The sequence below is a fragment of the Phragmites australis genome, chromosome 18 (assembly GCF_958298935.1).
Source record: "Phragmites australis chromosome 18, lpPhrAust1.1, whole genome shotgun sequence".
NCBI classification, from domain to species: domain Eukaryota; kingdom Viridiplantae; phylum Streptophyta; class Magnoliopsida; order Poales; family Poaceae; genus Phragmites; species Phragmites australis.
The window spans coordinates 18167304-18239120 of record NC_084938.1 but is presented as its reverse complement, the minus strand read 5'-3'; the positions used below and the strand labels follow the sequence as shown (position 1 = coordinate 18239120).

Sequence of the window (71817 nt, the reverse complement as noted above, 5' to 3'; positions counted from 1 at the left end):
GGTGCCGTTGCGGCCGCCGGGGTCGGGGGTGAGGCTGAGGACGGCCTCGTTCTCCTCGAAGCACGCGCCGCGCCAGGTCGCCGCGGGCGCACCGGGCGTGACGGCGGCGACGAAGGACGGCAGGAGGTCGACGGCGCTGTGGGCGGTGGCGCCCATGAGCTGCCACGCCAGCCGCCGCGGCAGCAGCGGCAGGAGGTCCCTCGCCCGGAACGGCGCCGCCGCCGCCGCGACGGCCCCGAGGGACAGGGCGTGGAGAAGAGCGAGGAGGAGCCGCCGCTGTGGCAGAGCCGCCATCGGCCGAGCTGGCCGTCCGTGTGCCGCCCGGCGCCCGCGCGCTTAGCTCTTGCGGTTTCCGCGCCCGTGAGCTTGTTCGCTTACTTGGCTCGGCCGGTTGGTTTCCGTGGCTCGTGAGGTCGGACGGCCGCGTCGAGACGAAATACGAACCGCGCCGCGCGATCTCTTTTTTTTTTTTTTTTTTTTTTGTTGAAGAGATGCCCCCGCCGCCGCCAGCGACGCAACCCAGCGTGCGTGCTGCGTAGGACTGCGCGGGCGCGCGGCCGAGGAGCAGGTCCGGCCAAACTGACGCCGAGCACGGTGGCCTGGGCAGGGCTCTATTTGAAGGAGCGGCCGAGCTGGAAAGAGTCCGGAGACCCGTGTGCTCTGCTGCACTTGCACAGTCACGAGGTTGTGACGTCTTTGAGTTGGAACGTAGCGGTTGGCGTAGAAGCGTGTCTCACGGTTGGCTGGCGGTTGCGCCGGTTAGAGCACGAGAATCGACTTTTTTTAGAGGGAGAATCGTCTTTGATCCCACCGGGATCGAACTGTTTCGCATGGAAACCGAACGAAATCATGTAAAATTTGTGTGTTGGAACAAATCCTCGTTCAGTGGGACAGCCTCAGCACCTATTCGGTTCGTCTCATATGCCTTTTCTCTTTGATTTACTCTATCATAGTTGAAACTCTTAATCCGGGCTGGACAACATATCCTGTGCCTCCACCCCTTCGTGCCCGCATGCTTCCAAGCTTCGAAAAGTGGTCAAAATGGTTATGAAAAATTTAATGGAAATTATGCTAGATATTGGATGATATGATTAAGTGTCATCCGAAATTTCAGTTTCAAATACAATGCATTTTAGGAAGAAAAAAGACAAATATTAGCTAACAGTAACATTTCCCTTTTTTCCTTTTCTTTTTATTTCAAGGTTTCGTTTTTAGCAGAATTTGTTCTTTTTGTTTATATATACATCGAGTTTTGGGTTTTTTTTGGTATCGTAGATTGAATTTTGACTGATGTTGTCTAATTTTCTCAGATTTTTTCGCCACCATTTTCACCACATTTCAAGGGATGGGAGCACGTTCTCTTATATCACTACTAATGTCTTTACTCTCTTATCTGTTGATGTGGATGATAACGACCTTGCATACTGATTTCCAATAATCAATTAAAAAATTCCACGGTGTCACCAACGCTAAGGCCACGATGGGGGGAGAGCTCCCGGTCCGTACCGCCTCTCACCTCGCCAACACCTTCACACCTCAGCTACCGCCTCCCTCCCAACCCATCGACATGAGCCCCCACGGCTCCGCCGCTCTCACCCCCACTCCAACTCGGCTTACCCCGGCTGCGCCGTCCACACTCAACCCCCTTGCCGCGTCCTTTAGATTTAGAGAGGCAGGTTCATCACAGCCCAGTGGGGAGCTACCAGATTGGCTCTAGTATAGCTCCTCATCATCATCTTTCTCATATTCTAGCAAGCCACCGCTCCTTCATCGTCGTCCAGTGTCGTTCCTCGAAGCCACTAAAGGTAAGAGTTTGAAAAGGTATTAGCCGCAAGAAACCCTAGCATGCTTCTCATCTATTTATACAACAATGACATGCATATACATGGAAAGATTACAACCGTGATAACAGAATTAGGCAAAGGATCATTCAATCAAATCTACAGATAGACTTTCCTCTATCTATACCATTTCTATTTCAAAACGCCCCCTCAACCTGAACTAGTCGACACCAGGTTGAGATTGCATCGAAAATGGTTGAGCATCTAGCGAGTAGCTGGTTTGGTAAATGCATCAGTTATTTGATCCTCTAACAAGACAAACTGAACATCAAGAGCTCCTAAGGCTACCTTCTCCCGCACAAAGTGAAAATCCACCTTGATATGCTTCATGCGGGTATGGAACACTGGGTTTGCTGTTAGATAAGTTGTTCCAAGATTATCACACCACAGAGCCGGTTGTTGAGGCTGTGGAACTCCTTATTCCTTCAAAACTAACTGAACCCAAGTTACTTTTGCAGTCCCATTAGCTAAAGCCTTGTATTCTGCCTCAGTACTAGAACGGGATATAATAGGTTGCTTTCGTGAGCTCCATGATATGAGATTTGGCTCAAAGAAAATAGCGAAGCCTCCCATTGAGTGTCAATCATCACTACATCCTACCCAATTGGCATCTGTGAAGACACTAAGCAAAGTAGAGGATGATCTTTGTATTCATAAGCCAGTTGTCACAGTTCCTTCAACAAATCTCGAGATGCGCCTGACGCTTGACAGTGCACGTCCGTGGGATTTGACATATATTGGCACACCTTGTTGACTGTAAAGGATATATCAGGGCATGTCAAGGTGAGATACTGCAGGCCTCCCACGATACTGCGGTATTTGAAAGCAGCTTCAGGACTGAGCAGTTGTCCATTATCCCATGCTAGCTTGTCCATGACAAACATAGGTGTTGGAGCTGCCTTGCAATTCGCCATGTTTGCACGATGAAGAAGATCCAGTGCATACTTGCGATGACTTAACACCATGCCCACTAAATTGTAAGCAGCTTCAAGACCCAAGAAATATTCCAACCGGCCAAGATCCTTGATAGGAAAAGCAACCGAAAGAGATTGCACAAGAAAGTCAACCGTTTGAGGTGTAGAACCGACTATGACAATATCATCGATATAGAAGAGCATAAAGATGGTAACAACCCCTTGAGAGAACACAAACAGAGATGTGTCGGCCTTGGAAGACTAAAACCGAAGTTCATAAAGCTTGGTACTAAGATGTGCATACCAGGAATGTGGGGAATGCTTCAAACCATAGATAGCTCGCTGAAGCTTGAAGACATATGAGGGATGATGAGAATTTTCAAATCCAGGAGGCTACTGCATATATACCTATTCATCAATAAAACCATGAAGGAATGCATTGCTCATATCAACTTGGTGTAACGACCAGCCACGAGACACAACCAATGATTAGAAAAGGCAAACAATGGCGGGTTTTACGATAGGCCTAAACATGTCTTCGTAATCAATGCCATACTGTTGAGTGAAGCCACAAGCAATAAGACACGCTTTATGCTTCTCCACAGAACCATATGAACAATACTTAAGCTTGAATAGTTTTTTTGCAATAAGAAGTTTGACATTCAAATGCCACTTTTAGAACAAACAACTAACCTCGTTACGAAAGAAAGTGAACTCACTTGCTTCCGACAACATTGCAACCAAAGGGACGTGGAACCAACGTCTACATACGATTGTGACAAAGAGCCACATATTCCTCCTCCAAAGTGGCATGTCAGGCTTGTTCCATGAGAGCTGCACGGTGTGACGCCAGTTCAACGTGGAAGCGTGCCGTGAAGGGTCATAGTACATGGTACCATCCATGAATTGTCATGGTTGACGAAGATTATCCTTGAGCCGAGTCTGCATAGGATGAACATTAACCAACATCGGCGATGTGGAGGTAGCCCCATCGCTGGAGCCAAGCAATGGGGACTTCGACGCCAATGGATGATTGGGAGACCCCGGTGCCGGTGGACTTGCGGGAGCGTCCACGAGAACAAGCGCCAGCACAGGAGCTGGATGCAGCCCAGATGATGGAGTCAAAGTCAGAGGCCCACACGAAGTCAGGAGCCCACAGGAGTGGGGCTCAAGCGAGGCAGACCGTCCTGGACCAGCAATAAAACCATGCACAAGCGAAACAGAATATGCCAGATAGGGAACAGTACCATGCATGGTCCCATCCACCACGCCACCAGGAACCTGCACACAAGGATCAGGCACTGCACCAGCAGGACTAGGAGGTAACATGGACATATTGTAATTTTGCATAGGGCCACCTTGCACAACCGGCTCAACCTGGGGAAAGGAAATAGGAGAGGATAATGATGACAAGTCAATGGAGGCACCGAGTGTAGCAAACGGAAAAAGATGCTCGTAAAAAACAACATCGCAACACACACACACACACACATCATGTGGATCTATTAAGACATTTGTATGGGCTATAACCAAGAAAAACACACATCTTGGAACAAAACTCTAGTTTTTGGGAGTTGTATTTTCGAAGGCTTGGCTAACATGCACATCCAAATATGCGAAGGAAAAATAGTCGGGAGTGATGTTTAGAAGAAGACTGATGAGAGTAGCATTGTTGATGACTCGACTTGCCATGTGATTTATAAGGTAGCACGTGGTGAGAAAAAGCCTCATCCCAAAACCGCAAAGATAGAGAGGAGTGTGCTAGAAGCGCAAGGCCCGTCTCAACGAGATGGCGATGTTTTCATTCAGTGATGCCATTTTACTGTGATGTGTGGGCAAGAAACGCGATGTGAAATGCCAGCGTGTTGGAAATAGCGATGCAACCTATGGTACTCACCCCCCAATCAGATTGCATGGCTCTAATTTTAGTGTTCAAGAGTCGCTCAACATGATTATGAAAAGCATAAAAGATGTCCTCAACATCAACCTTGTGTTTTAGTAGATAGACCTAACAAAATGGCTATAGTCGTCAACAAAGCTCACATAGAATTGAAAACCTCGGGAAGAGGGAAGAGCAGGATCCCATACATCGGTATGAATAAGTTCAAGAGGCGTAGCAGTAACACGATGAGAATTATTATATGGAAGTTGATAACTTTTTGCACGCTGACAAGCATCACAAACTAAAAACTCATAATCTGATGAACATGAAAGTTTATTGGACTTGACAATAGATTGAACGACTTATTGGAGGGATGACCAAAACATTGATGCCATTGTTGAGCAGTGACCTTGTTGCCAGAACAAGCATGGTGAGGTGACAAAGACGAAACTTAGCCAAATGGAATGGGGTAGAGACCACCACAGCTCCTACCGTGCAGAATTACCTTCCTCATCACCTTGTCCTTAACAAAGAAGGAATCCGAATGGAACTCAATAAACACATTATTGTTAGAGACAAGCCGATCAATAGACAAAAGATGTTTCTTGATGCAGGTACATGAAGAATGTTATTAAGAGCGAGGGAACTAGAAGAGCAAGAAATCTTATAATGGCCAATATGCGAAATAGACAAACCTGCACCATTAGCCACTTGAACCTGATCCTTGCCATTGTAGTGCTTGTGCACGTGCAGGCGGTCGAGGTCGCTGGTGAGATGGTCGATGGTGCCCGAGTCGACGTACCAGTTGTTGTCGACATGTCCGACAATCATAGAATTGCTGAAGCGATAATCATCTGCTAGATAGGTGTGATTGAAATGCTAACGACACTTCAATGCCTCATGATCAAAGACGCCAAAAATCTGGCACTTAGGTCGAGGACAGACACCTCCATTGTGATCATAACCACGACCACGTCCTTGTCCTCCACGTCCACCCCCACAGTTGCCATTGCCATCATGGGAGAGAGGAGTCCTGCCATTGCCATCACTGTGGCGAGAGGCATCATTTGTCGAGGTAGCATAATCGAAGTCCTTGGGTAGGGAGTCATGCTCTTGCATAGCTTCATATGAGGGAAGATATGCAAAGAAATCATTTAGGCTTACTGCAGTGTTGACGATGGTGAGGGATGCCATGAGAGCATCATACTGCGGCCTGAGACTGGTGAGGATGTAGTCGATCAAATCGTCATCAGACAGAGGGTGTCCAATAGTCGCCATTGTGTTGTGAAGCCCTTCATCTTGTGAAAATATTCGGTAGCACTCATGCTCTTCTTCTTTAGCGTGGATAGTTGAAGCCGAATTTGACGGATGCTCGCCCTATTCTATGCCGAGAACATAGCATGGAGAGCACTCCACACTTGGGCAGAGGTGGTACGACCAATCATCTGGCCGAGGATGTCCTCCGTAATGGAGGAGAGCAGTGCGCCGAGCACACTTTGATCCTTGTGCCACCACCGGAGATACTTTGGGTTAGGCTTCTGCAGGACCGCATCATCGGTGCCCTCGATTATGGTTTGGGGTAGCGCAATCACAGAACCATCAAGGTAGCCATGGAGATTTTGACTAGAGAGCGCTGGCACCACTTGCACCCTCCAGAGAAGAAAATTGGTGCGCTCAAGATGAATGGTGATGAGGTTAGTGGATGAGATCGGCGAGGAAAGGCTGGAGACAAGCACACCAGAGTTGCTAGTGTGATGATTGCCCGTGGTGAGTGACATGGCCATGGCGGTGAGAGTAGATAGGATCTTTAGGCACTGGTACCAAGTTTGAAAAGGTATTTACCACAAGAAACCCTAGCGGGCTTGTCATCTATTTATACAACAATGACATGCATATACATGGAAATATTACAACCGTGATAACAGAATTAGGCAAAGGATTATTCGATTAAATCTACAGATAGACTTCCCTCTATCTATATTGTTTCTATTTCAACAGTAAAAGTACCCACGTTGTCTCTCTGGCTACCTCAGTGAGGTCCCATGGTTCGAGGCCAGTGGCGGCTAGACTCTTGGCCGTGGTGTATCGCATTGAGTCCCACTGCCATCGATCGTAGGGGTCATCTCGCATGCTGACATCAACCCATCGGGCACCAGAGCAGCACCACTTTCCATCCTTGGTGGTCCACCCGTGATTTGGCCACCCTTACGATGATGACTGACAGCGGTTCGAGTGCAAGAAGAAGCACTGGCAGCGATTTCCTCATTCTTCACCACCTCCCCTGCGACTAGTACATGTGGATATGGTCAGACTTTTCTTTAACTACTTGTCATCACACCACATCGTGGCGGAGTGTCGTAACTCCTCCCGCCGCCTACGTTGCTCGGTCGTTCTCACTACCTAGTATGAGATACCTTCTATGCATGGTCACTTAGTAGGGTTGGATGGTTGTGTGGGCGAGACGCGCAGTGGCATAGACCATCAACCCGCCTCCCATCCCATTGCACAGGTCACCTTCCCCAAGCCTGATGGCATCACCCACCACACCATCGGTGGTCTCTGCTTTCACAAACCAACCGTTATTGATGCTAGTGATTTGTGCTGCTTCACCGTCACTTCCATCCACCTCGCTCATCCCTGCACTGCCTGTTCAGCCCTCACCGCCACGGGGGACCCATCGTGTCAGGCCACCGTGGAGTTATGCATCATCCCCTATTCCAACAAGCTAATCCAGGCAGAATCCATGATGGTGCGTGCTTTGGTCGCAATCATGAGTGGCATTAGGCCTGCCATCTCAGCGGTGCAGGTCTGGTTGCTCCTACAGGACTCCTTTGACATCCTTGAGGAGGCGTCCACCATTCATCGGTACAACCCGAAGGATTTACTCATTCTCTTTGGGAGGTCAGTGACATGGAGCGGGTGCGCAACAGCCGATTCCTAGAGAAGACCCTCATCTTTAAGCTTTGGCATCGTCAATCTCAGGCAAGCGCTACCCCGATGCTCTACAGTGTCCTCGTTGAGCTCCAGGGGATCTCGGCTCATGCTTGGCACCTCTCTACGGTGGAGAGGATACTGAGCTCCTCCTGCTCTAACCTCCAGCCAATGTCAGACACCATCACTAGGGAGGACCTTCGTTGTTTCTGGGTGGTGGCTTGGTGCGTTGATCTAGAATTAATTCCCACAAAGAAGCTAATCATCGTGTCGAAGCTGGAGGAGGAGTATGTGGAGTTGGGCATGTTCTTGCGCCCGGAGGATATATCCACACTAAGGGCTGACCCTTTAGTACCATGTCATCGTCAAGCTAGTCGAGGTGCAGGATTGGCATCCACTGTCTGACTCCTTCGACGATGGCAACCCCCCGACTACTGGAATAGTGATTCCAATGATGAATACCTAGGGTTTGAGGCAGTGTTGTCACTCTATTTCATGGCTGAAGTGTACAAGATTTGTGACGGAAGATGACCCGGATTTAGGCTACAGCGAGGGGGGCCGACGGTCCGATAGTTGCTCAACCAGCAACTGCCCAACGGTTACTCGTGCACGTTGGGCAATAGACATCCGTTCGAGAGGGATGCCTCCCGAACAAGACCCTTTCATCATGTATAAAACACCACATCTATCAATGAGAATTAAGAATTTGAATCATTGTTGTCTCTCTACTTTACATTGCAATCCTAGATGTAATACGTTATTAGCCATGTTTGCTCTCCATTCGAGCAACAAGAGCCAAGACAGGGAAGCCAATCGACCACACAACAGCGAGACTCGATCTCACTCGCACTCCACTCCGCTCTACACAACAAGCCAGAATAGGAGATCAAAAGAATACGACGTACATCCTCTGCATCCTCGCCGCCTTCTTCTTGATCAACAAAGACTTCTCTACCTGCATCAGCCACACGTAAGGGACAAGACTGTAGACTTGAGTATGCTATCCTCAGCATCCTTCCACCTTCATGGTTTCACCACCACCATGACTCTAGCAGCCCTGACACTACCAATGGGTGCTCCTCCGAGCACCTTTGACTCCCTGATGACCTCCCTCCCTTCTTTGACGCCGGCACACCTCCTCTAGCCGGAACATCCTACGCGATGTGGCTGGCCTCGACCTCGATCACCCCGCCACTAACATGGGTTTTGGCCTCGATGTCAGCCCACGCCTCCCCACCAATGGTGCGGTGACCCCCTTCACTGTGACCGGAGGCAAATCCAGCCAGGTGGAGGCCATCCAGTGCACCCGACCTTCATCCTTGGTACAACGGCAGCCTGCTGTAGTGCGCTGCCCATCTTCACCAAGTCGACGATGGCAGCGCCCTCCTCTACTTCCAAGAATGTCTCCACCTCCACCTAGTTGGCTTCGGCACATGGCTACTAAGGCAGTCAACCAAGGCGACCGTCCAAATCGACGGCGACGCCTATTGTGTGAGGGGGGCAGGTGAAACCCTAACCACCTTCTCCTCCCTTTTATACGATGCGGGGGAGGGGGTGCACCCGCACCCTAGGCCTTGGGCTGGAAGGCCGCCTGGGCTGAGGCACAAGTTTCCTTGGCCCACACACCCCTACCTGTTGAGTTGGTTCGAAAAAGGCCACAAGGGCTTCGGCCCAGGTTATTTTTTTCAGTCTGATTCCATCACATGTGGCTAACTATTTTGCATTTAACCCTTTGGGTTTTTAATAAATTCGCAGAGTAGTCCAAAAAATAGTACTGCTTAGTATTATTTCTATAAAAGCCGATTCATGTTATTTATGATTGTACTATTTGTGTACTTTTGTAAATACTTAATTCCAAGTCTCTATGACTACTGGATCTGAGTCATGTTCTATGTGTATGCGTCCCCACATTCCCAATAACATGTACATGCATTTCAAGATTATTATTTCTTGCACCATTGGGCCCAAAGGTTGAATGGGCATGGGCCCAAATTGTCTCGGTCCAAAGGTCGAGATCCACTATTACTAGTTGTTTTTTAATAAACCCTTCATGTTTCATCAAAATAATAGTCTAATCCATTATATAAAGTTATAAGTATTGTACTTTTCTATTTTAGTCCCAGACTTTAACATTAATTATACTTTCTATTGTAAGTTATAAGTATTGTACTTTTCTATTTTAGTCCCAGTCTTTAACATTAATTATACTTTCTATTGTAACTTCACATTCCAGACCCTGTTTTCCTGGAAAATCTGCAATGTTCAATGTGTTTGCTTTATGTAATCCCTATAACATGTAGTTGTATTAACGACCATGTTAATTTTGTAATTGAAATTATTTTCTTGCAAAATTATATATTAATTCATCTTAATTAAGCCCAAAGTGCTTAACTCAAGCAGAATTAAAATGCAAAATCAAATTAACTGATTACCTCAATTTAATATTTGTGAAACACAAGGTAATGGAGCTATGGAATCTATTGTATATTATTCATCATCACTGTGAGGTCTATATTTTGTCAGCTTGACTTAATGACTACCTTCAATGTGTTCTTCCAAATATTCTACTTAGCATAACACAAGGTAATAGGAACATAAGTATCTACTAATAAATGACAGATTATGCTTCCTACTACTGCAAGATCTACACCATATTTGGTGAATATCTTGAATGTGTTATCTACATAATTTAAGGTCTACAGTATGTAATTCAAGTCTTCACTTGACTTTACAAATTTTGCATCATTATTACAACATTATAATGATGATTTTTTAATTTATCTATAGTAAATTAATCAAATCTATGGTCTAATTTCATGTAGGTCATGATGACCGAAAAAGAACTGATCAGCCTTGCATCCAGTAGAATTGTAGCGGCACTCCAACCTCCTCAAGAGAGAGACCCACCGCTAACAGGTCAAGTTAAATATGGAATTTTATACTTAATAAGGAATCATATTCATCTGGATCTCAAATCTGAGTATCCGATTGAAGAAAATTTGGCACTCTTTGGCTAGCTCTCAAAACAAGATATAAACAGCGGAAGGTAGTCATTCTATCTGATGCAAGTCTTGAATGGACACATCTTCGACTATAGGATTTCAAATCCATCAGAGATTACAATCATATTGTTCATAAAATATGTTCCAAGTTGTGTTTCTGTGAAAAAGAACCTACTGATGCAAAGAAGATAGAGAACTTTATCTACTATGCTTTTCGCTGATAGGATCTTACAACAACAATATCGTGTAAGAAATTACCATGTGTATTCTAACTTAATTCATATATTACTTCAGGCCAAAAACCATGATGAACTCCTTCTAAGGAATCATCATCAGTGTCAATCGACACTACTCCTTTACCTAAAGTACATTCTAATGCTAGCCAACCAATGAACTTCAAAGGAAAACACAGACACTACAAGAAGCAGAAGCCACATGCACTGGAGTAGGGGAAAGGCATTTCTAAAACCTCCGAGATATTTAGTTGATCTGTATTTAGAATCCATGGGACGTAACCAACCTGCTCAAAGGCAACGATATGAAACACACTTCATTCTTCAATTGGACAATAACAAGGAGTCTAGTTGTTCACAACAAGTTCCACAAGAATCAAGTAAAAACCAAACTCTCCAGTAGCCAGAAGACACCATGAGCATGGAGAACATGATCATCGAATAAGCTTCGAACGACATGTTTAGAGAGTTTAACTAGTCTCCCAACTCCCTCGATATTAGCTTATCTATGTCTATCAATTGTTGTAATAAGTATGTTGTCATCATTATATATTGTATATCACAATATTATATCAGCACTTATGATACTAAATAAATTTTGTATGTATTATATATATATGATAAATAATTTCATACTAAATTCTTTATTTCTATATATGGATTTCAATAGGAGTCAATCCGATGGAGGAAGAAATGTGCCTAGTGGACAGTTGCATCACAAATTCTATACTTAGGGAAATAAAGTATTTCCAAACTCTTACTTAGAGATAAGAAAATATTTTGACAATTGTTGGATGTGATACAATGATTGTTGGCTATGGTCGTGCCATAATTACTCTTCCTATAGATACACAAGTCATAATTGATGATGCTCTATTGTATCCCGATTCAACCCGTACCTTATTAAGTTATAGAGATATCCGTTAAAATAGTTTTCATATTAAAACTCATGATGACAAAAAAGAGGAATATCTCCTCTTAATAAAAAACAACGGATATGGCAAGCTTCCCTACATATCATCTGGATTGTACTATACATACATCAAACCCATACCACATATTGCGTACAAAATAATTTTTCTATCTTGATCAAATCAAGATTTGGCATGATTGTCTTGGTCATTCTACCTTAGAGATGATGAGAAAAATTATTAATAATTCTATTGTTCACAGCATCAATTCCCAAAATATTCATATTTGTGTGCACCGTATGTGTCACGGTGAATTTAATTTTAATGTCCTCTGACCTTAAAATTTATAATGGGCCACACAATTTCTTGAATGCATTCAAGAACATAAATGTTGATTGATACATCTCCAAAATAGTCACACATATGTTCGTTATATATAAGGCACCACATTTATTCCAAACTCATTGCCCTAATTATCAAAATTAGAGAAAATAATCCTAGACCCAGAATCCAATCTATTTACATGGAATAGTTTGGTTTTGGGCACTATAGCATTAAGTATCTTATGTCCATATTCATAATGGTATAGCTGAATCTCTCATCAAGAGAATCAAACTATTTGCATGATTAACCATAGAATTGTAATTTACCAAATCTTATTGATGACATGCGACTTTACATACCACATCATTAAGCCAAATTCATCCAACTGCAATCATATATCTCCCTCCGTTGCAGTTACTACGTGAAAAATTGGTCTCAGCCAAGTATTTTCCATCTGCGAATCGATTATATTTTGCACGTACCGATATCACCACCCTATAGCACACATCAAAGGGCATTGAGGATCTATATAAGGTATAATTATCCATCAATTATATAATACCTCGAGTCCCTCACAAGGGACTTAGGCCTTATTTGTTTCAACTTTTGGCTACCTTATGCTTCTCAAAAGCCAAAAGAGGAAACAAAGAGGGTTCTGAAAAGCTGGCTTTTGAAAAGCTCAAAAGCTGGCTTCTGATGAAATGAACTAAAAACTGATAAGCTGGTTGAGAGTGACTTTTCTAGCTTCTGGTATGTTGAGAATCTAAAAATTTATTGTAAAAGCCAAAAATCAGAAGCTAGCCTTCAGCAAAAGCCCAAAAGCCACAACACAAACAAATAGGCCCTTATTCATTGCCCGTATACTCATAATATTTTAAGGACAATTCCTGACATTAGGGGGAGATTAATACCATAAAGAATACCAGGAATCAGAAGAGAATATCACACATATTCATATTTAGTCCTCATATCCACATATTAGATATCTGAACTCTTATTCAGAACATCTTGTATTTGCAACATATTGCAAATGGTCAGATGAATTTACTCGTCATAAAGGTGTTATCTAATCTGACTCCTGCTATTAATGTGCTAGAAATAATATAGGTACCTAACAAAACCACTCAACTCTTAAACCAAAATAAGAGGGGGAGAAGTATGGTCACAAGTGGTACAACTTCTTGCAAGCATTCTCGAAAATAGGGGGAGAACATCCTCCAAGACAGTAAATGTAAATCAACATCAAGTTAAAACACACCTTATGGATATTCACTATCCAAATGCCTATGGCTGTTCAGCATACAAATGCCCAGCATAAATGTATACACAAATTCAGGCGTTGGGTAATTGGAACACCCTAACTCCATCATTTTGGAAAATACATGGAGTTAAATAGGATAATATTTTCACAAACTATATTGATTGCATATAATCAATTAATACAAAGACTACAAATTATTGACATATATTTCTCCTCAAAATTGTTGTACACCTTCAATTGGATCCAGACTAGAAGTCGTAGGTAGAGTGTTTCAGCACTCAAATTTGGTCAAACCAAATGTGGTAATTAAGGAGAATTGCTTTCTCCTAACAACACAATGCCTTCCCTACAGAAGCAAAATAGATTTTTATTCCATAAGATGGTGAAATAGAGAGGCTTGTAGCACAAGGGTTCATGCAGAGACCTAGCATCAATTACGATGCTACATACCTTATGATATGTGTGCAAATTACATTTCCATATTCAATATCATTGGCAGATCAAATGAATTAGATAGATTCAGATATATAAGTCCCTAGTGGACTTCGTATTCTGAATTTAAATACAAATTGTAATATATATTATGTACAATTTAAGTCACTCCATGACTTCAAACAATTAAGTTGGTTGTGGTACAACTGACTAAATGAGTTTCTTCCATAGAAGGGTTACTCCAACCACGATGATTGCATATGTGTGTTCATATTGAAACCCCAATTAAATTTTGTATCATCTCCAAACCACACATGACAAAGTATGTAATCATCTAAAGATGGAATTTGAGATGAATGATTTGGGTAAAACCAAATTTCTCTTAAGTTTACAACTTGAGCATATTCCTTTAGGAATATTTATCCATCAGTCTATCAATATCCAAATGATATTGGACAATCATATGTATCAAAACACTTATGGTCATTCAATCCCTAAATATGAATGAAGATACATTCATACTTTGGGTTGACAATGAAAAGATATTGAACCTAAAGTTTTATATCTTAGTGCTATCAAAGCGCTCATGTATATTGCAAATAACAACATGTCTGATATTGCATTTGAAGATAACTTGCTAGCTCAAATATCATAGCTCTAACAATGTCATTAGGTGGAAGTCAAAGAGGATATCCACTGATATATTTATGGTACCAAAGATCTAGGTTTATTCTATCAGAAAAATCATGATATGACCATAATAGGATATCCAGATACTGGCTATATAACTGATCCCCATAACACTAGATCACAAACTAATTTTATGGTGATTTAGCCTTCTGTGAGGAATGGTGACGTACTAAAAGGGGAGGTGAATTAGGACACTTAAAGCCTAATTGGCTCTGAAAACTTCACAAGATAAATATATCTCAATTTCTATCTAAATATACTTTAGGTTTATCTAGTATGTCTAGTCTACCGCTGAAGAGGATTGCAACCTACTCTAGCAAGGTAAATTACAATAAAGTAAATGTAGAAACATAAAAAGATAAAGAGATAAACTCGACACAAGGGATTTTTATCCCGTGGTATCGATAGCATGAATACCACCCCTAGTCTACATTGGAGTTCCACCAAGGATATGCTTCCGGTCGGCACCCGGTCATGACTCTTGAGCCACCAAGCCACCATGGCAATGCCTCAAGCTGGACGAGCCACCAAGCCACCAAAGCAAGATTTCATCACTAGCCTCTCTTCCGGTCACTTGCCTTGAGCCACCAAGGCAAGAGTCTCCATGTCCCCGTACACGTGTCTTTCCACCGCTCCACACCAAGTCAGAGGGTCAACAAGCTCGAGCCACCAAGGCCCAAGATGTTGACGAGTCACCAAGACTCCAAGATACCGGTGTACCACGTGGTACAAGCTGGGATCACTCTTTGATCTCTTCTTCAAGCTGCAGCACCTAGCTACAACTCACTCTAGGCATATAAGCACTAAACACTCTCTAATCTTGTGCTTAATCGGCTTGGATGATCATTTTAAGCACTTCGGTGGCTTGGATATCTTCTCAAGTGTATATGGGTTTCTCTGGACTCTAGTAGCATGCCACACATTCAAATCACTAAGTGGAGGGGTATTTATAGCCTCAAACCAGCCAACTAGCCATTTTCTCAACGGCTTAGAAAAGCTGTTAACACCGAATGATCCGGTGAGAACAGTAGTACTAACACCGGATCATCCAGCGAGTACAACCTTAGAAACAAGCCGCTGGAACTCCACTTAATACCTCTGTGAACACCAGACACTTTGGTGTACCTTCAAATCTATCATCTAACCTTCCGGTGAGTTATTTTGAGTCATCCGAGCCTTTACAAACTCTATATGTAAAATGCTCCAATGCATTCATCTGCTGTTCATTCCATTCACATCGGACCATCTGGTAAGTTAAACCTTCTCTTCTTTTCCCTGGAGATACTCCGGTGCAACAATCTCTGTGATCACTGGACTATCCGGTGAGTTGATCTTCATTCTTTAGCACTTGTTGTCGCCTTTGCAAGAAATATTCCGGTGCTATAATCCGATGTGAACAAACCAAGCACCCGATCATCCAGTGGGTTGATCTTCAGTCTTCTGCATTTGCATTCTTCGCTGCAGGAAATACTACAGTGTTACCCAGTGCAGAACACCAGACTATCTGGTGAGGTCATCAGCCTTCTCCCCTTTTGTTAGAAATACTCCGGTGAGTTCAACACACAGAGCACCGGACCATCCAGTGGGTTGATCTTTAGTCTTGTACACCTACATTCTTCTCTGCAGGAAATACTTTGGTGTTACCTAGTGCAGATCATCGGACTATCCGGTGAGGTCCTCGGTCTTCTACCCCTTTGTCAGAACACAACATTAGTCTCATATTGTCTAGCCATGATAAGGTAGTTCAACTTAAATAGAAGACCCATGTGAGGCTTATAGTTGTGGCACATGGGTGGAGAGAGATAGAGGAGGCTTATGGCTATGGTAATACGCACGCCATGATTAACGTGTGACTTGTGACGATGCGCAATCGCGTTGTGGTTAGTTTTGTGTCCAGTTCGACAACTCCTTTTTTTGCCACACGTGCGAGAACATCACATCATCCACACCTAGGCTACCACGTGGAACCATGAAGTGGATAAGCACGTTTGCGTGCGATGAGTCCGTCGGTTCTACATTTGAGAGATACCAGAGGCGCTTTCTAGATATCTGGCAGTTCAAAATCGTGGGAGTTATCACCTTCTCTATATAATAGGAAACATCACGTGGACGAGGTGAGATCGACAACAACCAAAACCACATTATCCTACATCCGTTGCGCACGCCGCTTTCGAGTTTTGCCACCCCCTTTCTCCATCGTGCAATAGATCGAGGGTGAGCGGTGTCTCCGAGCTAACATTCGTGATCTAAGGCATGCACGAGGGACCGGCGATCATGTTTCTGGAAAGCGCATCCACATAACCGCTCATGCGACTTCCTCTGCGACATCTACATCGACTTCTTCATTAGGTGGTTTGTCTATCTATCTGGCATTTGTTTGTACTACTAGTAGATCTGTTATAATATTTTTTGCATACTTTAGGAATCAAATTAATCTAGTGCCTTATTAAATTTACAACTGCATTAGAAATGCAAGTTTTTTTGTTATTGGGTTCATCCAAAAATCATTTAATTGAACTAAAGATTCACATCCACCTAATTAACTTAAAATAAATAAATAAACTAAATAGCGGCCTGAAACTAACTATTAATCACATCCCTAGCAGCCATGGATCGCAAGTAGGACTGCACATTTTTAGCACCGTACTGAAAAACCGAACCGGACCGATCAACTCGGTTTGACAGGTTTTCGGTGTTCAGTTAGGTTTTTAGAATTGTGTGGTTTTGTAGGTTCGGTTGTTCCAGTAAAAACCTACTATTAACTGAAATGAAGAAAAAATATATGACGCCAGAGAGAGATTCGAACTTTGGTGGGCAAACTAAGTTAGTGGACACACACCTTAACCACTTGGTCAAAAAGTCATTGTGTGCTACTGAAAGAAACTTTAATTATTTTATATAGTTATGTTGAGTTCCTCGGCTCCATGAAAAAGACAAAAAAAAAATAAAACTTCTCTAATTGATCAAGACTTCTTCTATTTAGTGCCAAACACGATCAGATGTCTCTCTCGTGTTTGGTTGAGCCCACCTTTTCTTACTACGGATAGTAAATAAAAGTTAGGCTAACTTGAATTTATGTTAAGTTTGTTAAATATGGTATTAACCGAAACCGCACCGAAATAATGGTATTAACCGAAACTGAACCGTACATTAAAGAAACACCGTATTAACCGAACAAACAACATTGTATTTATAGATATTCGAGGGATTCATGACGGTAGTCGAGAATGCTTGGCCATGCCCCCTGACCATGGCGGAACCCTTTCGACAACTCGACTGGTGGTTTCAGAACACGGCACGCGCCATGCAGCATTGGAGCCAACGATTCATTGGCAATATCAAGCTTCAGCTCCAAATTGCAAAGGAGGTCGTTTTTCTCCTTGACAAAGCCCAAGACAATCGACCACTCTCGGACATAGAACACAGGCTACAGAAAGAGCTGAAACCCAAATGCCTAGGTCTCGCTTTCTTTAGAGCGCACCATTGCCAGGCAACGGTCGCGCATCACTTGACTAGCAGAAGGTGATGCCAATACATAGTTTTTTCACTTCCATGCTTGCCATCACAGAAGGAAAAACCACATCGCAACTCTACAACATGACAACACCACTGTTGCATTCGAGGAACAAAAGGAAGCCCTCGTATTTGACTTCTTCGATGCAATGCTTGTGCAGGCCAAAGAGCGGACTCATGCCATGGACTTCACGGCCTTGGGGCTCCCGAATCTTGATCTCTCGGCCATTGATCAGGCCTTCACAGAAGAAGAAATTTGGAACATTATCAAGGACATGCCGTCTGATAAGGCGGCTGGTCAGGATGGATTCACCGGACTTTTCTACAAGCTGGTCTGGCCAATCATTAAGAACTCGATCATGAGGGCATTCAGGGCGCTAGCAGTGATGGACACATGCAATTTTCATTTGGTCAATGAGGTCCTCTTAGTTCTGCTTCCTAAGAAGAAAGAGGCCAGGTTAATCAAGGACTATCACTCAATTAGCCTAATCCATAGCTTCGGCAAAATTGTGGCAAAGGCGCTGGCGAACCGCCTCGCCCATTATCTCCCAATATTAGTGCGACCAAATCAGAGAGCTTTCATAAAAGGGCGGCAGATCCAGGACTACGTTCGATTGGTCCAACAATCGGCAAAGCTACTATGTGCCAGGAAATGGTCACGTTTACTGTTAAAGATCGACATCGCTGGAGCATTTGATTCCATCTCCTGGGTGCTCCTCCTAGAGCTGCTTCCGTTCATGGTGTTCCCGGTGACTTGAACAAATTGGATTGTCTTGGAATATATGTCGAATATGTGTACATGGTAGGTTACATATAGACTTGAGTTGTAATTGGGTGGGACTAGGATTAGAGTTGTAGTCAAACTCTTAATTCCGGGCCTTTAAATAGAAGGCACCACCATTGTAACCAATGGCAAGAAAGAAATAGTTGAGGAGGAGCACCCGTAGTCATACCCTGAGGATATAGGCAACTTGGCCAAACCTCGTTAAAAACATCATGTCTTGTGAGTTGATCTTGTGTTTGGCTTGATGATCCTGGTGATGCTTCCGCTAAAACCCTAACAAGTGGCACCAGAGCCATGAAGAAAGATCAAAGGAAGACATGAGGATATGTTCCACACCGCGCAAAGCTTGCATGGGTCTGGGGAAGGACAGCGCAAGGTGGAGCATGGCGGCGATCGACGATTCGGTCGGTGGATTTGGACACTTCGAGCGCGACGGCTCGAACTGTCCGATGGGCTGCATCAACGGGGATCCGTCCAGACATGGAGATCGGGTTGATGACGACTGGTTGCTGTTGTTCAATAGGGGTTAGTCAGACGTGACGGCCAGGTTCGACGGTGCGGCTGGAAGACATCGCGCACGAGGCGAAGGCTTTGACTCACGATCTGATTGACGGGCAGTTAATCAGATTGGAGCGATTGTTGTTGGCTCAAGGTGGAGCGGCGACAGCGGTGGCGAAAGCCATGGTGGACTTTCGAAGTTGTGAAGGTGTTTGGGAGTTACGAAGGGGCGATGGCACAAGTGACGGGCATGCCTGGAACGGCTGGTGTGTCGTGCGACGGGCGGCAGTGTGTCGCGTACGTGGATGCATGTGGACGGCGCAAGCGTGGGTAGCTTGGTCAGTGTGATCGACAACGCGTTATGTGCGTGGCAGGATCAGTAGTTGCAGTCATCAACCGGGGGTCGCGGGATCAGGAGACTAAGGGGCGTGGCCGAGAGGATGCTTCCTTGTGGCCTGAACACGCGTGTGGAGCGGCTGGTGGGGTCGGGATCTGCATGAAGTGGTCTCATGCATTGGTGAATAAAAAAAAGATACATGCAGTCATATGCAGTGGTCATACATGCATAGGACTACTTGGATTTAAAAAATCAAGTATGTATGTTGCATGGCCATTGACGTGACGTGCATGCATGTGATTATGGAATAAAAAAAATGCAACTGCATGTTTGACCGATTGGTAGGACACGCACGCGAACTGGCAATGCATCGGCTGATGGGTTGCATGCAGGTTCGGTCCTAGTCCTGCGCGGCAAGCGGACAGGTCTGCAGAGCTCGGTTTTGGCGCTTTCGGTTATGGAGTCCTAGGTTGGTCGGACGGCTGGTGGTCGAGCTGCATACGGGCGTCAGAGTCCAGATCGGCTGGTATGCCCAGGTCCAGTGCGAATATGTGAGTAGGAGTCTGGTCTGAGTCAGGCTCGAGAGCTGGTGTAGGACATTTAGACTCATGCTCGGCAGGCATGGGAAGACCAATTTCATCCTAGACTCGGGGAGCATGCCGTGATATAAAATGAAGGCACCAGCAATAGATTTGAAGCGCGCAACAGCAATAGAACGCAGAGAGGCAACTCAAGAGAAGTTCACGGAGGGATTGTGGAAAATTACAATCGGACTGTTCGTGAACCGTTGCTTGTGGCGATTGACGACGAACGGTGGGCGGCGATCGAGCGGGTCAGCTTCGTAGTGTGCAAGCGGCGTGGCAGTCGATGGGGCTTGAGAGTGGCAGATCATGCACTGTCGGTGTACAAGACAACGTACACGTGGTTCGGTGTGTGTGTGGCAGTGCGTCCAGGCGACGCACGGGGACGAGCGTGCGGAGGCACGTTCAGTACATGTTAGGTACACGTGAGCAGGATTCGACGGTCTGCAGCAACATGCAGATGGCGTCGAGGCGTCCAAATTCGAGGTGACGAGATTTGACAGGACTGACAACTTCGGGCTTTGGCAGATGAGAGTCAAGGACTTGCTGGCGTAGCAGGGGATCTTGAAAGCTCTCAGCGATAAGAAGCCTGTCGAGGTAGATGATGACAAGTGAGAGGAGATGCAAGCACAAGCGTGCTGCGACAATAAGGTTGTGTCTCTCCGATCAGATCATGTACCATGTCATGGATGAAACATCACCTAAGAAAATTTGGGATAAATTGGATGATCAATTCATGTCCAAGACAAGGTGATTATTCTTCTGTGTTCCTTGCCAAGGTCTTATGAGCACTTGGTCACAACACTGACGTATGGTAAAGAGGCAGTCAAAGTGGATGATATTCTTGCGGTGTTGATTGCTCTTGAACAAAGGAGGAAGAACAATGCTGGTGAGAGTTCATCTAGAGATGCTTTTTTTTTGGCAAGGGTGATCGAGGCAGGGAGACTGACAAGAAAAAGAAGAAGGGGTCACCGTGCTATAAATGCAAGGATTGAAAACATGTAAGGAAAGATTGTCCGGAACTGAAGAAGTGCGTGGAAAATATTGTTTTTTCCAAGAAAGATGACTCGGATAGCGGTGGTGATCTTCTCGTGCTATCAAGTGAAAAGTCTTGTAGTGAAGCATGGCTGTTAGATTCGTCAAGTTCATATCATGCAATATCAAACAAGGAGTGGTTCTCTTCATACTATGAAGGTGATTTTGATCTTGCTCGCTTGGGAGATGACACAGGTTACCATGTTATGGGAGTCGGCAATATTAAACTGAAGATGTATGATGGACAAGAAGTGCTACTTGAGGATATGCGACATGTGCCGGGACTTAGGAAGAATCTAATATCACTTGGATTTTTGCCTAGAGAAGGTTGGCTGTATCAAGCGATGTTAGATAAGAAGACCTTGAATGTGATGCAGGATGACAAGACTGTGATGATAGGTGAGAAGATGGGAGGTCATCAGTACAAGCTGAAAGGTGAAGTAATGGAGGTGGGAGTTGCAAATTTTGCGGAATACGTTCCTGGCGGCGAGGCATCCTTGTCGGGCTGTTCATGATGAGCAGCGGAGATAGATGGCTCAAGTATAGGTACATGGAGGTTCACACATGGCGGACTCAGGTTGGCGTGCATATTCGTTAAGGTGGAGTTTGTTGGATTATGTGTATATGGTAAGTTACAGATAGATTTGAGTTGTAATTAGGTGGAACTAGGATTAGAGTTGTAGTCGAACTCGTAATTCCGGTCCTTTAAATAGAAGGTACCACCGTTGTAACCAATGACAATAAAGAAATAGTTGGGAAGAAGCGACCGTAGTCATACTCTAAAAATATAGGCAACTTGATCGAGCCTCGTTAAAAATATTGTGTTTTATATGTTAATCTTGTACTTGACTTGATAATACTGTGATACTTCTGTTAAAACCATAACAGATTGCCGCTCTGCTTTCGACAGCCAGCACCAAGATCCTCCTCAATGCCAATCCTGGCACCCGCATCTGCCATGGTCGTGGGCTTCGACAGGGGATCCACTGTCCCCATGCTGTTTCTGTTAATGATGGAAGTGCTCAACGCAATGATCACAACGGCGGAACGGAACAATATTCTCCAACCTCTTGGTCATCAATCCGTCCCCTACCGTACTTCCCTTTACGCAGACGACCTGGTGGTATTTGTGTCCCCGCTTGTCTCTGATTTGATCACCATCAAACGTACTCTGTCATGTTTTGAGGGAGCCTCTGGTCTGGGCACGAATATGGAAAAATGCAACATGACGCCCATAAGATGTTCAGACGATGAGGAAGCGCTGGCTCAGCAATGGTTCCGCCGCAAATACCTAGGGGTTCCTCTCTCGGTCTACAAGCTGCGGAAGGCAGACCTGCAGCCACTAGTTGATCGGCCATCCCCATCAGGAAAACATTATCGGTGATAAATCGGTAATAAATCCAGTTTATCGGGTCTATTGATGGACCCGATAGAAAAAATGTATCATTTGTGACCATTTTGTTTGAATTTTATGTAAAATTGTTTGAATTTTGTTCATTATATCTAATATTTTAGATAAACCATGTTTACCAGTGAGGTCACCTCCTATAAATTTTATTTACCGGTAATATTTTTCTTGATCCCCATAAATATTTCAATCGTGATAGGGCTTTTCAAATCGGGTGGTTAGTGCAATTGATAAACGCCGCAAGGCCAAAAGATTTGGGTGGACTTGGTATTTTAGATCTGCAATTTTTCATGTGAACTCTTAGACTCCGATGGTTGTGGTTCCAATTGTAAGATGACAGGCCATGGAATGACTTCCCAGTACCTTGCGATCAAGTGGACATTGACATTTTCAATGCCTCGACAACGATCGCAATCGGCAATGGCGAGAAATCTTCTTTTTGGCATTTGAGTTGGCTAAATAGTCAGGCTCCCAAGAATATTGCACCTCTCATCTATGCAACTTCCTCGAGAAAAAATTTCACAGTTAAATAGGGGCTTTTGGAGCACAGATGGCTTCGCTACATTAGCCAAATCGAATCTGAGCAGTAACTATCACAGATCTCACATCTTTGGAGCTTACTAGTCGGCCAACACCTCCAACCAGGGATGCAAGTCCAGATAACATGGCGCTAGACCAATAATGGAATATACTCAGCAAAAAGTGTATACATAATGCAATTTGTTAGACAAATTGCCATACTCAATATGCGATCTGTCTGGAAGGCAAAGGTGGAACCGAAATGCAAATTATTCTCCTGGGTGCTCCTACAAAATAAGATTCTAACCACAGACAATCTTACTAAAAGAGGTTAGCCTAGATATCAAATTTGCCGCCTATGTGATCAAGAAGATGAAACACCCATACATTTATGCAAAGATTGTGTTTTTATACGACAAATTTGGACTCAGTTGTCTCAATGGTTTCACCTTCCTACTTTGCTGCAACTAACTTCCTTCCGAACTACAAAGGTTTGGTGGTCCGCGGTATCACACTGAATCGACAAAGAGCATCAAAGATCATTTGATGGACTAGTAATCGCTTTTTGGTGGAACATGTGGAAAAAAGGAACGCTAAAATTTTTGAAAACGTAGAATGTGATGTCATGAAGGTTGCTGAAAAGATCAAGCTGCAGCTTGAGCTTTTCCAAAGGTCCTCCTTGGTTGATTTCCTCTCTTTCTTTTGCTGTAACAGAGGGGTTTGTTCTCTTGCCGCTGATGCTGTAGCGTCGCTGATGTAGCGGAGGTTTTCTGTTGACTATCTACTTTTAACTTTTTTATTTTTATCCTTGACTTTATTTCTTCTCTAATAAAATCGGCAAATCTCATACTATCTATTAAAAAAGAAAAAAAAATATACGCCCAAGGCGTTCCTTTGGCGCGGCACGGGAGGCGGTGTCCGGCGGTCACTGCCCTGGTCGCGTGGTCCCCGTTCTCTGGATTATGGAGGGCTCGGGATCACCAACTTCAAAATGGTGGGGTATGCACTGCGCGTCCGTTGGCTTTTGCTAAAGCGGACGGATCCTACCAATCCCTGGGCCTGGGCTAAGCTTCCGGCGGCTAAACACGAGGCGACGGTACTGGCCCTGTTCCAGGCATCGATCAACATTGAGGTTGGGGATGTCTCGCTCACCCTCTTTTGGACAGATTTGTTGGCTCAACGGGCAGTCCATTCAGCAGCAAGCCCCAAACCACTTTCGTGCAGTTCGTCCGCATGCCAGAAATACTAGAACCGTCACAGGTGCTCTGACTGACAACCCCGGTTCGTCAGGAATACCTCGGTGTATGGGAACTGATCCAATCGGTGCACCTACAAGCAGACACCCAAGACAGATTCCTATGGCGATGGACGCCATCTCAGGAGTACTCGGCCGAAAGAGTGCACACAAGATACAATGCTCCGGTCAGACAACTATCCTGGGTAGAAAATTGCTCTGGAAAATACGGGCGCCAATGAAGTGCAGATTTTTCATTTGGCTCGCCCTTCATCCACGCTGCTGGACTTGGGAGCGACTACAACGACACAACCTGCCGCACGATGGCAATTGTGCCTTGTGCGCCCAGGAGGAAGAAACTCTAGAGCACCTACTGGTGGGTTGCGTCTTCAGTCGTGAAGTCTGGTTCCTTCTACTCCGCAGGTTCGGGCTGCAGAACCTCATGCCCAGCGGGGAGGCACCGCTCCCAGAAGGAGGGTGGCCAAGGAAGGGCGCAAAGCTTTCGAATCCTTGGTAGTTCTGGTCGCGTGGTCGCTCCGGCGGGAACGGAGTAGCAGAGGCTTTGAGAGGGTGGCGCTGATGCCAAATACTCTGGCTCATCAGATTTTGGAGGATGCCTATCAGCCGGTAGAATTAGGTCGTGCTTGGTTACCGCGAGAATTTAGCACTGGCCACGTTTCCTTCTTTTTCCTTTTTTTATTTTCTTCCTCTTTTACTTGACATGTGAACTCTGTTTATTGTTCCTGCTTAATGAAATACGCGCTGCTGTGCGCGTTCTCAAAAAAAATCCACGTGGACGCATTAGACAAGGTTGTTGTTGTCGATGTCAGCGTGTAAGTAGAAATTTTGTTAAAAAAAAAAATTTGTGGGTGTAGCATTACTTTTTTCGGTGTTTATGGACCGTCGGGCTACAGGCCAGAAGCCCATAACAGGCCTCAGCCCTCAGGCCTGTTTTTTCCCTTCAGGCTCTGCTGGGTTCAGACATGCAAACAACGTTTGTTGTTGGGCCTCAAGCTAGGGCTGGGCCTGGCAGTTTGATGTCAGCTTTCCAAGACTCGTCCCAGTGTTTGAAAAGTTCTTGCGGAAAGACCTAACCGTGAGGTCTTCTTTTTTTAAGGTAAAACGCCCCGATGGGGCTTGAATTTTATTCAAAGATCTTACAGAGTTAGCCCACCGAGCCATGTTACAAAGTTTAGAGATGATGGGGCAAGACCCTTGATGAGAAATGTTTGTACAAGATGTAATTACATTGTTAGGAGAGAAATTATGACAGCTCTTTGCTAAGATATCTGCTATGCAATTTTGCTCTCTCGGAATGTAATCAAAACATCCTTGAATTTCTTGGTTCAGAGCGTCAATCTCTTGAATCAAAGGTTTGATGCTCCAGACTGGCATGGCTTCTTGGCGATTCTTCAGATAAGCGATGATGTCGAGGTTGTCTAGGTTGTCTGACCGGAAGACACGTTTTTGTTCCTGCAAAGGGAATCTTATAGACTGAATCCTGAACCCAAAACTCAAACCTCGTTGCACCACGTCATCCTTTTGGCTAGAACCGTCCAATGGGAGAAAGCATTGATAGATGGTTGTTCGATTGCTTTGGAGTTGGCAACGGTCAAGAGAAAAATCTGGAGAGCTTGCTCTCTCACGATCCCCACCCCCAAATGCCTCATCCGTCTCCCATCACCGCACACTCGACGACTTCTCCTCCCCCTCACGCGAAGACCGCTAGCCCCACCGACTTCTCCCTTTCCGAAAGCCCGCCAGAGGATTTGGAGAGCAGGAGCGCGCCCGGCCGTCGTGGCCAACCCCCTCCTCCTCCGCTTCCGCGCTTCGCGACGGTGAGATCCTCCGCGCGCCCACCCTGGATTTTGTTGAGAAGATCGTCGAGGACTTAACCATGGACCTCGCCATCAACCCCTTCTCCTCCGGCACCCGCCTCCGGTGAGTCGGCATCTCTCACATCGCGCCCCCCTCACCCTCACCCTTCCTCGGATCTGCACTCGGGTGTAACATGGGGTGCATGCCTGATGCTTCGCAGGGACATAATGGCGTCGAATCCCCAACAGATTTTGGAGCTACCTCTTCATTTCAATCTCGGTAGCGGCCTATATAAGGAGAGGCTCGATCAATCTGCAAGAGGGCGCACAGAGGGGAGATGGGGGCGGAGCCCAGACCTCCGCCTCCGATGATGCCACCAATCCTGGACGGGGAGATGGGCGAACGTCGGTGCCGCTGTTGTTAGTGATCGTCACACTGCCCTGCAATTGGCCTTTGTTCTGCCGTCAGCGAGCACTGTCGCCCTGGCGCGGCCTCTGATGTTGCCACCCATGGAGGCACAAATGAGAAGAGGGCCCATGGAGCTGCAGATGAGAAGAGGGTCGAAGCCCCACTGTCGCTCACGGCGGTGGGCTTGCACGCCGTCTGAGGTGCTGCCAACGTCCATGGAGAGGCTGGATCCCATGCTCACCACCGTCGAGGTATGTTTGTGGTGCCGGCGTTAAGTTTGTGGTTCCTCTGCCATGGATGCATGGCTTCCAGCCGCGCTAGCGTCGAGCTTGTATTCTTTTCCCGATCGTGCGTGCCCCTACTCACGTGCGTGCGCATCAAGTCGCGTGCGTATTTCCAGTCGTGCCACTAAGTTGACCGCCAACGTGTGCCTCTCGTGGATGCATGGTTTTGTTTGCTTCCGGTCGTGCGTGCCCCTGCTGTTGTGCGTGTGTATAAGTTGCATGCGTATCTCTGGCGTGCGGCTAAGTTGGCCACCATCGTGCTGCCGTGTGGGTGCTATAACCAGCTATTGCCTATGTCGTTGTGTTCCTCCGGCCATCGAGCCGTGTAGATATGCTCCGAACTGCCAGCCTGCGGTGACCGTCTAGGTGAACTCCAGCCAACCTCGTTGCTGTGGCTGTCGAGATGTGCTCCGGCTGATTTGATCGTTGTTGAGATGTTATAATCTATGTTAGTTTCTTATGCCGTGATCGTTGAGGTACTCCACCGCGGCGCCCTGACGCCGTGCCGTTGAGATGTCTATGCCACTATGCATGTGTTCCTATCTGAGATGTGCGTATTGCTGGTATGTGTTGAGCTCCCTCAAGATTGGTCTATTTCCTGACTTGGTGATGTGCTACTTGCTATTGTTACAAGATGTATGCAATGCTAGTTCTTTTGTAAATGATGCTTCTTTCAAAGGCTAACATGGTTATAATTAATGAAGTACATATGTGCAGATTTGCAGGATGCACACTTTGAATGAAAAAATTAGTATGAATGACCATGAGGATAGTGGTATCAGACAAAATCTGATTGTGAAGTATGTTTACCTTTTCTCATGCAGAGTGAATAATGCATATGTCAAGTGTGCGAGTGTATTTTGGTTCAAGTATGGTCTTTTTGGGCTGATTGGTCTTTGAATATTAGCTTATAAATCATTCATATTTTTTTAAGATATTTGCTGTATTAAAATGCCAAAACGTCATACATGAGAATTTCATCCATGCTATAAAGCAATAGTAACTCTATCTAGTACTTTGTCTGCTGCTTGAATAGTTCAATGGTAAAATTTTAGTGCATGGTAATATCAGTGGTACGATCTCTAGCTTTGTACAATAGTGGCCTCTTCAGCTACCTTTCTAAAATCCTTAGTGGAGTCTTTTCCACTAACACATACTAATCTTCGCTTTGGATACAGTTTAATTACAAACTACTGGAGAGATATCCACTGCAGCTTGAAGGTTTCTAATTTTAATCATACAAGTGTCAAATCCTCCTTTGTTTAAAAAATAAGGCGCACAGCTAATAAGACAACTATTCAAGAAAGGGACCAACAATTATTCAGAAACTATTAAAAAAAACCTCAAGCACTTTCAGTGCAGATAGGACATGTGTTTTCAACGTGGGGTGGTATGCATAACAACATCATTTCATTCCCAGGAATTTCCCTTGCTTATATAGCTATGAAATTGAAATTAGGCTTCTAGAACCAGATGACTTAAGGTAAAAGCATTTCAGTGAGCAAACATACCTTTTTTCTCTACTATTACGTTAAATACTTTTTTAAAAACGTGAATTCTAATGGTTGGTTGAGGTGAAATGGTTACCTGTTTACGTCCTGATCTGTAGCCTATATCTCTTCACTTTCAGTTTACGTTATTGATCATGCCAGGCACAGAGTGGAATTTTAGCATTTGTTGTTGAATGAAAATTTCATGTTTATAAATTGAGTGCCAAAATGTTCATTTTTAGTGATCTTTTTTCTACCAGTTGTCAAATAATAGGCATTGGCATATATATTTTGTTTATGGGATGCTTCTTATCTGACAAAATTCCATTATTTATTGCAGTTTCATTAAAAAGAAAACTAATATGCTAACACATTATTTTTGTGACATCTCTATTAAACGGTATATTGGTTCTTATCTGTGAACTATTTCCTCAATAATGATTATCAATCAGCAGTATTTTAGTTTTATTTCCTCTCTTCTTATATTGTTCCATTGTTGAGCAAACTCATAAGTATTGCTAGAGTAGGCACTGCAGCTCAAGGTAGCTGTAATTTCATTTGGTCAGAATCAATTCTATTATCCTCCCTAGGTATTCATTTAGAACATATTGTGTCATCTACCCTCACAAAACTAACCTCTGTACTTGAGTGCTCAACTAAAAAAAACGCAAGTTCATGTTTACTGCTGATTACTGATCTCGATTTTCAAAGATATGTATTCATTTTCTGATTTTTTTTAAATAATGCTTACACATCCAAAATTTTGATACAATTGTATGAAAAGTTAAAAAACATCAATGTATGATTGGATTAATATCTGCATTGCCATCATTGAAGAACTAACGCACATCCATGCATGGCTATCTCACTGAATTTAAATACAAATTGTGTGTGAGCATGTACTACATTAGTAATCATGCTCTGCGCAGGAAGCTATCAAGCAGTTTTTTTAAAACAATAGATAGAGATTTGTTATTGATTCATTGGAGATAGAGAAAGGTAATTTTGTACAGGTTCGTGTAGAAACATTGCCAGTATAGCTTTACCTTTCAATAGCTTTACTACATAAAACTTCAATGTCTACTAACAACATTGATCTCTGCCTTATCTTCTAATGGGAAGTCAACCCAATGTACTAATCAGTGCGTGGCAAATTAATACGATTATACCCCTTCATTGAGTTCAGCTTAATTTCCTAATATATTTTGAGTGTTTAACTTTTAGGGATACGAGTTCAAGTTAGGAGTATCTACATTGAAAGCCGGAGCCAGCATTTGAAGGGGCAATTCTTTTTTGCTTATGGAATCAGAATCACAAATAATTCTCAGCGCCCTGTTCAACTTCTTAGATTTTAACTGATGGAAATGGAAGGACGGGGAATATTTGGTTAGAGTGTATTGTAATACCAAATAAGGCTTACTAACAGATGATCATAGCACCCATCCGTTTCTTATCCTTTCCACTAACACAGAATAAAAAGCACAGCTTTCACCAATACATGTACGGACAGGCATATGGCTCTGGAAACAAATTAGGCCCACTTGACAAGGAAAAAAGTATCACACAATGGACTAAATACACTGGCCATATGACGTTGCATCAGAGGTTCTAAGCGCGGCAAGGCTACCTTATTGTTCTAGTCTATTACATATATTAAAGGGTCCATAATTAAAGCAATTTTAGTCTATTATATATTTAGGGTTAAATTAGGGGTTAAGTTACGGTAGCTACTATTCGTGTGGATCCTACATATATGTGCTTACATATACGGATATATATGATATATACGTATATGTATATGTATATGTATGTGTGTGTATATATATGCATACATATATGTATCCATATATGTATACAGACACAGTTTGTTTTTGAAATTTCAGTAAAATAATGAAAGGAATAATAGTTATATTGATAAATCAGCTGAAATAATGTAAAATGCATAGAAAAAATATCTAAAACTCAAAAATTATATGAAACAAATTTAGTTAGGTTCGTATTACTGTCGTCTATATTTTTATGTACATGCACGAAAGTACCACTCTTTTCCCTATAATTAAATGAATATGTTAGATATTGATAAATTCATAAATAAATATTGAGATGTCCAAAAATGGTGAATCTAATTTTTTTAGTCTCCTTTTATCATGCTATGTGCAACTAAAAACGGGTGTAGCGTAGGCGCGCCAATCCGCCTAGTCTATTACATATATTAAAAGGCTAAGAATCAGAGGCTAACCAGGGATCAAGTACTGTAGCTACTGTTTTATGTGGGCCCACGTATGTGCATATATATATATATATATGATATGTATACATATAATATAATTTTTATTTTCAGGAAATTCTAGAAAAATCTCGAAATGAATATTAGTTATATTGATAAATCAACTGAAATAATCTATAATGCAAAGTAAAATATCTAAAACTCAAAATAATATGAAACAAATTTTGTTAGGTTCGTATTACTGTCGTCTACATATTAAAATTATGTGCATGCATGGAAATACTACTGTTTTCCTTATAATTAAATGAACGTATTAAATATAAATATTGAGATGTCTAAAATTAGTGAACCTAATTTTCAGTCTTCTTTTGTCATGCTTTGTGAAAAAAAAGGGTGAGGTGTAGGCATGCTAATCCGCCTATGAACTCCCAACAAGTGGCCTAGAGCCTCTTTTTGAGTTGGAGTGTCAACACTTGAGCATTTGGTCTGTATGTGAACAAGACAAGTAGAAGAGGCTAGGTTGTTAAGAATATATAAGTCAATGCATACTTTACTCCCAACCAGAGGAGGTCATCGACGATGGATTACATAAGGTTTTAGGGCCGGCTGTACGTGAGCCTTGGCCTAGGGCTTTTCTTCACTGCTAACCTTGGTCCCCCCCCCCCTCCTCTATCCCGACAACCTCGCTGGTGGTACGGAAGAACCGGTGGTACAAAAGAGTGGGATCCCATATTCTTCATAGATTATTAGTAGGATTTGTTTTCTCTTTAATAAATTACGGTTTGCTAGAGTACCTCATAGTAGCTACAATGGTATGGCGACCATGTAGGATTGTGTTCCTTCACCTCTTCTTGACGATGGCAGAGTCAATGATGATGGTAACTCTGGCGAAGCACGTGGGAGGTTAGCTTTTGTCTGTCTCTTTCCAGTAAGGTTAGAAGACTTCATCATCCCCTTATGTGGGTTATTGGTCTGAGTTGAAGGCTTCATCTCCGTCAATGGCAGATTTTGTTTCTGGGTTGCTAGATCCGGTAAATCCATGAAAAGTGGCACCAAATTTGATAATTTACCTCTTTCGACGAGGAGACCATTGATGTTTGTTCAAAGTCTCAAACACGTCTTGATAGTGGATTCAATGTGTTGGCTACTGCAACTTTCCAAAAGTTGAGTTCCTCGTCAGAGTTGGTACAAGGTTTTGACTCTGGTTTCAACAATTTGCTTCATTTAGCTACTATGCTTGCGGGACAAGGTGAAGAATGACAGAGGCTGTAGGAGGTGAAGAAAAAGACCTAGTTGTGTTGTCTTTGTAATCTTCTATTTTTAGGGACATCAATGTATTTTGGCCTTCCTTCCCAAGCTGTCCTCTATGCCCAGAAACATTGTGAAATCTCCAAATCGCCAGATCCCTAACCCTAAGCCGGTAGAGCCTCAGCGGAGAAGCCTCCTCTCCAAACTTTAACCTCTCAGAGCCTCACCTAAGTCGGGAAGAACCACCCGAGCTCAAATCATTAGTGAGTCAGGCGGCAAAAAAAAAAATCACGTGTTGGAGGCTGGAGAAACACGCGAGTTCAAAAGAGCAATTCCAAATGAGTAAAATGTAAGGCAGTGACTAATTTTCAGTCGGGTGGAATCTGAAGTTTATTCAGTCGGCCATGTTGACCTTTAGATTTAGATCCTATAGGCAGGGTTGTATGATGTTGTTTCTTTATATTTGTTGACTTAATGAGCTTGCCATTGAACCCGGTTAAGGATTTATGTCGCTAACAGGCGCACAAGAGAGACTCGTTTGTCTACCAGTGGACATTAAGAAGGCTATGTTTATAGCCCAATAACAGGCGAGCCCATATATACTACTATACTGAGCCGATAAGCGAATTTTCAGCCGTATACTTATACAAAACTCAAAATTTGGCCCGTTAATGTATTCAAACGCATTTCCAGTGAGGAAATGTTGTGAGATATCTAACATGCCCCCAACCCAACATTCAAGAAAGAAAAGAACAGCAACGACTGCTTCAAGAGATCCATAACACAAACGCAACACACAAAAGCTCAGCCGAGAATAAAAGGTGAGGTGGAACAGAGAGAGAACATGATGAAGAAGAATCAACAGAAATATTCAGCACATAAGAACAGCTGGTTGGGAATGATACACTAGATGCCTAAAGGCTAAAGCAACCTAGTGCAAGGTGTTCATGTATGTTGTTTCTTGACTGGGCCAGAGCCCAACTGTGATATCATTTCACATAATCTTCGATTGTTGATTTTAGGTTAGGTGCAACCGACCTGCAACCTGAAAGTTGTTATACAGATAAACAAAAAAATTAATTTCTATAGAACGACAGCTAAGAAATCTACATGAGACAAATTAATTTCTATAGAAAAGCAATAAACAAAGAACAAGAGAAAATTAATTTCTATAGAAGCTTGCTGATGTCAGTATTATTGATATACATAGATCTTGTTGTTACATACACTGATCTGTGAATCTTCTTAGGCAAATTGATGAACAAGATAAGTAACTGATGTACAAGAGAATAATTTTTTCTATAATAGGACATACACAACTTCTTGGAGCATGCCGAATAAAAATCCCTTACAAAATACATTACAGAGAACTGAAACAATTCATAACACAAGTGTACTTACCAAATTATCTGCTGGGAGAGCATGACATAAACATTCAAAAAGGAGGTGCACGTACAACAGAACGTATGAAGGTAATTGCTTTAGCATAACCAGTAGTGCTTTTTGCTTAAATTTAGGTACTAATGATCAACTAACATTTATTTCTGATGTATAATAACCATTCTTTGAATACAGGGTGTGAGTCAAAACAAGATTTCAAGTGACAATCAGGATAATTTCTATAACACCTACTATGGATATGTACAAATTTCACTATTTGCACTTACTGTTCTATACTAATTGCAACAACCAAGATATGCAATTTGCGCATTGAACAAATGAAATTCTAAAAAATTATACCAAATAACCCCTTAAATGATAAATGCATGTACCTCAGACATTTGAAAAAAGAATAGAAGTGCAAAGTACTCAGAGTTTCTACTATAGACAAAATATTGCAACTACTTCTGCAGAGATAAGATACAGATGTACTAATTGCAAGTTCTATAGTTACTAATTGTAGTTTCTTCCAAGTTCAATTTTTATAAATGTAATAAGTGAATTTTATCATTTAGTAATGACAATTTTACAAAACATTGAGTGATTAGTGATGGAGGTTTGTAACAATATATACCAACTAAAGCAAGTTCATAAACTTCTAAAACCAAATGAGTGTACTGATACTGATATAGAAAACATCAATCAAAAGCCTCATACACCTTGGCCGTTACGAAAACTTCATCCCAAAGTACATAGGATTGCTTATGACACAAGAGCGCAAAACAAGATTCATCGGGCGACAACGTAAAGCAGCACAGAGGAACATCTACTCGAGCAGGTCATCATCGTCATCTGGCAGTGGTTGGGCTGCGGCTGCTTCCAGCTCGGCCTCATGCCTGCAAAAACCAAGCAGTAAGAAATTGAGCAGCGACGAAGGTGGCGACAGAGGGTAGTTTCCATGGTAAAATACTTACTGCTTCTGCGCAACCATATCAATTGTGATTTCACGAGGAAGGAGAGCAAGGCTTTCAACAAAGTGGAGATTGACATCACTGACACAACAAAAAGTAAGTTGGTTTAGCCCAAGCCTAATAGATGGATTGCTGAAGAACGAGAAGGTTACTAGTTGAGACCCTCACCCAGCAAGCTTTCTGGCAAGGTACAAGAAAGGCTTCTCAATGTTGTAGTTGCTCTTAGCTGAGACCTCATAGTACTGCAGGTTCTTCTTCCTATGGAGTGTCACCTTCTTTGCTTTGACCTACATGTTCTTTACATTAACCTTGTTCCCACAAAGCACAATTGGATCAACAAAATTGCAGTGAAATTAGGTCAATTTACAGAAAAATTGGATCGAATGAATAAGAAAAACACTTGCAAAATGGCACATGAATAATTTACAACAGAGAATCAAAGCCACAAACAACAAATTGCACGAGACAAGAAGCATTAGGGGGGTCACAAGCAAACAAAACACAAACCAAAATTGAAGAGAAGATGATCTAGCGCATGGGAGAGGGAGCAGTAGACCTAGCGCAAGACAAACTCAAGCATGTCACTAGCGAAGAACACTACTGACGGGCTCCGCCGCTTGGAAACCGCAGACTCCATGACTGAAAAAGGGGAAATCGCAACCAAACAGAGTGCAAACAGACAAGCTAAAGCATGTCACCGGCAAGCATGCTATCGCACAGGAGATGAAGCAGCTCACCGGCGAAGAAGTCCGCTGTGGGGGCTCAGCCGCCTGGAAATCGCCATCTCGAGGCCTCCGCCGACCAAATTGCTCAGATCCAAAGAGACGAAATGAGAGAGACGAAACGATAGACAACCTAGATATTTCAGTTAGAATAATGAGTTGGATCCAGATCCAATAACAAAGAGCGGACCCGATAACTAACTAAACGAGTCGAACTTGGTATCTCAGCCGCACGAATCGCGACACGATCGCAGAGACATGCCGTCACGTGAGACAGGGTGATTTCACTCAACTGTCACATAGTAAATATGAAAATGTAAACCTACAACTTTGTGCTTGCAGCGTTATATTTTGCCCATGAAGGGAAAAGAAAATGGCGTTGCCTGTCCTGGACTAATGATTATCATATGACAGGTGCACGTTGAATAAGGAAACGAAAACGAGGCTACCAATGGCAACGACGCCACAAGGAATTTGTACCTCATGTACTCGCGCGCGCTTAGTATAAGTTACACGGCAGTCCAGTCCAAGCAAGCAAGCTAGCAAGAAATGGCCGGCCCTCACAGCGGCCGCCGGTCACCGGCCCTGCCGTGAACGGTGCGCGCCAAGTTGGCTGCTCTCGCGGTCACGCAACGCCAGGACGGCAGCCTCCGGCGCCTCCTCTTTTCGCTCGTCGACCTGCACGCCGCCGCCGATCCCAGGCCGGACGCCTCGGGCGTCCGCTCCGCCGACGTCACCATCGACGCCTCCCAAGGCCTCCGGGTTCGCGTGTTCTCCCCGTCGGTGGCAGGAGGCGCCCCGCTTCCCGTCGTCGTCTAATTCCGCGGCGGTTTCGTGGCTCTCTCCGCGGCGTCCCGCCCCTACGAAGCTCTCTGCCGCAGGTTCTGCCGCGAGCTCGGCGCCGTCGTCGTGTCCGTGGACTACCGCCTCGCTCAACAGCACCGCTTCCCCGCCCCCTACGACGATGGCGTAGCCGCGCTCCGCTACCTCGACGCCAACGCCCTGCCGAGCGACCTTGTCCCTGCCCCCGTCGACCTCTCCATTTCCTTCCTCGCCGGCGACAGCGCGGGGGGCAACATCGCGCATCACGTGGCCCAGCGCTGGACATCCATGTCGACGACTTCGTCGCCTCCTGTAAGCCTCCGCCTCTCCGGCGTCCTCCTGATACAGCCGTTCTTCGGTGGGGAGGAGCGGACGAGGGCCGAGGTGGCGCTTGACAAGGCGTGCCGCTCTCTGTCCATGGCAGTGACGGATTACTACTGGAGGGAGTTCTTGCCGGAGGGCGCCACCCCGGACCACGCGGCGGCGCGTGTGCGCGGCGAGCATGTCGAGCTGGCGGAGGCGTTCCCGCCGTCGATGGTTGTGGTCGGCGGGTTCGACCTGCTCAAGGACTGCCAGGCGAGGTACGTGGAGGCGACGCGCGGGAAGGGGAAGCTGGTGAAGGTGGTCGAGTACCCGTACGCCATCCACGCCTTCCACTTGTTCGCGTATATCGCGGACTCCCGCAAGCTCGTGGAGATGAGGCTGTTCGTCGAAGAACATAGCTCTAAGCGTGTGGTTTAGCTGGCCCCCGTTTGTTAGTGTTTCCGTGCACAAAGATCATATTCGTATCAAATAGCCCGGATTATCATGTATTCCGCCAGTAAGAATCTCAAACTCTACTAATACCCCAGCTGCTAATTAGTGTGCTTAACACCAGACCATATCCTTTATTATTCTTCGAATAACTAATAATAATACTGAATCTGTCACACCTATTCTCCCTCTTCCCTCTTTGATCTCTCCCTCTCTTTGTCTCTTTCTGTTGGGTGGAACCTATCCGTCAGCTCCATCCTCTTCCCTGCCGCTTTTCCCTCCTCTGCCGTCCACCCGTTGGAAATCCATCAATGCCACGCGTGAGTAATGGAAGGAAGCCACGATTAGTTGGAAATCGGTGCCGCAATGAAGAGGGCATTCACACCGGTTCAATTTCGCGATGGAAAGTGGACGAGAACGAGGAAACCGAGCCCAATTTTCCACCGCCGCCTTTAATCCCCGTCAGTCGATTCAATTCGTCCTCCCCCTCTATAAAACCTCAATTGACCCCTTGGCCGAGCTTCTTTGCACTCCACCGCGCCCAATTCCACAAAACTTATCGAGTTTCCTTAAACCGTGAGCTCTAGCGCCGTCGCCGGACCTATTCTACACCCCGCTGCCATCGCCGAGTTGCTTAGCGTCTCCCCGACACCATCCGAGCCTCCGCTGGTGTTCTCCGTTCGCACGTCGTCGTCCTCGACCGATCGCCGTCGAGTTCCGTCATCGTGGCCGAGCTCCCAAGGCTGTCGATCATCCGCCGTTGAAGCTCGCCGTCGCTAAGCCACTCCGGCCTTCCCCGACATCTCGCGACCCCTCAAACGAGTTAGCCACCCTCATCTGGTCGTGGTCCGCCGTTCGCCGTCGACTACCGACCACTACAGCATCATCTCCGCCCATCTTTGACCGTCCTCCGTCGTCCCGAGCTCGTTGTCATCGCCATCCCGCCAGAGCTGAGGTAACCCCGCTCTCCCACCGTCCGATCTTTTATGTGCGGCATAGATGATCTCGGCCGTCCGATTAAAATCGTGCGCGTAGGATTTAATGAGTTTCGCGCCGAGTCAGCATAGCCTAGTTAGCAGCCACATGTGCACTTGTGTCTGACGTGGCTAGTCCAGTCAGCGCTTCTAAGCCAAGTCAGCAGCCCGATCAATGATGACGTCAGTGATTACACAATAAACTCGATTTTCTTTAGAAAAATAATTCATGATAATTCGAATATTTCGAAAATAGGTTTTCTTTATTACTAAAATTTCAGAAAATAGAAAATGCTTTATATAATTATTTTAATATGTTTTTAATAGGTTTGCAATTCTGTTTTAATTATGAAAAAAATAGTTTTAGGGATAGAATAATGTTTTTGTTTGGAAAAATAGTTTAGAAAATATATATTAATTATGATAATGTTTAAAAATGAATTCTTTGATAAAATAAAATCTTTTAATTTGTTTTTATACATATAAAAGTTAGTTTTATTTACAGAAAAATGCAAATAAAATTCATAAAATTGTTTTAATCATTTTGTGCTATAAAATAATTCTATAAAATTTGAAACAATAAATGTTTTAGGCCTTTTAAAAAGTAAGTTTAATTTTAGAAAATAGTTTTTGTCATTTTTAGTCGCTTAGAATTTTGTTTGACCATAGTTTTCGCTTTGTTGCGCCCAAAATCTTCCTGAAAGTGTGCCCTAACTTGCTCTAGTGTTTGTTTTATATGTTTGCTTTGCTTAGTGTCTGTTCTTAGTGGTGCTTGTTTGCTCGTTTGTAGAGGAGTTCGTTTCGGAAGCGTTCGAGAACATCCAGGATCAAGACTTCGAAGATTTCGAGTAACTCATCGGAGAAGGCAAGTGTCCTTGAACATATTGCACCTACTTTTGAAAAATATTTGTTCTATAAATTGCATGCTTGCCAAATATGTTATCCTATTGTTAGGGTTTACTAGTTTTCCTCAATCTTCCTTGTAGCCGTAGATTTGTTTTCGTGTTATGGGTAGAATGTGCTTAATTATGCTGGCTCATGGGTAGCATAGACGAATTATGTTAATAATGATGAAATTTGGTAAAAGTGATTAACCTAAGATAGTAGGGTCTGGGCAAGTTAGCATGTTGGTTATCCTGTGGATGTGTTCCAGGCAGAATTATTGGCTTTCGGATAATTGATTATTACCCTGTTGTTGGGTTGATGGCAGTCTTGCCCAAACATGTTAAGGACCGGTTCGTAGAGTGACCACCCATGAAAACAGTACAACCACAAGCCTGGTATGGGACGGATCTAGTTTAGTAATTCGCTTTTCTCTCAACATTGTGAAGATCATTTAGTGGTACGGGTCTGGAACCGTAAGGCTCAAGAGGGGGCTTCTGGGGTGGAGGGTGTACTCCACTTATGTACGGTGGTGAAACTTCAGCGGGTCAACACATGCTGAGAGAGGCGTTGGAAAGGCTCTGCGGTGGATTCCTAGCGCGCACCTTGAAAGTGTGTAAGAGTTATCCGTCGCCCAACGGGTACTTAGCAAAATAGGAAGACACGTCTTGTGTGTAAAGTGCACAACCTTTGCAGAGTGAAAACTGATATATCAGCCATGCTCATGATCATGAGCGACATGGATTCCTCACATGATTAGTCGGGTGGTTTTTCGAGTTGGTCTTGGGTTGGAATTAGTGGATCATAGTGGTAGGAACTGTAATTTCAGTTAGCTTTGTTTAGAGGTGGTTGGAATTTCAGTTGTGGAGCAAGGTGATAGGAATCTTGGCTCTTGCCTTAGAAAAATCATTCACATAGAAATAGTTTGTCTTTATAACTGTTTTACAAATAAAATAGCGTTTATGCCAATAAACCTTTGAGTTAAGCCAATCTTGACTTTTAGCCCCATGTCATAATTTTCCCACACTTGCTGAGTATTCTATATACTCACGCTTGCTCTCTCCTCCATAATCTTGTTGCTGCTCAGAAGCTGAATACTATGAGGACTTCCTAGAAGATGGAGCTGAGTTCTAGGCAGACGGCTTTTCGGTCGACTGCCTATGGAGTTGGGCGATGTGCTAAGTTTATTTTTCACTGCTTTGTAATCTTCTTTTAGACCCTTGGGTTATTGATGTAATAAAATACGTTATAATATTAGATTAGATATTGTATTTGCTAGTGTATGTAACTTGATACTGACATATATGTAGTTTGCATTTTGTTTGGTCTTAAAACTGGGTGACAGAATCCTATTGTTTTCACATATTTTCTTACAATGTGGATCCTTAAGAAAAAGCCAAGTCCTAGCTAATAAAACTTCTAAGGAAAAAACTTGAGTATACTTTATAAATTTAATAAAACCAACGGTGCAAAAACCGATGCAAATGTTATGTAAAGATTGCATATATCATAACCTGAGGTTGGCTTGACCGAATATCAGGTTACGCTGAAATCATCATTATGTAGCGTTCCTTCACTAGTTATCTTTACTTAGTCGTAGCACGAACAGAGTAAACACCATCTCACAAAGCCTATGCATACGAACCAAGTACAAGCGTACAGTACAACTCTCAACTCTGACCTTTATTCCGCAACTTCATAGTTCACAATGTCATTTTGGTTTCGTTCCATGCGGGATCGATGTATTCTAAATTTCTAATGGAATAGACGAAATTCTCGTGCCAGCTCACAGCTTGGTGGGGGATTGGTACCATCCCCACGGCTCATCAGAGGCGTACTCCGTGACTTGCTTGACGCTTAGGTAATTGTCAATGCCCCTGCAGTGAAACAAAGGCGCAGTGTCAGTCAGATCCTATAACATTAACCGCATGTGTATCGAGAATGTTATTGCTCCATGTTACCCACCCTTCTCCGAGCTCACGTCCAAAACCACTGCGCTTGTTCCCGCCCCAAGGAGCTTGGCAGAAGCAGGGTTGCGAGCAGTTGACCCAAATAATTCCTGCGTTGATCTCCTGTAGTATAAATTTTCGTTACACCTTGTTGAGAGGAACACTGCGGAACAATTCTGAGAGTATTTTTGCAGGGATTCTATGTTGCAAATAAAAAAAGGTAATAAACTGGACCATCATATATCGATCAGGAAATATCAACCTTGAAGAAGACGCATATAAAGCAAGTTAAAAAGTGACAATTTGGACATAAGTTTTATCAACCAAATGTCGTTAGAACTGAATAACTATGATCGAGTATACTATAACTCCATTCATACCTCAGTTAATCTCTGGCAACGCTCACGATCACCAGAAAGCACAGCACCAGCCAGACCATAACTATCAAAAGAAAAAATGACAGCAGGATAAGTTCACGCGCCATAGCCCATAGATTATGTTCATCCTGCAAGCCAGCGAAAGATATTGAAACTGTAATAAAAACAAGTATCTCACTGAGTATCGTTGGCCAGTTCAATGGCTTCGTCTTCGGTGCTAAATTCTTTAACACACAGAACTGGACCAAAGACTTCCTCCCTCCAAATTTGCATTGATGTGCTGACATCGGTTATGATTGTGGGTTCAATATAGAACCCTTTCTCAAGATGCTGTAAAACACACAAAACATTAGTTTTATCTCACAATAGCATGTGGATCTCTGTACATCCAAATGCACTGGGGCTTACCTTCGGTCTAACACCCCCAGTCAGAATAGTAGCACCTTGGCTTTTAGCAGTCAATATGAACTTCTTAATCTTCTCATACTGAGACAATGCAAAAACATGAGTATGATCCCTAAGAACAATTTTAAGCAACGAGTAAGTTGCAACTATGTAGAAGATTGCAAAGAGGGTGGTGATTAGGGTGTCCATCTCTCCTGGTCCAGTGCTAAAGGACCATAAACATTAACCCATACTTTTAATTCTTACTGTAAAAAGATATAACAAAGTAAACCCAAAGAAGGTGGTATCAGTCAGTGCACTTGAACACAGATCCTCTCAAAATTGGAGGAAGCTACATCCTGTATCAACTACCAAGAACAAGAGCATGCAACCATTTATTCAGAAGGACCAAATTTACCACAGAAGATCACAACAATCCAGCAAGAAGCCACAAAGTCTAGCATTGTCAATGACAGCTTCTTTGAAGTTAGACAAAGTTAACATGTAGTACCTGTCCTTCGCTAACAACTGGCCCAAGCCTGCAACCCTCTTCAAGTGGGTCTGAGACCTTGATATTTTTGGCCCAAGCAACCATCCTCTCAAGAAACTCTTTAGCAATTTTTGTCTGCAAAAGTTTCATGGGAGACGGAACTTGATTACTATGTTGCTGACAACAATAATGTAACTTCTTTCATAATTGAGATGTAAATTGAAAGAGTAATAGAGTGGTAAGATGTTGCTGACCAAAAATACAATCAGACCATTGAGAATAGACTTCATTAATATGCACCAAACCAAAACACACAGCAAACCGAAGAGCTCAAGCCTAGATGTTAAACAATGGACATGTAGATATTATTCAATGTAGAAAGGAGAAAATATGGGAGAACACCACACACGGCAGGCAAGCTGTAGGGTGGTTTATATATATATATTGATTACAAGGGATTACTTCCCAAATATACAGGATACAAGATCTGATAGGATTTGTACAGCTAGCAGATTATATCCAAACTAACCATAAATAGTTAGGAAGTTAAGGAAACTAATCTTAGAGTACAAAGCAATGAGCTACCCCACCCCCCCCCCCCGGCAGTCGCAGCAGGAGGTTCTCGGACAGCAAGACTGGACCAAAACTCAAGAAAGAGCTTGGTCGGCAACCCCTTCTCCATGGTGTAAACGAACTGAAGAATGGATGGTACATGAACACGAACATGCCCAAGAAAAACCTTCTCTCGCATAAAGTGAATATCAATCTCGATGTGATTTCTGCACTTGTGATGGACAGGATTGGCAAACATGTAGACCGTGCTAACATTGTCGTAGTAAACAACAGTTGCTGACTGAAGGGGAAGGTGTAATTCTTGGAGAAGTTGGTGAATCCAACAGCACTCAGCAACAACGTTGGCAACAGCACTCAAAAAACCGTCGGCTGGCACTTGGAAGACCAAGAAATGAGGTTGTCTCCAAGATAAACACAGAAGCCCGAGGTGGAGCAACGAGAATCAAGACAACCAACCCAATCGGCATCAGAGTATGCAGTGAGGGCCAGAGGCGAAGAAGCATGGAGATGTAGACCATGACCAAGAGTCCCCTTGACATACCTCAGAATCCGCTTGACAGAGCAAGATGAGGCTCTTGAGGATCGTGCATATCCAAGCAGGCTTGCTGAACTGCATAGCTGATGACAGGTCTCGTTTGAGTGAGATATTGGAGAGCGCCCGTGATGCTCCTGTATTCGGCAGGATCGGCGACTGGCTCCTCGGCCGTAGCGGATAGCTTGGATTGGGTGTCCACTGGAGTGCATGTGGAATGACAATCACTCATACCAACCCGCTGAAAGTCAATAGCATATTGGCGCTGAGATAGGAACAGTCCTAAGTTGGTCCAGGTTACAAAAATGCCAAGAAAATAATGAAGATCGCCAAGGTCCGTCACAGCAAATTCACTGTGGAGACAGCGACTCAACTGTTGTAGAAGAGCATCTGAGGAGGCGGTGATGATGATGTCGTCCACATATAACAGGAGGTATGCAATTTGAGTTCCAGAACAATAAACGAAGAGGGACATGCTGGAGACGGCAGTAACGAAACCCAGCGAGGCAATGTGAGTGGTAAAACGCTGGTACCAGGCCCGGGGGGCCTGCTTGAGGCCATACAGAGACTTCAGCAATTGACAAACATGTTGGGGGCGGCTAACATCAACGAAGCTGGACGGCTGCTCGCAGTGGACAGTCTCGTCAAGGGTGCCATTGAGGAAGACATTCTTGACATCCAGTTGACGGATAGACCAACCTCGAGAGACAACAACACTGAGAATAATCCGAATGGTAGCAGACTTGACAACAAGACTAAAAGTTTCTTCGTAGTCGACGCCTGGCTATTGAGAAAAACTACGAACGACCCAGCAGCTTTGTAGCGTGCCAAGGAGCCATCAGAATTGAACTTATGTCTAAACACCCATTTGGCAGAGACGATATTAGTCCCCGGTGGCCACGGAACAAGAGTCCATGTACCATTGTCAAGAAGTGCCTGGAACTCAGTGGACATGACCTATCTCCAATTGGCATCTTGCAACGCAGAGCGATAAGACTTGGACACGGGAGAAATGCCAGCATGGTGCGTGGTGAAGCCATAGCGCTAGAAAGGGGCAATGATGCCATCTTTGGCACGCGTCCTCATGGCATGAGGGCCGGGCCCAGGCCGAGCAGCAGGAGCAGCTTGGGCGACGATGGGCGGTGCAGCATGACCGTTAAGTGCCAGAGCTATTGTGGAGGCAGTCAGCCCTAATGGAGAGGAAGCAGAGACTGGTGCAGCAGGGGAAGCCTATGCTGCTGGTGCCGAGACAGCAGCAGGTGACTCTGGCGTTGCTAGGGAGGACGCCGGGGGGGGGGGGGGCACATGGCCGCCTGGAGTAGACCAGGCGTACGGGTGGCTTGCTAGGGGCTGCCAGGGCCACGACCTTAGGATCAGGCACGACAGATAGTACGGGCAACAGAGGTGCTAGCGGACAGTGAAAGGGAAGTGCATCAAGTTCATGCAAAAAATTAAGATCTCGCACCGAGGGAGGTGGAGACGAGGTTAACGCGGTAAAAGGGAACACAGATTCATCAAAGATCATGTGACGAGCCAAGATGATGCGGCCACTTTGAGGATCATAGCAGCGATAGACGCAGTGATTAAGCGGATATCCAAGAAAAACACAAGGAACAACGAGGGTGGAGTTTGTTTGTGGCAGTGGCGGCGATGTTGGGATAGCACAGGCAGTCAAACACGCGAAGGTGATCATAGGAAGGATTGACTCGATGAAGAATGTAGTAGGGTGTAGCAGAAGCTATAGCCGTACTGGGACGCCTATTGAGGAGGTAGGTGGCCGCAGACAGGGCCTCAGCCTAGAACTGAGAGGGGAGCTGAGCCTGAAAAAGAAGAGTGTGCATGACATCATTAATAGTGTGAATTGCCCGTTCAGCGGTGCCATTTTGTTGAGAGGTATAGGGACAGGACCGGCGAAATACCATGCCATGGTGAGCAAGGAACGTAGTGCCGTTATCAGTTTGGATAGAGCCAATGAGAATCCCGTATTGTGTCTGGACGAACACGAAAAAAGATTCCAGTTTGGCGAAAACATCGGATTTGGCACGCAGAGGAAAAGTCCTATAAAAGTGCGAGAAATCATCAACAATAATAAGGTAATATTGATAGCCCGACATGCTGACAATAGGAGAGGTCCACAAATCACAATGTATTAAATCGGAAGAGGCCTTAGACACTGAAGTAGACGAAGAAAATAGCAAGCGAGCATGTTTACCAAGCTGACAAGCATGGCACAAACTGCTACAAGATTTTATTTGTGGAATGGCAGAGGACTGCTAGACCGAGGTGGTGGCGTCACGACCAGGGTGACCGAGGCGACAGTGCCAAACTTCAGAAGCCATGACAGAAGACACATAAGCGGAGGCCCCTGATGGTGCAACGGAGGAGGGAAAAGTGTAAAGATCACCTCCACTATTGCAGCGATAAATTGTGGCCTTTGTTCGGAGGTCCTTCACAGAAGAACCAAGAGAGTAAAACTCAATAGAACATGAGTTATCACGGGTAAATTGCCGAACAGACAAGAGATTACGAACAAGAGAGGGAACGTGAAGAACGGGTAAATTGTTCGAGGCAAAGGAATGTATGGATGAGAGAATGTCCTGAGCGGGAGACAAGGATGGAGTTCTCATTCCCGACTGTGACAGATGAAGGACAGAGAAAGGGAGAGGTGTGGCGAAGAATACCGTCGTCGGGTATCATGTGGGTGGCAGCGCCAGAGTCCACAACCCAACTCCCATTGCTGAATTGGAGGTTGTTCATGGCGGAGATGTGGCCAGCACTGTCCCAGGAAGGAGAGGCACCCGTGGGAGTTTAGGGCTGCGTCTGGTACAGCGGAGCGGCGGCAGTGACATCCTGAGGAGGACGCGCACCGAGGATGCCAACCCCACCATGCTGGTGACCGATATGCTGGAAGGGAGCACTGGGGGGCATCGGCCACTGCCCCTGGTCGGGACTGAAGCAGAACTAGGGGCAAGGGGGAAGGTGGCACAACTTGGAGCAGGGGCACTCTGCTTGCCTCTGAAGCCGCCGCCCTTCTTTTTCCACTTGCTCTTCGACTTGGAGAGGGATGAGGCGTCACTTCAACAAGCACCACCACTGCACAAGGAAGGCTTGGTGGCGCTGGACAGGAGGGCACAGGTTGCTTCGGTTTTGGTAGCAAGGCCAAGGCGCATCTCCTCCTTGAGAAGGGCAGAATGGGTTGCGGTGAAGTCCAACAGCGGGGAAGTCATCGCGATCATGGTGGCAGCGCTTGCCATGGTCTTGTTCAGACCACGCAGAACATTGAGAACCAAAGTGCAATCGATGACAGGAGTCGGCATCATGGAGAGCATCGGCAAGACATTTTTGCTCCTTGTAGTACGCCGTGATGGAGAGATCACCCTGTTGGAGGCTATGGAACTCGTTTAGAAGGACAATGGTGCGACTCTCCTTGTTGCCAGATAAGAGAGTTTCGGTAGCAACCCACAGAGCGTTGGCATCATGCTCTTTGTCGAGGATGATGTCGAGAGCTTCGCCTGTCATGGAGCCATACATGACCGTGCGGACTGCACAATCATCGGAGACCCAGGTGGCATCGGTAGGCTGAGCAGGAGCAGTGTCGTCGACATGGTGGAGAAGGACATGGCAGCCGAGGAGAGCTTTGAAGAATATGTTCCACTTTGTGAAATTAGCAACTTCAAGATCCAGGAGGACCAGAACTTGAGCGCGATTGGAGGCAAGGCCGACGGCACTAGGGAGAGAGGAGCCGACGGGCAGGGGCTGTGGCATGAGGCCGGAGGTGGAGGAGGGAGATGTCACCGAGCTGGAAGAGTGCTCGGTTGACATGATGCAGCAGAGGTGAAAACCGATGGCAGGGAACCGGAGGCAATCGGTGGTTAGGGCTAGAGGCCTGGAGAGGAACCTAATCTTGTGATACCATGTAGAAAGGAGAAAATATGGAAGAACACCACACACGGCAGGTAAGCCATAGGGTGGTTTATATATATTGATTACAAGGGATTACTTCCCAAATATAAAGGATATAAGATCTGTTAGGATTTGTACAGCTAGCAGATTATATCCAAACTAACCATAAATAGTTAGGCAGTTAAGGAAACTAATCCTAGGGTAGCAAGCAATGCGCTAACATTCAAAACAGGCATACCGCACATAGCAGACGCTATTCATTCAGTGGAGTGATATTGGCATCATAGAATATTCTTGCATAAGAAGTTGATGCAAGGGTGAGCAAAAACTAAAGCAATACCACCAAGAAAATATATTATGGTTGACAACCAATAAGTGTGTGAGAAACCAAGTTAAGATGTGCCTTAGTTTGATTGTGATGAGTTATTGACAACGTTGGTCTTGAATTGAACTTGGTTGGCAAGAGTGTTTATGCATGATTTTGCTTATGGTTAACCATTGTTGGAAAGTACAAAGAAGTTGATGTGAGTCCAAGGAAAATTATCTCACCCGATCATCCGGTGCTTGAGATTTTGCACTCACCGGATTGTCCGATGTAAGGTGAAAGGAGCACCGGAGCATTTCAGCGCAGAAAGAAAAGTGGGAGTAGTGCACCGGATGGTTCGGTGAGGGCAAGCGACGACACTGGACTATTTTGTCTAGAGAAGTTGCAAAATGGGGTCTGGTGGCATTACCTTCACTGGATAGTCCGGTGTTCCAAGTTGTGAACATCAGAGTTTGCACCGGACTAATTCTTGCAGAGAGGGTGCAAAAGCGAGTCAGGGGAGATGAAGGCACTGGATGGTCCGGTGTTTATACTTTGTGCACACAGGACTATTCACCGGATAAATTCTTGCAGAGAGGTTCAAATGAGAGTCTAGTGCATGTGAACTGATCGGATGATCCGATGATGGACATAAGATCACCAGAGTATCTCATCAGAGCTTTTCATGCAAAGAGCGAAGTCCCTGTGCGCAAATGAAGTTGAACTCACCAGATCATCCGGTGTTCACGATTTTTGCATGATATTTTTTCATTTGAAGATTTTTGTTTTAAGCTAAACTACAAATAGTTTTGGAGTGAAAGAAATATGTTTGCTTGTTTCTTAGTGTGCAGGTGATGGATACAACTTGACGGTCGACGGCAAGATAATCAGGGCTAAGTGGGAGGCTTGGTGTTAGACGATCAAGGATGCCGGGCGGAGTCCAGGATGATCCTAGCGATACACGTAAAGGTCAAGCAAAACATGGATGGAGAAGGATGAAGACAGCGTGTTGACGAAGTCAAGTGAAAGGGGTGCCGGTGCAAGTGACAAGGCAGTCCGAGGGATCGGGAGCGAGAGAGACTTGCCGGCGGTCAAGATCACAAGACGGAGTATACGCGTCGACATCAGAGCACTTGCTTGAAGCAAAGCAAGTGGCGGCTAGTCACTCTTTGAAAAGCATGCTAGGGTTTCGCAGTGTGGCCACAAAACCACGGGAGGACAGTAGGGTCACGTGGCATCATCGCGAAACTTGCGTTTGCCTCTATGCTCGGTTCCAGATTTCACCGAGAACGTCTCACCGCCAGGTGGTTAAACACATTTTGAGGTACCTCAAACACACTCTCGAGTATGGACTCTGATTTTTTACTTCCTCTTCGCTTTCTCTTCGAGGTTTTTCCTATGCGGATTTTGCTGGATGTAGAATTGACAGGAAGAGTACTTCTGATACTTATCATTTCTTAGTACTTCTCTTGTGTGTTAGTCCTCTCATAAGCAGTGTAGCGGTGCGCAGTCTACTGTTGAAATTGAATATGTAGCTATCACTAACTGTTGCTCACAGATTTTGTAGATGGTTGTTACCTTGAGGGATTTTGAGTTAGATTTCAAGAGTGTGTCACTTTTGTGTAACAACACTAGTGCCATAAGTCTAGCTAATAACCTAGTTCAGTATTTCAGAACCAAACACATAGATGTGAGATTCCACTTCTTGAGAGATCACAATAAGAAATGGGACATAGATTTGAAATACATTAATACCCAACATCAGCTAGCCAACATCTTCACCAAGCCTCTAAATGCTACTAGATTTGCCTATTTGAAGGGTAAGCTTGGTGCGTCATCCATATGGCATTGTGTGAGGGGGAGTCTTTTATGTACATACTTCATCTTATTTTTGTTGTATTTGTATTGCATAGTATTTTATAAGATAAACATACTAGATTAGCTTCACTTATATGTTTATTGCACTTTCTTGTACTATATGTGAATTTGTACTAAGTGTAGTGGATGTATAACAATTTGTGCAAGCTTAAACTCTTTTTGAGACATAGCATGAAATTTGTTGAACTAGCTTGTATTTTCTAAGAATGAACTTGAAATATGCATAGTAAACATAATCACTTGTCACTCTTGAATGTTTGTTTTAGTTTGATCAGTGCATTAAATTAATGTTAGTTCTGTGAAATCTTTATGCTAGGCCGTTTTGTTCGGTACAGTAGATTGAGGGTCCTTGAACTTTGTCTATGTAAATATTTAGCCAACGATTAACCATTGGAAGAGCATCTGCTCTTTTGTGTCGTAAATGCACAATTTATCTTAGCTTTGAGAAAAATTACATCTCTTGAATCCTATGTTGAGTTCATCAAATGAATGATCAAATTTTGAACGAAAATTGCATCTAATACGGTGGCTTAATGCTTAATGTGGTTTGCCAAAGAAGTGAACCCATAGTTGTTAAAGTTCACTTGAGGATAAGAAAATGATCAAATGATAAATTTAACTTGTGATTATGTAATGTGCTAAGTGTGTTCTTTTTTATCTTGTCCAACTAAAACTTGGATTGATATATGGGTGTTTGCATAACCCGTCGGGTTGAACTTGGTTACCTAGTTTGAATTTAATCTAACACTAGTTTCCCTAATCTTTGCACATGAAACTGTGTATACTTTTATGGTGATATCTTTTTAATAATTGAACAATATGATCAAAACTTGCTATACTCCCGGTGCTTATGAGATGGAATCATTTTGAGACTTTGTACACCTTTGAGTTATATTGTTTACTCCTCGTTGTGCTTTGACATCTCTAGTCTTTGCAAGTGCTTTGTGATATATATGTGAAGCTTTGTAGGTTCGCATTGCATTCGCACATTTTTTGCATTGCCAAAGGGGAGTAAAATAAGTGAAACTGCATAAGATAGGGGAAAGAAAAATGATACAAGAGGGAGCAAATCCAATGTCGTGAGCTTTAATTGCTTCTTTTGTCTTCCGGTTTTAGGCTTTTGCAATTCCATCTTATGTTGGCCTTTGGATCACTTATATGTGCTTATTGGTTCTTGTGTGTCAGCTCTTTCTTTGATCTTCATGTGTATTGTCAATGAACTCATTAAGGAAGAGATTGAGAAACCAAGTTGAGATGTACCTTGGTTTGATTGTGATGAGTCATTGACAACGTTGGTCTTGAGTTGAACTTGGTTGGCGTGAGTGTGTTTATGCATGATTTTGCTTATAGCTAACCATTGTTGGAAAGTACAATAGAGTTGGTGTGAATCCAGGGAAAATTACCTCACCGGATCATCCGGTGCTTGAGATTTTGAACTCACTGGATTGTCCGGTGTAAGATGAAGGGAGCACCGGAGCATTTCAGCGTAGAAAGGAAATTGGGAGTAGTGCAACGGATGGTCCGGTAAAGGCAAGCGACAACACCGGACTATTTTATCCAGAGAAGTTGCAAAACGAGGTCTAGTGGCATTGCCTTCATTAGATGGTCCGGTGTTTCCAAGTTGTGAACACCGGAGTTTGCACCGGATTAATTTTTGCAGAGAGGGTGCAAAAGCAAGTTAGGGGAGATGAAGGCACCGGATGGTCCGGTGCTTATACCTTGTGCACACCGAACTATTCACCGGACAAATTCTTGGAGAGAGGTTGCAAATGAGAGTTTGGTGCATCTGAACTGATCGGATGATCCGATGATGGACATGAGATCACCGGAGTATCTCACCGGAGCTTTTCTTACAGAGAGCAAAATCTGTGTGTAAATGAAGTTGAACTCACCGAATGGTCCAGTATCCAGGAGCAAAACACACCGGAACATCCAGTCTTCACGATTTTTGCATGATATTTTTTCATTTGAGGATTTTTGTTTCAAGCTAACCTGAAAATAGTTTTGGAGTGGAAGAAACATGTTTGCTTGTTTCATAGTGTGCAGGTGATGAATGCAACTTGACGATCGACGGCAGGATGATTGGGGCCAAGCGGGAGGCTTGGTGCTGGACGATCAAGGAGGTCGGACGGAGTCAAGGGTGATCCTAGTGGTACACGTAAAGGTCAAACAAAACATAGATGGAGAAGGATAAAGACGGTGTATTGACGAAGTCAGGCAAAGGAGGTGCCAGTGCAAGTGACAAGGTGGCCTGATGGATCGGGAGCGGGAGAGACTTGCCGGCGGTCAAGATCGCACGATAGAGTATACGCGTCGACATCAGAGCACTTGCTTGAGGCAATGCAAGTGGCAGCTAGTCACGCTTTGAAATGCGTGCTACGGTTTCGCGATGTGGCCACAAAACCGTGGGAGGGCTGAAGGGTCATGTGGCATTATCGCAAAACTTGCGTCGAGGCAAAGCTAAGTCATGAAGAAGTCGTGGCCGTTCGATGGACGGAGCAAAAAATGAACCAAAATACCTCGGTGGTAGGTATAAGTGCATTATCGGTGAGAGGTATTTTGGGAACAAGAAAACTTAAGAGCAAAGGTACCTCCCTAGGCCTATAAATAGAGAGGTAGGGCTGTAGAGAGAGGTGGAGTCAACCATTTGAGAGCCTAGTGATAGACTTTGGAAGAGATGAGAGTATAGGCTTAGTCTTTGTAATAGGCTAGGGCTTTTGTAGGAGAAACAACTTTGTAATCTGTCAAAAATAGGACTAACCTCTGTGCTTAATAAAGATTATTTTCTTGCATATGCTCGTGCTTATCTCCTTCTAGTCTCATTCTTTTGATTCCCTTGCCTTCCTTGCAAGTTTTCCTATTTTCGTGTTGTTTTCTATTTTTGCTTTTGAGCTGCAATCCATTCATTTTGGAAAGTTGTTCTTCTTGTTGCTAGAGGCACAAAATTCACACTCATGTATATGAGAAGGTCTTGAGTTCTCTTGCCTCTGGATTATCAACTTGGAGAGTTTCTTTGCCCGATGATCATCTTTTTTAGTTTCTTTGCAAGTTGCGAGCTTTCGAGTGCTAAGACACATGGAATGATCTTGAATAGAATCTAGGGTTCATATTCTATCTATGGAGTCATGTTGCCTTGATACCTTCCTTTTGAACTTTCTCTCTGCTTTGCTTCCGCTTGAGCTTTTAAGTGCGTTGGGTGAAAATAGGAGAAGCCCATCAATTTCGAAAGAAATTGGTTGAGACGTCTATTCACCCCCCTCCCTCTAGTTGTCATTCTCGATCCTACAGCGTGTGAAGTACTCCAGCTAGCAATACCAACAATGACACAATACTTACATGGATAAGAAGACGAGATGTTGCGCTACAAATCTGACCATTGGTCCAAAAGCACCCAAACAGAGTCCACTCGACAGCTGTTTATGTTCAAAAGGAAGAATCAATGATGGAAGTGTTAGCTGAATTCACATTCAGCGAAGTGTCAGCATCCATTAACTGAAGTCACAGTTAGGAAATTTGTAAAATGTACCCTTTTCCGGAACTAAAGCTTATATTCTCCACATAAGTTCAGACCTTACTGTCTTTCTTGCGATCAACAATGAAGATGAATTCATGTAACATATACATATTGCATCACATACATTCCATTTCATCTTTTTATTCAATTTGCATGCCCCAGCTGTAAATATTATACCAGCAGAACAACCAGTACAAAGCCTGGTTAAAACCAAAGCAAGCAAGTGGTCTTTTTATTGGATTGATATGTTGCTAATCCTATTAATCAATTTTCAATGCCAAAGTAGTTCCTGTTCTAGCAGCCTGCTCGGCTGAATATTTCTGTGAAAAGCTGAGATACCAATGAAGGGCTTTCGGGGGTTTAGTATTCTGATCAGCTAAGTTCTTTTGCAAATTGCAAGAAGTCCCACATTGCCACATTGACAAACTTTTGGAATTTAGTAAGTCTTAGGAATATCCATGTACCTTTGTCAATGTCAACATCATCAAATACTACTATAGGACTTTTCCCACCAAGTTCCAGTGAAACAGGCTGTCAAGAAAAATGCAATATAAAGGTAAGGAATGCAATAGAATTTCCTATCAAAATGAAACTCAAGGGTTTTCAAATCATACTTCTGATAATCTATAAACTAAAAGAGAGAGAAAAGCATGACAGATGACACATTATATTACTAGAAAGAGAGCATAAATTCACAGGCATTTTGATCAAACCTTGACCATAGGAGCTGCAGCCGCCATAATCTTTTTACCAGTTTCAGAACTCCCAGTAAAAGCGACCTAAATACACAGATAACCCATGCTATGAGGAATATCCTTTTCATTGATGTGTCACGCATGATTATATCATTATATGCAGAACAGCCGTACCTTGTCGACATCTGGGTGTGCTGCCAAAGGAGCACCAGCATCAGGACCTAATCCAGTTACAATGTTCAAGACACCGGAAGGAAGGCCAACTTCTTTACAGACATCAGCAAGCTCTAAGCAAGTCCTGGTAATTTAAAAAGTAGATACTTCAAATGTCATTGTTTATAGCATGAACATGGCATAACATGTTGATACTTACAGAGATGCCAATTCAGATGGCTTTAGCACAGCTGTACAACCAGCAGCCAGAGCAGGAGCTACCTTCCATGTAGCCATCAGGAGAGGATAGTTCCTGCACAACAAATACAAAGTACAGAGCATAACACTTCAGAGTCAAAATAATCAATACAAGAACATATGAAGAAACCAAAAATAGAAGTAAATCAATAACTGAATCAAATGTTTGTGGTTCTTCGTTAAAATTTTAGACATCTATATAAGCACAATACAGTGAAGTGGCCTGCACAACAAAAATGTGAACAATGACAACAGCAGAATAGTGGGCTTATTAAGCAGAAGCAACACTTGGACAAGGACAAAGCACACTGTTGTATGGATCAACAAAACAATAATATGTAGTGAAGTCGGCCAAACATTCGCGCAAGTGAAAAATAAAACGGATATTGACTTGGCTAGGTGAGACTCAACACTGGATAGGAAGTATAAATATGAACACTGGAAATATTTCAGGCCAGTGATGAGTTAAGTTATCAAAAACTACCTTGAACAGACTGTGTGTGTGTGTGGGTGGTTAGATTCAAATATACAACTGTATTCTCTATACAACTCTGATGTCTACTATGAAAAATGAAGCTGTATTACAGAATGCAGGCCACTTGCCTGCAAATTTTGATCATAAATACAGATAACAGTGAGACTGGGACAAATAAAAAATACCAAGGTGTGATTAGCCCAACTACACCGATAGGGTCTTTTCGAAGATAGCATTTAAAATTTTCCATCGGAAGAGAAACTGGGGCATTTTGCTTTGTGTCCAAGGCTTCTGCCTGATCTGCAAAGTACTCAAAGCACCCAGCAACATCATCCTGATAGAAGGAATATCAAACAGATCAGAATGTCATGCCAGAAAAAAACATGCACACTTCCATAAGGTGTGTCATATACCATGTCCCATGCTGCTTCATCAAGAGGCTTCCCACAATCAAGTGACTCTAGCTTTGCCAGCTCAGATTTCCTCTCAACTATCTGAATAACAAGAGATTTTCACACGAAAAACATGATATACGTCAATGTGTCAACAAAAATTTGATGACCCAAATATTACCAGACTTTCCCAATCTAAGTCCAAAGAAACAGATGTTTTGAGGCCTTTTGACTTTGGAGCTTAGGCTAAAGGCCAACACACCCTGTTTTATCAGAAAGCAAAAGTTCTTTCACGCCAAAACCAAACATAAGTATTTCCCCTAAATAGACATGCTACATTTGAAATTTAAAGTTGTACTTTCTAGCATACGGAAAGTCGGAAACTAACACTTAGCCACCTACGGTCAGTAAATGCGGATTTGCATCCTCTAACTTTGCTTGGGCAAAGTCAAATGTGCTACGGTATTTTGCAGTTCGCGTTTTCATGTCCGCCGGATCACAAATGCGGTTAGGATTTTTAATGATACAGTACTGCTACAGTACCCTTTTCGACCGTGTTTCGCTACAGTAGCTGCTACAGTGATAAGCTGTAGTTACTGTTCATCACTCACGAATTACTGTAGCGCCTCTGACAGAGGATGCGGGTCCCAGTAAATGCACAGGAAGAAGCAGCAGACGGACCACTGAAAGATACAACGTGATTCGGCAGTGACAATTTCACTCCTTCCATTCACAGAGCCACACAGTAGCTAACGCAAGTGAGCGCACAGATTTACAGTTGGGAAAATATGCACCGCCATGACCATAGGCACCTACACGGCTACACCCACTCCACCTCACTGCCCGTCAATCAGGATCGGATTACGACGATCCAACAAGATATTCCACAAATCCCTCGCCGAAACGGCTCCCGAATAGTACAGTACTAACTAAGCTACCAATGCTTGCAAGCAGAGGAAGACCACTCGACCAATTTTGGTCAAACCTCAAAACTAGAGGGCACACACATGACGCGCCGACGCGCAGAATAGGCGAACAGCGTACCTTGGCGGCGATGGCGCGGAGGTACTTGGCCCGGACGGCCCCTGGAGCGCGCGCCCAATCGCGGCCGCGGTTCCTCCTCAGCGCCGCCCGCGCCGCCGCGACCGCGGCCTCCACGTCCTCCGCCGTGCCCGCCGGGATCTCGCCTGCGCGCGCGCAAACCTACCGCGTCAGCGCCTCACCACGCAACCAATTATTAAAAAAACGAGAGCGATCCGTCACCGATGTGGGCCTCGGTGGCGGGGTTGACGACGGGGAGGCGGCGGCCGAGGGCGGGCGCGCGCCACTCGCCGTCCACGAAGAGCTGCCGCTGCGGGATCGTCGCCGGCGACGCCATCGGGGAGTGCGTGCGGGAGTGAGCTGCGGCGCGGAGTGGTTTGGGTTGGGGGGGGGGGGGGGATCGGCACGCTGCTGCTTCGCAGGGAAGTGAGGCGTGGAAAGGCGATAGAGTTGCTGACGGGCGCGGTTTATGCAGTGACGGTTTTTCCAACGGATATGGCGACTTTGTTGCACCTGCAATTCACATGGTTGAGCAAAAATATGATTAATTTAATGATATCCGTATTCTTTAACTATATTGTATTTTGTAAGAAACATTTATTTCAAACAGGTATAAATTTATAAGATGATTTCACGTAAAAAGTCACTTGTATTCTGTAAATATTAATCGCGTACATCGTACATAAATATCATGTCAAGGCAAGAACATAATTACTATTACAGATATAATCAGATGTTATCACTTATTTATCCGTGTAAGTGGACAGCTATGATATTAGAAAAACCGACGAATAAGAACGATGTGCGATACATGCAATATGGGAGGTCAACACAATGGATTGTCCGGTTATGTTTTTTTATTTGTTTCAGATAGTATAGAAATAATGAGTGTACAAATTTAAATGTTACATTGATTTTATGGCAAAAAGAACCATAACTAAAAGCTTTTATTGAGACATTTATTCTATTTAGTCTATACTTGGAGTAAGTTTGTACATGGTATTAAGATAAAAGGTGAGTCGATAATGTTAATAACGAAAGCTAAATACTAGATGAAAATAACCACAAAACCATATATGCATGAATTGAAACCAGTCATTTGCAAAAAGAATACTTGAAACTAGTATATACGAGTTGTTTGGTTGATAGAGGGTGTTATGGAGCATCACACCTGCTCGCCCTTGAATCCGGATGCCCACCTGTTTTTAACAGTGAGTTTGGTTTGAGCGCAAAGTTAAATGGGATAGGATCATCCTGTTTTTATGGATAGGATGATTTAATTTTCTGTTTGGTTGGGTTAGATGTGATGGTCCAATTTTCTGTTTGGTTGGTGAGATTACAATAAATACGGTGAGCTAATTTTATGTTTAGTTATATAAATAAGATGTACTAAGTGATTGTGATGGCCTTTTGGGTGAGCTTACCCCTTAAACCATATATGCTGCTCAAGCTAAACCATACAGCTCAAATATACACATATATGCTGCACAAGCTGAACCATGTAAAAAAATGTAGTAGCTACCACATGTGAACTTGTGAATATCTTGATAGAAACTAGACAGGAAAGGAAATAAGACCATCCAAGATGCAATCAGCACATGCAGTAGTAAACTTCACCAAATGGGATCAACTCTTCATCAAATGGGATCAACTCTGGGTATCGGCAATACAGCATCAACAAAATCACTCTGACCATCAAATTATAACATCAAAGTCTGATCTTTACACGATCACATGTCAAAGTCTGATCCTTACACAACTACATGTAAGAAAAAAAAACTTCTCAAAGTCTAATATTTACACAGCCACGTATAAGCAAAAGAACTTCTCAAAGTTGGAGGAGCGGAGCTGCCGATTGAAGGAGGGGGAGCCGAATTAGAGGGGCTACCAGATCTCAGGAGGAGACGCCAGGTCGGAGCGGATCGGGAGGCGTCGGTCGGAGGGGCCGTGACTCGCCAGATGTCGGAAGGTGCCGTCGGATCGAAGCGGATCAGGAGCGTGATATGCTAGACGGTGAGGGGTGAGAGGGGCGATGTGCGAATGGAGTGAGAGGTCAGAAACAGTGAGTGCATATGCGCACGTACGAGTCACGTGAGAGACGAGCGCTAGTTGGATGGCTCGGTCCAGCAAAACGGTTCCACTCATCCAGCATCCGAAGGAATATTCTTGATAACTGACCACCTCATTCATCTAACCAAATACCCTCAAAACTGGGATGGACATCTCCCATCCATACAAATCCCACGAACCAAATACACTCTAAGTGAATGCCAAATCTTCGGGTATTATTATTATTATTATTATTACTACTATTTAAAAAAGAAACTAGCCTATTCTATGAAACCGTGAATTTGGCAAATCAAAAGGTGTAATCACCCTTCTTTTTTTGAGATGTAGCCATCCATTTTAAATTGATATAATGAATGAAATTCAAAGCTATTTCCTATACTAAGAAGCCGTACCATTAAACACGACTAAAACCACTAAAGTTAGTCAAATACTCTGAAGTAAAGCTAGAAATTAAAAAAATGTGATCATTAATATTATTTTTTTGGTGCATCCTAAATTATTTTACGGCAGCTCTGATTGCAGCCCACTTGACGGCATGCACGTTGTCTCGAAAGCAACAAGTGGGCACATCACACACGTGGTTGGTGGAATTACCACGTATAAAAAAAATCTCACGATTCTCTCTGATTTTGGCATGGAGTATACATCATTATGATACTTCTTTGATTTATTTGTGCAAAAGTTTAGAACACGGCGACCAATTACACGATCACGTGAACCCAAATATCAAAACTTTTCAGGTACATCAATATAATATGCAAGATAGGTGAATATGGATGGAGCTTTGAGGAATCTACGGGCAATACAAGTATTGGTATTGTTATTCGCGACCATGAAGGATACGTAGTTCTTTCAGCTTGGCACCGAGAAGGATTGCATCTTGCTGCGGAATGGGTGAAGAAACGAGCATTCTTTAGTCGGATTGCGCAAATGTGGTTTCATTCCTGTAACCAACGGTGGAGAATAGATCCCGGTGGTGCAACATTTTTAAGGATGTTAAGGTGACTATGCATCTTGTTCCCAAGGTTAAGATCGTAAAGATCAAAAGAGAGTTCATGAATTAGCTCAATTAGCTAGACCTATAATGCATTGTGTGATACGAGGGGCACGAGCACCCATTTGTATTCGAGAGCTTCTTGAAAATTATTGTAATCATGTCCCTAAGTAATCAATAAAGCTCTCCCTTTCTCCAAAAAAATAATATGCGAAGATCGTCGTGTTTGTGTTTCGTAATGCGGTACATCAAATGATGGGATAGCAGTGGCGGAGCGTCCATGTGGCCGGAAGGGGCCATGCCCACTACAAAATTAGTCAAGATCATGGTATATTAGCTCATTTCGAACTTTTTATTTCTATATTTTTAAATAATGTATATATTTTAAAAAAAATTATAAATCTAGACTTATATTGCCCATTAAAAGAGTGACAGACTACCTGTCGTTCGTTGGAAGGGCAATATGATGATAGGATTAAAAAATGTTACGGTCCAATACTCTAAAAATTCAAAATATTATTGAAATAGTCATGCAAAAAACTCTAAAAATATTCTATAGTGTAGATGATGCTATAATCTAGCTCTCCATAAAATTTTAGACAAAAATATGACTTGTACAATGAGAAAAAAAACATATTTCAAGGATACTAAAATTTGTCTTTTTTTTCTTATTGCATATGTAATCATTTGAGTTGAAAATGTTTGGAGAGCTATATGGTACCATCTTCTACACTACATAATTTTTTCAAAAAAATTATGACAATTTTGATAGTGTTTTAAATTTTGAAGCATTGAAACGCAATATTTTTTTTGTTTTTAATCATGTCACTCCTTCCAACGGGTGATATGAGTCTAGATCTACACTTTTTTAAAATTGTAACACCCTAACTTTCAAATTTTTGAAATTAGTAATAATTTACCTTTTCTTTATAATTAGGGTCTTCTTCTTCTTCTCAAAATCCTAGAGGGAAAACTTATTTTCTAAATTAAATAATTAATTTAGGCTATATAAAAATTTGATGCTTTCATGCTGGAGTAGATGCATTAGAGTTTTTATAGAGTGAAAAACAAATTTTGAAAACCTCGAGGCGCGTCGTTTGAGTTTCTGGAAAAATTGTAAAATGTTTCCTGAAAGAAAAACCTCATTTACTTCCTTGGACCGAATTCCCCTTCTTTTCTCTCTTTTCCCTTCATTTTCTTTTGGCCCATCTCCCTTTTCCCAACCGAGCCAAGCCCATCTCCTGCTCCCTTCTACACCCCCTCTCCTGCCTAGGCTGGCCAAAGGCTAGGCCCAGTTGCTGCCGCACGCTGCCGAAGCATTAGTGCCTTCCGCTTTCTCTCCGCTCGAGATCGCTAGGTGGGCCCCACGTCGGTCGTCGTCTCCGATCGGGACTCCGTGCCACCAAGCTCGGGCTCGCCTCCAATGACCACCCCTACCCTTCGCGTCCGAATCCTAACAAATTTAACCACCTCACCTTGCCTATATAGAACCCGCCACCCCTCGTTATTCGCATCTCCTTGAAACCCTAGCCCTAGTGCACCATTGCCGAGATCCCAACCACCGCAGCAATTGCCACTCGTGGCCGAGCTCGCCGACCACCGCTCTCACTGCCTCCCCGCCGCATCTAAGCGTAGATCCGGCACCGCAAGCTCGTGACGAGTCAATTCTGTCGCTCCTCGTTGACTCTCCGCCACCGAACAACCCTTCTGCCGAGCTCCAACCCCATCGTACGCTGTGCGCCTTCGCCGATGGGTCTACGGGCGTCCATCGTCAAAGGTGAGCCCCTAGGAAGTTTCCCCATGTCCCTCTCTCTCTATTGAACCTTCTCGCGCTCGTTTTGGTGCGGTGTAGCACCATTTAGCCATCTTCGGCGATGCACCGGCAAACACGCCACCGCGGAAGCTAGGCCGTCGCCGTTCTCTGTCATCGGAGCTAGCCGAGAGACCTAGAAGTATCCCTGACCGTTAGATCTACATACAACGGTCCAGATTAGATCTAGAATACCGCTTCACCGATCCAATCATGTGATGACACGTGGTTTCTTTAATCTCAGTCAGTGGCATCGCCTTGTTATTACACCACGTCATCGCCACCTCAGCCTTTGAGCCGACATGTTAAGCCTAGTCACCAGCCACATCACCAGCCCATTTACCCAGTCATCTCCTATTTAATTTAATTCAGAAATATGGCAATTTTGCAAATAAGCCCCTGAACTTTTCTATAATTACCCAAAGCTCCTACCTTTTTACATCTTAGTCCCTAAACTTTCTCATGTTTACAAATAGGTCCCTCTATTTTTACAAAAAAGGTCCCTATCCCCTCTATTTTTATTCAAAATAAGTCATTTTCTTTTTTAGATTTAACCATAAACTTGTTTTTAGTATAACTTTTTCGTTTTAGCTCCGATTTAGACGATTTCTGCGCTCTCACGTTCATAGCAGTATGTACCATTTTTAGTACCTTTTTCATAGATGTTAGCTATTATTTGGTGTACTGTTCTTAGTTAGTTTTATCGTGTACTTTTCTGGTGTGTTCCGAGAGCAGACGAGGAGCAGTTCGAGAATCTTCAAGACCAAGTATTTGAAGAGTCAGAGCAGCAAGTTGGAAGAAGCAAGTGTCCTTGAACATTTTGATCCTAGTTTTTCAAATGTGTTCTTTATTTCAAACATGCATCCTGTTAATCATGAATCCTATTTACTTATAGTACCATGTTCCATATATTCCTTGTCGTCTAGTTGTCAGTAGTAGTTTTGTTGGGTAACTTATGCTTAGCTTTGCATAAGGGTATGGATGGGTAGTTAGTTAAATATGACTAACAAACTATGCAACTATGAGTTGAAAATTTTTGGTAATGGTATAGCAACATGGAACCTTAGGCCTTGAGTAAAAAGGTGTTGATGATGATCATAATTATGTTGTTAGCTTAGTGTTTGCTCAAGTAACCTAAGTAAAAACTGGTTCGTGGAGCGATAACCAAAAATGTATCGTACCAACCATGAAATCTGATATGGGACAGGCTTAGCCTATTAATTAGTGGATTCCAGTTTTTGTGTGTGCCAAACGAAAGAGTGAATGTGCTAAGGTTAGAACCATTTGGTCAGTGGTATGAGATATGTAGTGAAAGGGAAGGGTAAAAACTTGTTGGAAATTATAAGGCACAAAAGGGGCTTCTGGTTGACTTGAATACTACTTTGATGGTGGTGAAACCTAGTGGGCATACACATATTGGATGAAACGTTATAACGGTCTTATAGTGATTTTTCGAGCAACACACCATTGGTGTGTGTTAAGTGTTTTGTGGATACGACAACAAAAAAAAATCATGACTTATGGGGATTGGACAACCTCTGCAGTGTATAAAATCTGATATATCAGCCGTGCTCACGATCATGAGAGACTTGGATTCTCACATGATTAGTTGGTTTGGTTTGGATGGTTTGGGAAACTAAAGTGGTTTTTAGGTGGTTAGGAAACATGTGAAGATGCTTCTAGAGGATGTAAGTCTAGTGGTGATTTACCTAGTTAAATAGGATGCTTTTGTAACTCTTCGTTAGTATAGTTGGTATTTATGTAAATTTAACCTGTTATAGCCTGTTCCTTTATTTAATCTTGCATGACATTTATTTTTCACACTTACGTAGTACGATATGTACTCACATTTGCTATTTCTATTAAAATGTGCATCAAACGCTGCTCAGACAATGAAGGAGAACTAGACTACTTCGTCGATGAAGATGAAGATTGCTAGGCTAGTGGACCCTCGGTCAATTGGCTGTGGAAGATGGTAGCTTCGCTGTGTTTAGTTTGTTTGCTTTAGTTAAAGACTTTGATGTCTATTTATTATGTTTAAGTTAAATATTGTAATAATAATATTATGTGTGATATATTGATGAAGTTGTTGTATGTATGAAATTTGAACCTGATATATATATGGTTTGCATCTGGTATGGGGTGTGACAAAAATGAACACATATATTTGCAATTTTTATTTAAAAATATAAAAATAAAAAAGTTCAGCTCATTTCCATCAAGCGCGCAAGCAGTTCAGCTCATTTGAGAAGCAAAATACAACCTGTGCATGCCCATCTCACCAGTTTAACTTGTATTACCTAACCATTGATCTCTATTCTTTAGAGAACTACACATAGACATTTCAGAATTTACCACCGAAACTGCACGCTTCTCAGTATTTGAAACTGCACGCTCCTCACTAAATTCTCACATCTTTCAGAATTTGCCACTAAATTCGCATTCAGCCCATTTTGTTTCATTTGCTAAAGTTTGTTATTTGAAAAGCATAGCAAATCTACTTTCTAATGGACCAAACGGTATATGATTTGACTATCAAGAGTTATGCCGATTTTACTAGATATTGCACCTGCTGTTTGACACTTGAATGATCGCTAAATATGAGTCCAAGGCATTATTAGAGGATATCCAACTGGTCTATGGGTCTCTAAATATCTAGGAGATTTCCTTTTTATGATTAACATGGATTTAAGTTATTTCTAACACAAACTTGAATATCAGGAAGATTTTAATTTAATTCGGATTGATCTGTCACAGCTAGTGGACCTGGAATAAAAAGTCCATAACTCCCACAGAGTCTGTTTTAGACGTGTAAGTGCTGTTGGAAAGATAATTTAATGGGCCACGTGATGGATCAGGTTGAGGCCCTGTTTCCTTCCGGTGGAATCACAATGTCCAAGATAAACTGATGACAAAAAGTTTAGTCTTTATTTCTTGGGGTCTGAGTCATGTAATAAATTTGTTTCGTGTTTTAGAGGTCTCAATGATTATGTAAGCTAGAGGTGTGTATTTATGTAAGTCAAACTCTGTTATTAATATATTTTAGCTCTAGCTACTCTTATGATAAAAATCTCATGCCCATTCTTCTTTTCATTCAGCACAGCCAACATAAAAGAGGAATAAAGCGCTTCAATCAAGATCGTGTTTGTTTTTCGGCTAGGAATAAAAATAGTTATTTTTAAGCATGTGATTTAACTAATCTAAAGAAGTCTAAGTCACTATGATGACAGCGGATGAATGTCTATGGATTTGGTGAGTTTCATGTCTATCATCGACGGGTAAAGAGGCACATGCTCTTACAATAATAACGAGTGAACGCCTACGATTTATTATTATATATTTTCAGTGATTATACGTCGAGAATATTGAGCCGTCCCATATCGGTGCTCGTTGGCCCCTCCGAGACCCATTACGAGCGGTGCGTTCAGCCTCATATGGAGGCCACGTCCGACGCTGGTCGGGTGGTGAACATGCCAGCGGCTGCGACGATCATGAAGACCAACAGCTAGACTAAGTGCTGGAGATCCTCTCTACCACCGACCCAGATGAGAAGGCTTGCCCGGGTGACCTCGCCGCATCGCAGTGGCTGCGCAGCGACATCCCGCTCCAATACGACCCGGAGCACTGCGATGCGGCTGCTCTCTCCATCGCGGGTGCCGTAGCTAGGCAAGGGCGGCAATGCACAGAGCTGTCCGGCGATGCTGCACTTGCTGGCGCACACCGAGAGCTGGGCCGTCGACCTCTCCTAGAGAGTAGACAAGTAGGCACACGGGGAGGCGGAGAGGAGTGCCAGCCGCGCCTTGCGCGGGAGGAGGTGGGTGGAGAGGTGCGGTGGCTTTGCCCGCCGGGTTGATGCAGGTCAGATGAGGTGGGCCTCGAGAGGGAGCGGTGCGGCGTGGCAGGTGGTAGGGACATGACTCGATTGCTGGGGGAGGCCGAACTACGGTGGTTGTTCGGATGTGGAGAAGAGGCTGAAGGAAGAAGAAAAGCCGAGAGGTAAAAAAGACTAAAAGAGTCCACAATGGCACAAAACGAAACAATTCGCGCGCGGAGTGGTTGATTCTGAAAGGCGAGCGGATTTAGTGCAAAATCCTGAGAGCCGTAGATTCGGTGGTAAATTCTGAAATCTCTCTGCTACACGGGCTCACCGGCTGCCGTAAGGCTCGCTTTGCCAGCGCCGAGCTCTCATGCTCCATGGCCCCCCTCGGCAACAGCTGCACCGGCGTTCCCACCATGTTCTGCACTGCCCCCTCTGCCATGCTCTATCTCCCACTGCCACTTATCCACGTGCGTGATGTGTCCCAGCGCGACGTCTAGTCAGACCATTATCCGCCCCAACTTACGTGCCGGAGCAGCCTAGCAAAGCACAGAGTCACACGGAAGTACGGGTTCTCCGGGACACTGGGACTGAGGCACTCCGGCCAGGAGCAGCAGTATAGCGCGAGGGGAGTGGAGCACTGCGACTGGGGCGCGCGCAGGCACACATCCATCCCCCCTCCTGCGAACCAGCGAACCCGCGAGGCGAGACATGCTCCGCCGACTCGCCGCGCTCCCCCGCGGCGCCGCGGCCTCGGCTGCCTACCACTCGTCCGCGGCGGCCCGCGTGGGCGCGTCGTCCGCGTCCGCCTCCGTTCTCCCGGACAACCTTGACAGGGGCTCCGAGGCCTACGCGCGCAACGCCGCCGCCGTCGGGGGACTCCTCTCCGACCTGCGCGCCCGCGTCTCCCAGGTGCTCCTCTCTCTCTCTCTCTCTCTCTCTCGTCCTTTGAGCTTGATTTACCGGCCCCTTGTGTCTCCTGATTAAAGAGGGAGAGGTTGCCCCCGTGTAGGTGCTGCGCGGGGGAGGCGCGGAGGCGGTGAGGCGGAACGCGGCGCGGGGGAAGCTGCTCCCGCGGGATCGCATCGACCGACTGCTCGATCCCGGCGCGTCTTTCCTCGAGCTCTCCCAGGTTCGCTCACCGCTGCCGCTCGGTTCTCTTTTCCTTGCATTGATCAGGCTACAGCGTGAACTGAACTGATGAACTTTGTGCCTTGGTCTAAAACCTGATGAACTTTGCGTTTGTATTTTGTCTTAAGAGAAATTTGCAACGCCATAAATTTAGGGATTGGGATAGCTTAACTGAACTGATAAAATACAAATTTAGGGATCAGGCTACAGCATGAACTGAACTGATAAATTTTGAAGTTGCACAGCTTAGCACTTTTACACTCATATTAATTGTTTTGAGCAGAAAAATACAATTTAGGGGTAACAATGTTCCATCTTGTGTACTCATACGTTGCTCCAAAAAAGAAGTCTTGTGCCACCACCAACCTATCCTCTTGCCAAGCCCCTCTCAAGATTGCAATTTGTTCTTGAAATCTTACCTTGACAATCTAACAGGCAGTGATGGATGCATATGTTACTGGTACCTAACTTATATTTATCGAACAAAGTTAGCGAGCACTTCAATCTTATATCCAACTTATTTATCTTTCTGAACGAAACATAGCCAACTTATTGTTACTGATAAAAATATAGAGACTTCGTTCTGCAAAATCATTTGCAGATCGAGCGCAAATTAGTACACTGAGCATATGCATCTGTGCACATCATGTGCTTCAGATGCGTCTAGAGCATCATAGAAGCAGCACTAAGCCACTAACACCTATTGTCTTTATTTTAAGCACAAATTACCAATTGGCATGGCAGCAGCCAATTTCTAAGGGTTTGTTTGGAATGCAGTAATTCTTAAGTAAATTAGGATACGTTGCATGAAGATATCCTAGGATTTAATTGTTATTTAGCAGTGAACTGGTCTAAGCAGATCAAGGGGTTAAGTAAACCCAAACAAAGTTTAGGGGGTTAAGTGGACTCCAGGCATACATTGAGGTAGTAAAGTAGATTTTTCCCTATTCTGATATTTTATTTTTTATTTTTGGTAATTTCCTAATTCCCTTTATAGGTTCCAAACACAGCATTTCTAGGATTTCATATATTGAGAAGCATAAAATGAGTTTGAAAGGGAAAATTAGCTAGATAGCAGTTGGCCCTAATCAAAAGGCTATTCATTCTTTGGCTGCAAAACATGCTTGTTTCCAAACCTGGAAAGCATGTATGTGCCTAAAACGACTAAGCCTAATGCTGACTATCAAGGCTGGGACAAAAAATTAACTGAAATATCAGTGTCTTCCAAATTTTCTCGGCGCCCTGCAGCCAAGTGTCCCTGCGTATTTGGAAGTGTCAATATCTCATAGGTCAGACCAGAATAGAAATGATTGATTTTATAGCTGTACATCTTGTTCTAGATTACAGCTGTTGACAGTAATTTTTACAATACAGCTTGTGGGTACAGCTGTTGACAGTAATTTTTACAATACAGCTTGCGGGTTCAGATGTTTATGAAGAAGCATTACCATCGGCGGGTATAATAACTGGCATTGGACCTGTCCATGGACGATTATGTATGTTTGTGGCCAATGACCCAACCACAAAGGGGGGCACATACTATCCTCTTACTGTCAAAAAGCATCTGCGAGCACAGGAAATAGCTTCTGAATGTAAATTGCCTTGCATATATCTCGTTGACAGCGGAGGTGCTAATCTCCCCAGGCAGGCTGAAGTTTTCCCTGACCGTGATAATTTTGGTCGAATATTCTACAATCAAGCTAAGATGTCTTCAGATGGTATCCCTCAGATTGCATTAGTTTTAGGTTCTTGCACTGCTGGCGGGGCTTATATTCCTGCAATGGCTGATGAGAGTGTAATAGTTAAGGGAAATGGAACTATATTTCTTGCCGGTCCACCTCTTGTAAAAGTAAGTATTATTTGGCAATCATTTTGTTTATTTAGTTTATTTTTTGCATGGTGAGATCTTGACCAATGTCTAAATTTTGTGCTAAAAGTCTAAAGGGTCAAACTTGTAGGCTGCTACAGGAGAGGAGATATCCGCAGAGGACCTTGGTGGAGCATCAGTGCATTGTAAGGTATCAGGAGTCTCTGATCATTTTGCACAAGGTAAACTTTAACAGCATTTACTGCATCATATGACTTGATTACTGCACTTTTGAATATAATTAATCGAGCAAGGGTGGTCGACTGACATTCTTTATAAGCTGCATCGTCGTTATACTTTTAGTATAATAGTTCTCAAATGCAATGTTTTGTCCATTTCTTTTATCTGTTGTATCACAATCCTGCAAATGCTTCTCTCCGTTGTTATTCTTCTTTGATTAACAAGTACATTATTAAATGATGCCCGCAACGATTGTGTGGATAGTGCCAATTATTTTCAGGAAAATTGCCTAGGATACGGTTTGAGTTCATGTTTACTTACTACATAGTCATTTCCCCTTCTCCTTTTTTACTATGTTTTTACCTGTTCCATGATTTGTTTGATCACACAAACTAAATGGCCAGACTGGTAAGCTGGCCAACTGGACCTGTTGCTATTACTCTTTTCCTTTTAACTTTATTGTTTTCCTTTTTATATCATCATGCATTTTTGGTCTCATCGTTTTACCATAAGTGTTCCTCTCATGTATTATTTTGGTTTAAATGCATGCAAATTGAATGCTATTTTGATGTTTGAGACACTCCCGCTATGTTAATTGATGTAGATGAACTTCATGGGCTTGCGATGGGGCGAAGCATTGTGAAGAATCTGCACTTGGCTGCTAAGGGAACAAATATGCAAAGTTCTTCTTACAATTACCAAGAACCATTGTATGATGTACAGGAACTTCGCTCCATTGCACCAGCTGATATGAGGCAGTCTTTTGACATTCGTTCAATAATAGCCCGTATAGTTGATGGAAGTGAATTTGATGAATTCAAAAAATTGTATGGAACAGTAAGGATTTCTCTTTCAGTTATACTTGGCTATCATTCTGTATCTTTGCATTGTGCAACTCAATTCGTTTTGCTCTGCATTTATGCAGACACTGGTGACTGGTTTTGCAAGGATATGCGGGCAGCCAGTTGGAATTATTGGAAACAATGGCATTCTGTTTACTGAGGCAGCACTGAAGGGTTCCCACTTCATTGAATTGTGTGCTCAGCGCAATATTCCTTTAATTTTCCTTCAAAATATTACTGGGTTCATGGTATGGTATCTCATTTATACCTTTTTCATTTCATAACATACACACATACTAGATGAAGTTATCACTGTATTTACGTTCTCTAAACAAGAATCAAATCATTATCTGCATAGACTTATTAATTATGCAAGGTGATACAAATGTATAGTGGCTCGTGGATCCAGGCAATACTTTAACGAATAGAAGATATATATGGTACAGCGATATACTGTGAGATTTTGCACAGTGTGATTGGGGATGCTGACACTTAACCTACAAGTTGTTCAGCCCTTTTGAATGACTACTTGCATATTAATTGTTAGTTTGTCTGCTGCAGGTTGGGTCGAAGTCTGAAGCAAGTGGAATCGCGAAAGCTGGAGCAAAGATGGTAATGGCGGTTTCCTGTGCCAAGGTCCAGATTTTCTATATCCTTGGATGACTTAAAACAACAAACCTTGCGCCAATGAAACTTGGCAGTAATATATTTAAGGTATTTCTACACAGGTTCCTAAAATTACAATAATCGTCGGTGGAAGTTTTGGTGCTGGGAATTATGGAATGTGCGGACGTGCATACAGCCCAAACTTTTTGTTTCTTTGGCCCACTGCTAGGATATCTGTTATGGGTGGCATCCAGGTAAGAGCCCTCAGACTTGTTATCCCCTGTACTTGAATCTATTTACTGCTTTACACCTTTACTAGTACCCATGTTATCAGTGCCTGGTAAAGAATCTCAGTAATGTATATTGACATTCATTGCCAATATTTTGGTGCTTTGGAGATGGCGATATTGCTATTTGACTGCATTTTTCTTGGTCCTTGAAGGTGTGATATCAGTTCCAACGCGTCAGAAAATGGGATGAGCATTAACACTTAGCATCTCATCTCTTGTTTAGAGTTGCAGACACTAGCACTGCTGGAATCTTTTTTCTTTTTCTTTTTTGACCGGGACTTGAGGGGGAGTTCCCTGAAGCATTTAATTAATGAAAGAAAAAAAGAGCTTTATGTACAAGCAGCGGGGACAAGATTCTGTAAAGGAGCGCTTCCAAGCTGAGAAACTTTGAGGTTTGGAATCAAAGATGTTCCCATTTCGCTGCTTCCAGATGCACCAAGCTGCTATTATGGCCTTTCTACTCTTTTTGTGCCTGATAAGAGAAAATATGGGATGTCACGCTTCTTGCCAAGCTTCTGTTGATACACAAAAAGTATGATGTTTTAGCAAATTTGGTTTCTGCTGTGAATGCCGAAAGTTATGGATTTTATCCTGGAATTTTGCATCGAAGATCATATTCTTCTCATCTTAGCATCTTCGTGAATTTGAAACTGTTACAATCTTGTTGAATATTTTTTCTGGTATCACAATATAATTTCTTACATGTAACCTCATGCAAAATAAAGTCGCGAGTCACAGATATATATATGTTTTCGTTTTGTGTAATGCTTAAAACAGAGCCTAGCTATATCAGTCCCACAGTCTTACTGTTTGTCCGCTTAACCTTTTCAGGCTGCCGGTGTCCTTGCCCAAATAGAAAAGAACAACAAAAAAAGACAAGGAGTGGAGGTATATTGCATTAGCTCTTTGTTCCGGAAAACATAAAACGATGTAACTCTTTGAAGGCTTAAATGTCAAAATGATTCTTCTGGATGACCAATGCTTATCTGTTCTTATATACAGTGGACCAAGGATGAGGAAGAAGCCTTCAAAGCTAAAGTCTTGGAGGCTTATGACAAAGAAGGAAGCCCATACTACTCCACTGCTAGACTGTGGGACGATGGGATCATAGACCCTGCTGATACCAGACGGATTTTGAGCCTCTGCCTCTCTGCTTCGGCCAAGCCAGTTCCAGAAGACACAAAGTACGGCGTATTCCGAATGTAAATACTCAAAATGTATATATAAGCAACCTTGTACAATAAAAACCGCTTTCATGCGTCCAATGTGCATAGAACTAAGTTTTTTGTTGAAGAGTTTACTTTGCAAATTTCGTCTCGTATCCTGTCATTTTTATGATAATGCGTGTATGTTGTCGTTATGTTATTCAGTGCGTCTGTGTAGTTAAGAAAATTTTCATCTCTGCTCATTTTTAGCCTTGTGATAATATCTCTGCAAATTACATTCCCACGTTTGTCTGTAAAATGAATAGGCATTTGTAATGACAGGCTGATACACGATAACATTTTTATAAACTTTGTACCCTGGCTGCGCTAAGGTTTGCACATGTTTTATCAAGAAAGAAGTCCACCACAGGCAAGCATCTCCTACACTTTTTTGTTCTGGATTCACTCCGACGACAGGCAAGCATCTCCTACACTTTCTGTATTTCCAAACTTACTTTTATCCTAAATCGAGTGTTCATTTTGAAATTCGTTTGAACCATGATGTTGTTTAGAATTATTCCAACACAATAAGATCCATCTTAAATATATTCGAAACAGTTTGAAAATTCAATAATTGGAGTGTAGTGTTTCAACAATTCACATACAGAATGTTGAGCGTGCCGGGGCTGGTTTTGCTGATTGTTGAAAAGGTTTTGCAGATTGTTAAATTTAAGCCTTTCATTCTGTTAAATGCGTACAACAGCTAGAAGATACAAATATAGCCGCTGAAGAGGAAAAACTAGCCGTCGGGGGCTGAAAATAGGCCACCGTACAATACGGTGAGTGGGAGCTGGAAAATGGCCTCCTTTGGAACCTTGTCACCGTTCGTTACGGTTACGGTGACATAAAAATCGTTATCTGTATTTTGGTCATAAATCCTTGCTCCGAACTCCAACTTAGATAATCTTGTACTCTACAACTTTCATATTGACTATTTGAGCTGACTTGGCTGGGAAAAGATCCAATTGACACCGTAATGTGCGTTGACCGTTGATCGCCACCGTAGGTTACAGTGACATTGGAGACTGCAATTCATATTTCGGCTGTAACTTTTTGCTGTGGACTCCAATTTTAATGATATTAGACTCTATAGAAAGCTTATGAAAAGCTCTACCCTATCTCCACTTGAATCCTCATTCAAATTCATATTATCAAATTTGAATTCATCAGATAAGTCTAATTCATTCATCTCTTTACCCTGGCATCACTTTACTTTGTTGGCTTTTCTTTTTTCACTTTTTTATACTTAGGTCTTCCTTTGGTCTTATTAGGGATAGATAAACCTAGTGTGCATCACCACTAGATTATTAGAGCTAGATAAACCTAATATGCGTCACCACTAGATGATTAGGGCCAGATAAAACTAGTGTATGTCACCACTAGGTAACTAACCGAAAGATATTAGATCAAGCTACTAAACATAAACTCCTCTTTGTAATACAAAGAGGAAAACAAACCTATCTATATACAAGTGATGCTCTTAACATAATGATCACTTGCTTAAACAATATGTCCTTATATCTTCATAAAGCTCTTTTTTGACCTTGACGTTGAATCCGTTGAGGCGTTTGAAACCCCAAGCCCATCTTCATCATTCATGAGACTAAATCTTTGCATACTAGTAAAATTTGTTAGTCCCAATCATCATATTAACATTAATCATCAAAATATGCTAACTTATGCTAGGGTTATTGATCTTTCACTCTAGTCTCCAATGTACACCCCTAACTATTATTTTTCTAAGTATAAGTTAACAAAATTAATAGAATTATAACGAC

At 43.4% G+C, this 71817-nt stretch overlaps 4 protein-coding genes and 1 pseudogene across 10 annotated transcripts in view; 2 read left to right on the top strand and 3 right to left on the bottom strand.

Annotated features, from left to right (window-relative positions):
* The window catches only part of LOC133899359 (uncharacterized), a 4804-nt gene extending 4306 nt beyond the window's left edge, over window positions 1-498 (bottom strand). For both annotated transcript variants that reach the window (XR_009906356.1, XM_062340345.1), the window contains exon 1: window positions 1-498. This exon is cut by the window's left edge and continues 36 nt beyond it. Coding sequence is in view for 1 of the 2 variants with exons in the window: in XM_062340345.1 (XP_062196329.1) it covers window positions 1-294 (294 nt within the window). In the remaining variant the exon portion in view is untranslated.
* Window positions 499-33885: 33387 nt separating this feature from the next.
* Window positions 33886-34940, bottom strand: LOC133898587 (GTP-binding nuclear protein Ran-1-like; annotated as a pseudogene).
* A 377-nt stretch (window positions 34941-35317) lies between these two features.
* On the top strand, window positions 35318-36609 carry LOC133899450 (probable carboxylesterase 18). Its single transcript, XM_062340438.1, has one exon. The coding sequence runs from the start codon at window positions 35989-35991 to the stop codon at window positions 36439-36441; it is 453 nt and encodes a 150-aa protein (XP_062196422.1). The 5' UTR covers window positions 35318-35988; the 3' UTR covers window positions 36442-36609.
* Window positions 36610-39829: 3220 nt separating this feature from the next.
* On the bottom strand, window positions 39830-55635 carry LOC133898751 (betaine aldehyde dehydrogenase 2). The gene is made up of 15 exons (XM_062339438.1): window positions 55450-55635; window positions 55231-55373; window positions 54208-54288; window positions 53980-54128; window positions 53282-53374; window positions 53083-53206; window positions 52927-52992; window positions 52678-52744; window positions 52036-52112; window positions 41531-41644; window positions 41044-41121; window positions 40814-40965; window positions 40639-40699; window positions 40275-40381; window positions 39830-40186 (listed from the first exon to the last, which is right to left on the bottom strand). Exons 1-15 carry the CDS (start codon window positions 55562-55564, stop codon window positions 40096-40098), a joined length of 1518 nt encoding a protein of 505 aa, XP_062195422.1. The 5' UTR covers window positions 55565-55635; the 3' UTR covers window positions 39830-40095.
* An 8389-nt stretch (window positions 55636-64024) lies between these two features.
* On the top strand, window positions 64025-70147 carry LOC133898926 (methylcrotonoyl-CoA carboxylase beta chain, mitochondrial-like). Of its 6 annotated transcripts, XR_009906283.1 has the most exons (11): window positions 64025-64830; window positions 64931-65050; window positions 66464-66898; window positions 67008-67098; window positions 67701-67933; window positions 68022-68186; window positions 68500-68574; window positions 68667-68798; window positions 68879-69226; window positions 69666-69722; window positions 69837-69920. XR_009906283.1 is itself a non-coding variant. In XM_062339746.1 (10 exons), exons 1-10 carry the CDS (start codon window positions 64630-64632, stop codon window positions 70038-70040), a joined length of 1689 nt encoding a protein of 562 aa, XP_062195730.1. In that variant the 5' UTR covers window positions 64025-64629; the 3' UTR covers window positions 70041-70147. The 6 variants fall into 6 exon arrangements, 5 of the variants coding, with proteins under 5 accessions (XP_062195730.1, XP_062195731.1, XP_062195733.1 ...); XM_062339746.1 differs by lacking the exon at window positions 68879-69226 and having other exon boundaries at window positions 68500-68550; window positions 69837-70147; XM_062339745.1 differs by lacking the exon at window positions 68879-69226 and having other exon boundaries at window positions 64042-64830; window positions 69837-70147.
* Window positions 70148-71817: the final 1670 nt, after the last annotated feature.

Coding starts and splice junctions, on each gene's coding strand:
- LOC133899450 (XM_062340438.1), top strand. CDS start 35,989: ATGTCGACGACTTCGTCGCCTCCTGTAAGCCTCCGCCTCTCCGGCGTC.
- LOC133898751 (XM_062339438.1), bottom strand. CDS start 55,564: ATGGCGTCGCCGGCGACGATCCCGCAGCGGCAGCTCTTCGTGGACGGC. Junction 40,966..41,043: donor CTGGGGGTGTTAGACCGAAG/GTAAGCCCCAGT, acceptor TGTGTTTTACAG/CATCTTGAGAAAGGGTTCTA. Junction 40,187..40,274: donor GGACGTGAGCTCGGAGAAGG/GTGGGTAACATG, acceptor GTTTCACTGCAG/GGGCATTGACAATTACCTAA.
- LOC133898926 (XM_062339745.1), top strand. CDS start 64,630: ATGCTCCGCCGACTCGCCGCGCTCCCCCGCGGCGCCGCGGCCTCGGCT. Junction 65,051..66,463: donor CTTTCCTCGAGCTCTCCCAG/GTTCGCTCACCG, acceptor TTTACAATACAG/CTTGCGGGTTCAGATGTTTA. Junction 67,099..67,700: donor CTCTGATCATTTTGCACAAG/GTAAACTTTAAC, acceptor TAATTGATGTAG/ATGAACTTCATGGGCTTGCG.